Consider the following 67,547-nt stretch of genomic DNA (forward strand, 5'->3'; position numbering starts at 1 on the left):
AGTGGGTAGAAAAATAACTCCTCTTGGAGCACCTGGGTGGTTCAGTTGGTTGAGTGTCTGACTCTTGATTTCAGCTCAGGTCATGATCTCAGGTTCATGAGAGTGAGCCCGGCAGCAATGGGTTCCGCCCTCGATGGGGAGTTGGCTTGTCCCCTTGCCCCTACCCTGCTTGTGCTCTCTCTCTCTTAAATAAATAAATAAAATATTAAAAAAATAAACAAAGGGGAAGAAAAATATTAAAGAGATATTTTGTGATTCAGAGGTTGCAAGTTGGCAGTTCACAGGTTGCATCTCAGCCATATATACCTTTTATTTGGGCAACAGAATGTTTTACATATCAGGAAATGTCACAGTGAAAGAATCCAGATTCCTGGTTTCTCTTGAAAAAAAAAAAAAAAAAAAAGGAAAGGGTTGTCAACTTTTGCTGACATCCCTGTTTGGCAATATTAGCTGGAGCTGCATTGCTGTTGTCCCCTGGGGAAGCAAGGTGAATCTAGGTGGACTAAACACTAATATGAAAAATAAAACTTTGAAGTTTGTGGAAGAATATGTAGGAGACTCTCCTGATCATGCTGTTTGGGTCCCACATCTGGCTCCCTGCTCAGCAGGGAGTCTGCTTCTCCCTCCGACCTTCCCCCCCTCATGCTTACTCTCATTCTCTCTCTTTCAAATGAATGAATAAAATCTTTAAAAAAAAATGAAGATAGATTTTTTTAAAGAAGAGTCCAGGTAGTCACTACTATACATTAAAAAATTATTTTAATCAAAATTAAGGATTCTTATTCCAATTTCTGAATATAATTAGAAAAATGCAATTCATAATAAAATGACTCCATTTTACAATAATCCAGTTGGCAAAAAGTGTGAAGTCAGGTAACATGAAATACTGGCCAAAGATGTGGGGATGTGAGGTTGCTCTTATGTTGCTGGGGAAGTATGAACAGGTATCCAGGAAGCTGCCTTGGCAGTCCAGAGTGAAATTAAGAATGCTTGCGCTATGCCCAGAAAGTCCATGCCTGGAGAAATCTCAACAGAGAACCACTTGCCTAGAGTTTTGCAAAAAGGGGAAAAAGTGACTGCAGAAAGACCTATGCGAATGTTCATGGCAATATTACATGTTCTGACAGACAAAAGTTCAGAAATAACACATGTGTCCATCTTTAGGGAAATGTGAGTAGACTGGCAATGTACCTTCATAGAGTACTATGTAGCAGGCAGCAGCTCGATATAAATGAGATTTACATGTCAGTACAGATACACATTCTTAATGAATATGTGTGAAAATGGTGCAAAAGATCAGACTCTAAATACACTAGAGTGGGTGTCTATAACTGGGGAGAGATTGGGATTGGGAATAAAGAGAAATAATACAAATGGAAATAGAATAAAATAGCCTTGCAGGTGTCACCTATGGTAGCACTCTACTGAAGAAGATGATCATTCCTTTCTGTAAACCTTGAGTTATAGAAAATATTAACAGAAAAATTACTGTTTCTTTATATTTTGGTCAAAGATAACCCTTTTCATCTTTTTTTTTTTTTTTAAACTTGTGTGGGTGGAATGGATTCATGATTTGCCGTGGACTCGAGCAGCTCCGCGACCACACAGTAACTGGGTGGCTGTGGTTCCCTGTCGCCCGGCACACATCTGTGGTCTTCCTGTTCTGTTGCTTCCGGTGTGTTCATTTCTCTGCAATCAGTAAGGTCCCCCTGCACATAACTGCCAGACGACCTATACCACTTTTGCCTAAGCAGTGCAAAAGGGAAAATTCTTGCAAATTAAACCATCTTAGGGCTGCCAGACTCGAAGTGGCAAGATGGTGGTTGGATTTTATAAGACCCCTTTGCCCTCTTCCTTCATTTTCTGCCTGTTTTTACATTAATCTCCGTGCAGACCTGGTGAGGTGTGTGAAACACCACCCTCCAAGGAGCTGTTTTAAGGATAAGCCCAAAGCTGGGTCTCCAAAGAGTCATACTGCCTTTCATTTGCAGAGTCTGGGGACCCCCTTCTGGCCTTTCTTGTATTAAGGTTTTGCAGCAACTGTGATATTTACAGAGAACACACATGCAGGATGGGGAGGCAGGGCTTGCCAGTCTTCTCAGCAGAGGGCCTCCTGGCAGCATGGATTTATTGGATTTTTTGCTCCCTTTCACCATTCGGATTTCCAAATACTTTTTACTAGTTCAGCTTTAAAGCTGAGAAATTCAGCCAAATAGTAATAAAACACTGCAGGCTTAGTGCCCCGGGGTCTAAGAACCACTGCTGAACTTTTCTGATGTGACTGCAAGGCAACATCTGCTTAACTGTCCTGCCTTACCTCCCCAGCCAAAGGGACAACACACCCAGTGCTGAAATTTTTGTAATAAACAATTAAATCAGTATATCTTATACCTCAGTTTTTTTACTGTCTTGGGCTTCATGTTGCTGTTTCTAGTTTAGGAATAACTGAAGTGATTTCACAATGCTTAACAAAGCAAGATTTTGTTCTTTAGTTTTGAGACATTCATTTATCCATCCATCCATCCATCCATCCATTCATTGTTTTTTGAACATGCGCATCAGATACATGGCTCTAACTCTAGCCAGATAATTGTTAGGTTGTCTTCTTTCTTTGGTGATGAGATAGGTATTGCAGTTATTGGACTGATCTGATCATAGTTCTGTGAGGTATGTGCTGGGAATTAAATTTCCAGTCTCTTGTCAATTTACATCATGGCTTTCAAACTTTTAAATAGAAAGTTGATGTTCTTGGAAACAAAAGGAAGAAATATGAGTGTCTTATAACTCTGACTTAAATTTTCATTCAGCTGTAAGCTTCACAGCTAGCTTTTTAGTAAATATCACCTGCTTTCATGCTGTGCTGGAGTGAGACATAGTATGGGGTGGTATTGTATGCTGTGGTCTGGTGTGGTGTGGTTTAGTATCATATGGTGTAGTATGGTTTGATATGGTGGATAGCACAGTACAGTGTGGTGGGTGGATTGAAATTCAAATAGTAGCTTAAACATCAACTTTTCCATTAATTTCCCTTGTGATCTTGGGTAAATTTCTTAAATTTCTGGAACCTGGCTTACTTAAAATTATATGTTTGTTTGCAATTGGAGTTACTGAAAAAATTAAGTGAGGTCTATTTGTTCTCAGCACATAGTAAATGCTCATTAAATGTCAGCCTCTCCTATGATATTCTAAGAGGAATGTACAGTGGGATGTACATTCTAAGAGGAATGTACAGAGACATAGACCCCTATGTAAAATCACCAGAGAAAGTGCCTCTGAGAAAAAACTTAAATAGCATGAGTTACCTTACTCTTCCCCATCAGAACTGCTAATTCTGGAAGTGAATTGCAGACTTTTCTTTAAAAAATGTGTTTGTATTTGAGGGATGCCTGGGTGGCTCAGTGGGTTAAGCCTCTGCCTTTGGCTCAGGTCATGATCTCAGGCTCCTGGGTTTGAGCCCTGCATCGGGCTCTCTGCTCAGCAGGGAGCCTGCTTCCCCCGCCCCCCGCCGCCTGCCTCTCTGCCTACTTGTAATCTCTCTCTCTGGCTGACAAATAAATAAATACAGTCTTTAAAAAAATTATAAAAAATGTTTGTATTTGATATCCAGAAGGCTTTCTAGAAACCAACAACCCTTTTCCTTGGGGCAGTGAAATGCTACAGTTTTATATGAATATTAGTGACTTAAGGTTGACATTCAGCTGAAAGTTGTGTAAATGTTTGATCCATCTGGTGACAGCTCATAGAATGTGTTATTTCTAATGTTTGCAAATAATTATCTAAATAGAAATCAGCTTGAAGAGAGTTTATTTAATGTGTATACCCTGAAAAGCTATTTCCTTTGCCACATGATATACTAAAATCATTGAAAATCTTCCCAACATTTACATATCTTCACGCTATTTGACTGCAGGTCGTGGCAGCTGAGCTTGAGTGTGTCATTTGCTAGGTTAATGTGGGCGTGATCTCTAGCAGGGTCCTCTTTTGGAAGCAGTTATTTTAAATTCTCATAGGTCTTAATGCAGCAGGGTCAGCAGAAAAAGCAAGGGCTTTGACGCTAATGAGGTGTGGGTTCTAATCTATATACTTTAGACAAGGCATTCAAAATTTGCTGGATTGGTGTTAGTGACATTTGGATAGGAGACATGGAACCAGCTGGAATCAAGGCTTGATACTTTCCCCTTATGTTAACTGTTTTAGAACATCTCTGATGATTTAAATCCCCCAAATGGTGAGCAGTGTAAAAAAGGCCATTTGAGATCCCCCTAGGGGGCATTTACTAGGAAGGTGACACCACCCTCCTGCCAGTACCTCAGTTCTCTTGTGGACTGAGACAGTTCTCCACACAGCTTGTGTCTGAAGTTGGGACGTCCAGACTTATTCTTTGGAGGTGAGCTTAGTGATGCTTTGGAGGAAGACGTAATGACCAGCCATGCGTCTGCTGACTTGACAGCTCACGGAGTTGCTGGTGTCACACACAGGGGCGGTGTCACTGGAAATTCTTTGGTGATCACCTTCTGGGGAAGCTTGTGCTGGTCTGAAGATTTGAGGTGACGCTTAGGGGCTTTAACTCCATTAGTGAAGTTGGGTGGGGGGGAGGATGTGGTAGTGTGAGGATAGAGTGTTGGAAATAAGGTGATTCCAGGTGTGTGTGCCAGAGAAGGGGACTGATGGAGTATTTAAAGGAGTTAGGGATGGGGAAGTGCTAATCACTCCTCCTCTTGGAGAAGAAATGAATACATTAAGTAACAGCAGAGTCAGGACTGGAAGGCAGGACTTGTTCTTCTTCCGGTTCTGACCATCCCTAATGAGATGTCCTCGGTGTTCTAGGGGAAAGAGGAGTAGCTTATTTGGGTAGGCTTCCACTCTCTGCTGGCTTGTTCATTGCACAGGTGTCAGTGGCCATTCTTCCCGAACCCCTGCACGGTGGGATTGGAGCGCCTCTCCAGGAGCTCCTGCGGCCCCCAGTGTATTTTTTGAGGAGATAAATTTAAACATTTGGGCCTTTCCTTGGCTACTTTCCCATCTTCGAGTATTCTCGGGTAGAGAATTCAGAGATCCACATGCATTTTTCATAACTTCCCCAACGCACTTGCCCAAGTCTCAACCTCAGTGTGTGTTGGGGACTAAAATAGTTATTATCTTTGCTTTATATGTTGGATGCTAGGTTACAGTGAGAAAATGCATATGGAAGTGCATTTTAGTAAGATCATTATTAGAAGTGGAGGACTGCAATGCAGGCAGACAGAAGCATTTTTAAAGATTCCTCTAAAATCAGAAAGAAATTTAATATTGCTTTCAAGTAAGTCAGTCATTCCCTATTAAAGTCCACCAACAAAAGATCATCAGGAACACACTTGCTGTAGTAAAAAGACATTAGGTTTCTTTTTCTTGCTGTAACCAAACTGAGAGCACTCCAGAAGAACCACGAGGAGCTGGGAGAAGCTTCTTAGAAAATATGGGTGTGTGTTGGATGATTCAAGAGGAATTTAAGGAAGTGGAGGCCAATTTTGGGTTGGATGTTACAGGGAACAGGAGCAATATGAAGACTGTGTATTTTCACAGCGTTTCCTGATCAGATAGGAGGACCACAGTGGGATGGGCGTTCTTGTTGGTAAAACCAAGGAGAAGCAGTCGCTGCTGTTAGACAGAAGAGGGGGATGTTTCATCATTTTTGTACTTGCAGAGAGGCCTTATCTCGGTCTCCTTCCAAATATGGTTAAGGAGCAGCCTTGTTTAGAACTGGTTTCTATCCTGTTAGTGTGGCTTATATTCAGTTGGCAACAGCGTGGGGACCTAGCTGCCAGCAGGGCTGCTTCCTCTCCTGGCTTGGGGTCTATTTATTCACCCCCTTTCCCAGAAGGAAGTCATATTCTAGGGAGTGCCAAGGCTCAGCACTAGGGCAGACTGTTCTTAACTGGGTTTTGGAGGCTGTATAAACAACAAGAATTAAGTCACACAAACAAAAGGGGCAGGGACCACCACCACAAAACTCCAGGAGTGGAGCCTCTCAGGGAGGGTAAACGAGTGGGCTGTGAGCTTGAAGCAGTTCCAGAGCCAGGGGGCAGCTTCTCCTTGGGCACCCGTCTCTTCACAGGTACATATGAGGAGTCCACAAAAGCAGTACAGGAGTCCTACTTCCTGACTTTCCTTGATTTTTTAGATGTTATTCATTTATTTATTTGAGAGAGAGAGAGAGCACAGGAGGGAGCAGGAAGAGGAGCAGAGGGCAAGGGACAGGGATGGGGAAAGACTCTCAGGCAGTCTCTGCACTGAGTATAGAGCCCAAGACCCAGGGCTTGACTCCACAATCCTGAGATCATGCCCTGAGATCATGACCCTGAGATCAGGACCCGAGCTGAAACCAAGGGCCAGAGGCTCAACCAGCTGAGCTACCCAGATGCCCCAACCTATCTCCTGACTTTAAATCCAGTGACCAGACTTCCTCCCCAACCCCAAGGCAAAGTTTATCTCTTTTTCCTCCCCATTACCTTCCTATGATCCTTCTCTATATAGTCTAGATCTAGGTACATAGTCTTAATTTTAATCTTTAATCTAGATAAAAATGGGAGTGGTAAACTGTTAACTTCTGGGTTACTTCCGGGAAGTGATACCTGAAGGTTCAGGAAGAAGTTGTCACTTTTTGCTTTATATACTTCTTTATTATTTAAATTTTATGGGTTAATTTACTTTTTAATTAGGTTGTTAAAAACAAAAATAAAACAATAAAAATGGTGGTGATGGTGGGATGTGTGATTTGCCACTGGTGATACTTTCCGAGGGGTGATTTTAGAATTAATATTTCCTTTTTTTTGGAAGGGAAATTCAAAATTCCCCTTTGTCAAGGGGATGGCATAGGTGTCTTGGATCTATTTAAGACATAATTTTAGTAAAAAGCTAACAATCATGGCTCTCATACAAATATACAATGAAAAATGGCTATGATTTTATTTGATTTGCTAATTAATGTAAAACCAGTGAGATGTATAACCAGTTCAAAAGAATTGAAAGGGCAGACATGCCAGGAATGGTGCAATGAATTTGCTTAATAAATGTAAAACTGGCTTCTTGGAGAGAGAAGAATACCAATTTGTACCTTGACCTGACAAAATTCATTTGCAGCGTCTAGACAAGAGCCATTTGCTTCTGGAAACTTATAGGTCAAGAAGGACATATTGGATGTATCATCGCTCTGATTCTTCCTATTCGTTGACCTGGGAGCAGTACCCATCCCCATGTCCCTGTAGAGGAAGGAGGTATTGCCCCTCAAGGTAGGGGGTAAAGTTTCTTTAAGTCTTCTGCTTTGCTTTGGAAGACCCCCCCCCCCCATTTCGAAAAAAAAAAAAAACTTTTATTAGAATACTGTACATGCTTCATTAAATGCAGACTCTGCAAAGCAAATGAAGTAGACAGTATAATTTCTAAAGACGGATACCCTCCAGGGGAGCAACTCTGGCTCTGGTTCTAAATGCTATGAAGTCTCCTAGTTCAAGCTGCACATTTAAATTCCATAGGGACTAGTCTGAAGTTTGCTCTGCAAACCCTTTCTTCATAGACATGAAAATTAATACTATAAATAAGATTCTGGTAGTGTCTGGGGTGGGTGTGACTTATATTTATAAGAGCAACTATATCCCAGGCATCTAAGAAATATCATTAAAATATTTAGTTAAATTAAACACATATTTATTATTTAGACTGCTAGGTTCCACGAGGAAAATGGAAAAATTGTACATTCTGGCATGGCTTATTGAAATTGCTAATCTGGCTTATTTTGAAGCTCTTTCTCAACATGGTTTGAATGAACCAATGAACAAAGGAATCTCATAACCTGATTTGAGTTATTATATATATCTCGCTAAACTAAATACTATTTATTTTATGCCCCAAATATCTTTATAACAATGATTTCTTTTTCTTCCTGGTTTGTTTGTTTGTTTGTTTTTGGAGAGAGAGAGGGAGAGTTGGAGCAGGGGGTAGGGCAGCAGAGGGAGAGGGAGAAGCAGGCTCCCCACTGAGCAGGGAGCCCAATGCAAGGGCTGGATCACAGGACCCTAGATCCCAGGACCCTGGGATCATGACCTGAGCCAAAGGCAGATGTTTAACTGACCAAGTCACCCAGGTAACCCCATAACAGTGATTTCTAAAAAAATTACGTTTGGTTCAAGGCAGCTGTATAATAACCTTTTGGTATTCAAGAAACTTTGAGAGTGCATGACTGTGAGCCAAGTAAATTTATTAGATTGTTTCATTTAACTGTATTTGCACCATGAGATCAATTGTTTAGCTAGGTTTCAAAGTGTTTCTGATCCATTCAGGAGTGACTTGGACAATAAAGCCTGAATAATCAGATATTACTGAACACTTGACAGTTGTATGCAGAAAACTGATAATAGCACATACTAAATAGTATAAAAAGAGACATTTTTCAATGCTAATAAGACATATATTATTGGGGTGCCTGGGTGGCTTAGTTAGTTAAGTGTCTGCCTTCAGCTCAGGTCCTGATCTCAGGGTCCTGGGGTTGAGCTGAGCCCCACATTGGGCCCCCTGCTCAGAGGGGAGTTTGCTTCTCCCTCTCGGCTCTGCCCCTCCTGTGGCTTGTGCTCTCACTCTCTGTCACTTTCTCTCTCAAATAAATAAAATCTTTTAAAAAATGGTATAGTATTAAATAGTTCATTTAAAATGTGCTTATACCTTTTTTAGATCTATTTTCTGGTTGGTTTAAAAGTGCATTTGTGTGATATACCCATTTTCACCTAAGATTTTTGTCAGATTTTCTTCTTTTTTTTCTTCTCTTCTCTCTCTCTCTCTCTTTTTAATAGAGAGGGAGAGTAGCAGCAGAGGGAGAGAGAAAATCTTAATCAGCCTCCACACCCAAGCACAGAACCCCATGCGGGGCTTGATCCCAGGACCCTGAAATCATGACCTGAGGCAAAATCAAGAGTCAGATGGACACCCAACCAACTGAGCCACCCAGGCACCCCTCAAGATTTTTGTTGATTTGGACTATGCACTTTCTCAAAAAGCCAGAATGCAGTTTCCAAGGTCTTAATATAAAAATTCTATCTAGTGCAACTTTGCCATCCAGGGTTAGCCAGGCATCTCAGCAATGACCTTCTGCAAAGAGATCTAAAACACTGGAGGTAGAGTTTTATTATTATTGTAAGAAAAGAAAAAGATGGGTATCCTTCACTGAGTGTTCCTTTTCTACATATGAAATTCAATGACGTGAGTGAATGGCTACCTTAGTAGCAGAGGAACAAAGAAACACAGTCTCTAATGTTAGCTAGGTACTTTGTTGTGTGCCCATGACTATGTTGAGTGCTAAACCTGTTGTTTCACAGTCATGCTTAGTCCTCACCAAGAGTTTAGTATTGTCTCTATTTTTACATAAGAAACTGAAGTGTAGAATAATTAAATGACTTGCTCAAGGTCAAGGTCATGCCATTGGTAAGTGGCACAGCTGGAGTTCCATCCAATTCCTGGAGATAGAGCCTCAGACTTAACCACTGGTATTGTAAGGACATGAATATTTTGAAATAATTCCTCATGTACTTGCCTTTTGGTCATTAAAAAAATTTTTTTTTTCTGTAATCTTTCCACCTTTAGGGCCAGATCATGAGGCTTTTTGTGCGAAGGAAAGGAAAAGATATCCGCCTGTAGAAAAAAAGCTCATAGGTTGAGTAATGTAGTAGAGAATTGTCAAATCAATGTTTACACCTGAAATTAATATAACATTGTATGTTAATTATACTTTGATGAAAACTTTTGATTAATGAGAAAAAAAAGAAAAGCTCATTGGATAGGGAAGCAGGAGGCTATGACATAAAATTCCTCCTAGAAGTAGAAATTCCTTCTGGTGCTATGGGAAGAAAAGCGTTGAGAAAGAGGAATTTCTTGGCTTTCCATGTCCTTAGGGTTGAACATGGGTTAAACATCTATGCAGGTTTGGGGCTGTCAGAGAGTGTCCAGGCTGGGGAGACTATCAGGTATTGGAGGAAGCCCTGAGTTTGTCATGACACCTTGTTCAACACAGTCTATTGCATGGGCTTCGTTTAGAACTGATGTCAGAGAGAGGTGTTTCTGTGGACAGCCCTAAAATAGTGTTCTTAATTCCCATGGCCTGAACTGTAGTCACTGGAGAGTCATGAATCCTTCCCAATCTCCTTCCAACTCTACCTCGATGGCCATCAGCAGACATGGAGTAAGAGCAAGGTGGAGCCCGATGAGAAGAGTGGTAGAAAATAAAGTTCCACTGAGGACACATTGGAATCATTCAAGATTCTGATTCTGCTATATCCTATTGATTTGTACCATAATAGTGGAAGTCACTTCTGGCAGGCTGAACAGTAACTTCTTTTAAAAAACACACTGACCAGCATGACCCCTTAGGTACTAGCAATTCCTTGAGCATGGAGCAGATGTCAGTCAGCAGTTTCTGGCCACATTTCCTCTTCACTGGAAATCTCCAGTGGAGTGGGGGATCAACAATGTTTCCTAATTTTTGTCTTTACAGAGAGCTGGGCTGCTGGAACATGTGTACTCCCATGAGCAGGTTGTTGGCTAGAACATTTATCCAAGCCACCAAGGACCTTTGTGACCTTGAGAATATTGTTTCATCTTTCTGTGCTTGAGGTTCTTCATGTATCAAGTGGAACTAATAGTAAAATAGCATTTGCTGCATATAGTTTTTATAAGGGTTGATGAACAGTGAGAATTTTCTTTTGTGAGAATTTTGACAAATATACTGTGGAATATAACACTATTATTGTTTATATTATTATCATTGTTATTACTGTTATTATTTTGAAATAACAATTGGGGGACCTGATATGTATAAAAAATCCAAGCACATACAAAGCTGTGTATATGGTTTTATGAAACATCACATCATCCTTCTTCTATAATCCAAGTGGTATACCTTAACATGTTACTGCATATTGCCTAATTTGCTATTTCACTTAAGTTTTGCTGAGTCTGTCCATCTAAATAATCATTTCTAGGTAGGCACTGTGTCTTATGGCTCATAAGTAGTAGAGATTCTGAGATGATATGTGTAGTACTTCCAAAGGTTTAAAAATTATGAACTGGAGATTAGAAATATTCATTTTCAACCAATTTATAAAATAGAAACTTTCTTGAAAGCAATGCAGAACAAATAGTACAGGAAAAGCTGAATGCATATAAATTAGAAATTAAACCAAATCCAATAAATCTTTCAAAAATTCCAAATCCTTTCCTTTATTTTCTCATTTTTTTCATTGCTTAAGTTTATTTTATTGCCCTTTCTTCCTTATTATAACAAAACAATGCAGCCTTAGAATCATTGCAGATAAAACAAATAAAAACAAAGAGATTAGCATAATGAACACTGATTATTCTGTACACTTTAATAACTTGATAGATAGATATCCTTCTGGATAGTTTTTAATACATCTTTAAAAGTGATCAAGCCACACCTATTCTTTTGAAAATTATCAGAAGCTATATAACCAATTCCATTCCATGAACATTTAGGTTGTTTCCAACTAACCCTTTTATTGGATATCATGGTTGTTTCCAACTGGTTCCCCCCACCCCCTTTTTTTTTAAGGGAGAGAGAGCATGAGTGAGGCAGAGAGGCAGAGGGGCAAAGGGAGAGGGAAAGGGAGAACCAGATTCCCCACTGAGCTCAGAGCTTATCTGGGGCTCCATATTGGGCGGGATCCCAGGACCCTGGGATCATGACCTGAGACAAATTTGGACACTTAACTGACTTAGCCACCTAGGAGCCTCTCCAGCTGTTGGATATTAGGTTATTTCCAACTTATTATGTTGTATTACTTAATGCTACTGTAACATATTACTACAAATTTAGTAGCTTAAAACAAAACTTATTCTCTTACAGTTCTGCACATCAGAAATCTGAATCATTTTCTTTCTTTCCTTCTTTCTTTCTTTCTTTTTTTTTAAATTTATTTGCTTGACAGACAGAGATCACAGGCTGAGAGGCAGGCAGAGAGAGAGAGGAGGAAGCAGGCTCCCCTCCGAGCAGAGCGCCCGATGCGGGGTTGGTCCCAGGATGCTGTGATCATGACCTGAGCCCAAGGCAGAGGCTTTAACCCACTGAGCTACCCAGGCGCCCCTGAATCATTTTCATTAGGCTAAAGTTGGAACCGTCAACAGGGCTGGTTCCTTCTGGAGGCTGTGAGTGGACAATTCATCCCCTTGCCTTTTCCAGCTTCTAGAGGCTTCCAGAATTCTAATCTTTGCTTTTGTCACATTGCCTTCACTTTTGTATGGTATCTCCCCCTAATATCCTGTTATGAGGACATTTGTGATTATATCATTGGGCCCATCTGGTTAATTCAGGATACTTTCTACATCTCAAGGCCCTTAATCACATCTTCGGGCCCATAATCGCATCTGCAAATATGTTATATATCATGTAACGTATTTCTAGGTTCCAGGGATTAAAATATGCGCATCTATAGGGGCCACTATTCATCCAGATAATAACAACCAGTATAAACGATGTGAGCAGGTAAAACAAATCCTGAAAATGTTATGAAATGTGATAACAATGTTTAAAGACACCTGAGCAGTTGTAAAACTGCCAAAATTTCTAATACTGTCCAAAAGGGGGGGGGCCAGTGGTATCCATTTTAACCAAGACCTTTCAAACAGCTTGAGGTCTTGACCAGCTTGTCTTCCATAAATTCCCTGAAGTCCACTATGTAAGGACAAAGAAAAGTAAACCAGGTGGGCTGCGGGGAGTTGTGGGTCTCAGGATATGATTCTCAGGGGGAGTGAAAAATAAGTAGAGCGATGAAGGAAAAGCAGTGGATCAGGTGACGGGGCCTGAGGCAGAAAGGCCCTGACACCGGGGATGTGGTGCATACGTGAGTAAGGAAAGACCTGCAGGTAAAGGAGAGTGTCCTGTGTTTCAGGAACCGATGGCAGGTTTCTGTAGCTGGTAGTATATTTTGAGTTGGCAGTGGGAGGGGGATGCTGCAAAAGAGGAAGGTGGTTAGTGACCTAGGAGCTGGGATCAAAGTGGACCTCGGAAGGCCCGTTGCGTATAAGTTTTATCTTAAGGCAATTGCAGATACCTTGAAAATGATCTGGGTTTTCTGCTATGTGAACTTAATATTGCTAATATAGCAACACTCCCCACACTGCTCTACGTTAGTCTCTCTCTCTTTTTTAAGTAAGCTCTATGCCCAATGTGGGGCCTGAACTCATGACCCTGAGATCAAGTGTCATGTGCTCTACCAGCTGAGCCAGCCAGACGCCCTTCCACATTGATCTATAGCTTTCACAAAATCCCTGTCAAGATTCCTCCTTCTTTTCTCTTCTAAAAGTTAATGAGCTGATGATCCTAAAATGAAAGGAAAGGGGCCCAGAATTGTTAAAACAATCTTGGAAAAGAATAAAAAGTTTGGAGGATTTAAATTTCCTGATTTTAGAACTTACTTCAAAACTAGAGTCATGAAATAGCACAACAGTGTGAGGCTTCAGGGTAGACATAGAGACCAGTGGAATAAAAATCCTTACCTTTACAGTCAGTTGATTTTTGACAAGGGACCCAAGTTAATTTAATGGGGAAAAAATAATCTTTACAATGAATGGTGTTAGAATAGTTGGTTACTTATAATTTAAACAACAACAGCATGAACTTAGACCTTACTTGATATCATTCATAAAAGTCAACCCAAAGTGTATTGTAAACCTAAATTTAAGAGTTAAAATTTAAAAGTATCTAAAAGAGAACATTCAGCTTTCTTTGTCATTAACTATTAGGGACATGCAATTCAAAACCACAATGAGATACCCCTTCATATTCACATTGTAGTGACCCACAGTGGCCCTGATAAATGAAGACTAATAATAACAAATAGTGGCAAAGATGTGGAAATCCTGGGACTGTCATACATTGCTGTGGGAATGGTACAGCTATGTTAGAAAAGAGTTCGGCACTTCCTCAAAATGTTAAACATATAGTTGCCCTGAGACTCAGCAACTCCACACAGGCGTCCACACCAAGCGTTGTGTAAGAATGTTTCCAGAAGCACTGCTCATAACAGCCAAAGAGTGGAAGGAACACAAATGCACATCGACTGATGGATGGACAAATAAGATGTGGCCTATTCATACAACGGAATGTTACAGGCGATAAAAAGGCTGTAATAAGAAGGAGTAAAGTGCTGATACATGCTAAAACAAGGATGACCCTTGGAAACACCCTGCGAAGTGGAAGAAGCCAGTAAAATGATCACATATTATATGATTCCATTTATATAAATATCCAGAATAAGGAAAGCTTTGGCAGCAGAAAAGTAGATTAACGATTATCTAGGTTTGAAGGTAGAGGTGATGGGGAGTGGAGAATGATTACTAATGGGAATGGGCTGCTTTTTGTGCAATGAAAATGTTCTAAAATTAGATGGTGGTGATGGTTGCACAAGTCAGCAAATATGCTAAAAATCTGAATTGCACACTCTAAATAGGTGAATTTTATGGTATGTAAATTACATTTCAGTAAGGATGTATGCATTTTTAAAGACTGTACTGGGGATTGACATAGTTAATTTCTATCAGCGTGGGAATGGAAATAGAAGGGGCCCAAGATTGGATGCAGGCAAGCTGGTTGAATTTTTCAGGCATGAGTTCAAACTGGTCAGGTTGTTTTCATTTAAAATTTTATTAAAAATAGATGCTTATTCTCTAGAAGTGTGTGATGATAACAGTTTCCTCTTTCTAGTCAATTGCTGACCATCTTTACCCTCTTTGTTCCAGCACAGCACATCGTGGCTCGGTCGGTCACACAGGACACAGCCAGGGAGAAAGGATGCGCTAGGTTTTATGTGATGAAATTTTGCTGCTTAGTGCATCAGTTGACTCAGAGACAGGGCATTAATCAGCCTGTCAGATTGTTCCCCTGAAAATAGATGCAGCACAAGAAATAGTAACCTGTGGCTTTCTCAGTTCAGCAAGGTGCCTGGTTAAAATTTTGTATGCCTGCCGTGTCTGAGTGTCTCTCTCCTTGACTGTAATCAAGGGCTTTCTCTATTTAGAGATGTACATGAGGCTCTAACAAGTTGTTAGTATTGACAGGTTTAAAAAACAATCCCAAAGTCTGCTTGTTAATGTATCCCAGGGCCACTCATCAATGATTTGCACTTCACATACTAATATACTTATGAAAACAAATTTATTTTTAGTCTTCCTTTCTTCTCATGATCAAGATACTGGCAAACCATAATGTCATAATGTCACAAAATTCAATACAAGTAGCAATCCTTGAACTGTTGGAGACATACATTAAAAAAATCTAGTATATATTTTGTAAAGCAAAAACAGCAATTTAAACATATATAACTAGGGGTCATGTTCATTTCTTGGCTGTTTTAGAAGGACAGCTCTGCATGAAAAATGAGAAAATAAGGTGGATTAGTGTGTCCATTCATCTCATGGTGTGGCATGGATATTATCTAGGATCCTAAGTGATTATAAAGCAAAAAGGATCACAGAGAAATATAAAAGTCAAATACCATCTGACAAGTTGTGTCCAACCAAGCGACGGTAGCCAGCCATGAGTTCACCGATGGCTCTAATGCATGTGCTTTTCAGAAGCGCAAAGAACCATCATCCACAGCTGATCTGGAGCTGTTCATTTTCCTGTAAATCATAGATCAGCCTTTAAGTACTCCTTCAGCCTTTGTTAATAAGATGGTTCTTGTAACCTTTAGAAACTCAGGTGTTTTCCTTTGTTTGAAGCCAGAGACAAGTCTGGGCAGAATCTATTATTGCTCCTGGAAGGGAGCCTGACCTTTGCCAGGGCCCTTAGAGAACAGCTAGGATCAAACAGGTTTGGGAGAAGGTGGTGAAGACGTACAGACTCAGGTACAGGAGTCTGGGTGCAGACACATGGCACTCATGGCCGTTTGCATTAACATTCATCTGGTGTCTTTTGCCTTGACTGAGAGTACCCGGAATCAGTCCTATGGAAATGGCAATTAGGTTCAAAGTATGACTAAAAGAAGAATCTCACACCAATAGTTAATAAAACAACTTGTCACTGCTTGTTGTCATAGCATAGAGTTAAGCTGCCATTGGATATGAACCTTGAGAACTTGAACCCCACTGACTCCTTAGGACCCATGGACTCTGAAAAAGGCTGTTTTGTCCGAAGTCTGCTGTTTGGGGATGAAGGGCTGGTGGTCCAAGGAGATGAAGAGAGGGCTGGGTAGCAAAGAAGCCAGATCTAGGACCCAGTTTTAGCGACTCAGTCTGTGTCCTGTCTCCCAACCACATGGGTTTTTTTGTCTGCATGTTAGCATGTACTCGCTCTGTGAACTCCCATCTCTTCAGTTGTAAAATGAACAAAAGAAAACCAGGCACATAGCATGTTATAAGCAAAAAATGAGGTGTTGAGCATCCATCACTGCCTTTAATAAAAACCCTCTGCGGAAGAGCCCTGATGTTGTTTTCCTATTATTTGCCTCATTTTTGATGAATTCTACTACATTTGGAAAATGTAGTCTTTGTGGCCTCTGGTAAAATATACTGTCATCGTGGGAATTATGAAAACATTGCTACCAGATGCTGCTGCACCAATCAGAGGCCTCATCAACATTGAATCTTGTTCCTGACCCATGTGGAAATAATCTGTAAGATGTAAAATGCTATAAAAATGCTAGTTTTTGTTATTCATGTAACAATCTATTTTAGTGATTTTTTTTTTCTTTTTTAGTGATCCCTAGCACAGCTCTTGCCCAGAGGATTAGGACAGATCCTCTTTCGTGATAAACGTATCTTTGTGAAAGGATAGCCCTTGGCAACAAGACCGGTAATTGCCTAGAAACAGCTGCCTTCTGGTAAGAAAGAAAGCAAACATGAAGGAAGAATAGTTCCAGATAGTTCCAAGAAAGACCAGCCTTTACAGCTCAAGAGAGGTATTTTCAAGTTGCTGGTGAGGAGTGGTCTGTCAGCCAGAGTGCCAACTGGTTTGGATGAAGCCAGGCTCTGAAGCATACCAGGGAATAGAGTCCTCTGGAAAGCTCTCTTTTTCCTTAAATCTTTGCAATCTCATTTCAAATGTCTGTGGGTAGTACCTGCGGACCATCCACATTTTAGAAAACTAAGACTGGCCAGACATTCAACAGATGGAAGTGTCACTCACCCCAAGGCCAAGGGTACGCTCACTTGTGAAGGCTTTGTTGGCTGTGGGGAGACCAAGCCATGGGAAGTAATAGTAATGGGAGAGACTCTCTTTGGGGGATTCCCCAGGGTCAGAGATGACACTTACCCAACAAATGTGTGCTGGAAATCCTTCAGTGGGTCAAGGTGAAGGAAATGACTTCTCTATGCAGTTTGGTGGGACCCAGGTGACTGAAGTGCTACTGATATGATGATGGTGATGTGTGTGTGTGTGCGTGTGTGTGGTGGGGCTGGTAGGGGAGTTGAATATGCATGTATGGAGGCATTGTAAAAAAGAAGTAGTATTTTTTTTCTTTTTTGCCATCTCATTTTTTTCCATTTATAAAAAAAATACAAGAATATTGTTGAACATATGGGAAAATATAGAAAAGTAAAAGAAGAAAATTAAAATCACCCACAATCTACCATGAAAATGTAATTAAAAATACTGATGGGGTGTTGACCTGGACTGGGAATGAACACAAAATTGTGTCTACTCGTTTGTTAAAATAGTGGGGAAAGGGATTTTTTTGGTCTTTTTTCCTCTTGGGATTTCAATTTGCAGTGTTTTTTTTTTTTTTTTTCTAGTGCTTTTAATAGAAATATATGGGCAAAGAGAACTATAACATATTGGTAAATTTTATAAATTTAGAACGTAACTCTATATGCTGTTTTGCTCTGTTATCTCCACTTTAAGCATATTGTGAGCTTTTCCCTTGTGAGTAAACATTTTTCTAAACTATGATTTAAATAGCTCCTTTGTATTTCATCATGTGGCTAGATTATAACTGATCTTAGAAATTCTCTATTGTGTACATTTAGATCCATATTTACTATTATAAATAAAACCATACTTAATATCCTTATACATAATGTGGGTATGGATCTCTGTGACTTCCTTGAAATAACTATTTCAAAGTAAAATCCCATGATCAAATGGTATACACATTTTTCATGCTCCTGATACATATTATTGGATTGTTCTCTGAAAATACTCTATGAATTTATACTCCAAGGAGAGATGTTTGAGAAGCATCAAAGGGGGACCTAAAGAAAGAAACTGGGAGACATCTCTGAAAGGAGATTAGCAAGAAGGCAGAGGAGGAAGGATTCTTAGGAAAGAACCCAGAAATTCTCAGGCCCTTGTGTCAGAAGAAGAAGAGGAGGAAGAAGAAAGGGAAGAAGAAAAAGGGGAAGTAGAAGACAGGGCAGAGGAAGGAGAAAGAGAAGGAGAAGCAGAAGAAGAAGAAGCAGAAGGAAAAGGAACAGAGAGGTAGGAGGAGGAAGAGATGAGGATTACTTCTAACCGTCTGTTCGATTCCCCAGTGACAAAGTCAGCAAAAGGAGCCAAGGATAGCACTTCATCCTGAAGAGTAGGTTAAAGAAAATGATGTATGTGAAAAATGTTCCTTGAACTCTTATGGGCTTCACAAAGTTATTCTAGGATGGCTTACGATGATCCTAGTCACTGAGGCACAGAAGTTAGGTGACTTTGCCACCATCACACTAATGCAAGTGGCAGAAGGCTAATTCAAAATGATATCTTCCAAATCCCCCAAGGTTTTCCACTTGACGCTTTCTATACTGTGAAGTAAAGAGGTTGGCCTGATGCTAACTTCTTTTCATACTTTGTGATGAAACAGAATGCATCCCCCCCTCACCTTTGGGACAGGAGCAGTTCCCACAAGGGCAGATGACATGAGAATGAATGAGGCTGACTATAATAAAAAAAAAAAAAGGGACAATTTCTACAAAATGAAATGACTCTTTTACACTCAGCACCCACAATTTTGTCATTCATATATTATTGTAAGCCGACTCCACTGGGAGGTAGCTTGCACACATTCACTGTAACACTCTATCGAGGTGGTTTGATAATGCTTTTAACATCAGTTGTTTCTCCTGAATCTGCCTTAGTCAAATGGCCTGCAGAAAGAAATGCTTGGTTCTAGGATTTCTTGCTTTCCTATGGGCTGGATTTGGCCTTGAAGGCAAAGAAGAGAAAGAAGAACACAACTGTCGCTTGCTGGGCAAGTTTGATCTGATTGGGTATGGAGATGCCCCAAATCCCTCACTTGTTATTGGAGGATTGCTTCCTATTCAATACAGGATTATCCTGGCAAATGAGTCTATTTTGGAGGCAGTCTCCACAAAACATGAAGGGTAAGCTGCTTTTCTTGTCTTCTTTTTCATCAGACACAAGTGATGAAAGAGTACGGGGTGTGGGAGTCAGAGTCTGGAACTGGGGCCATGACTCTGACGCTATTTATTTGATGTAGGAAATACACTGCCTGTTTCTGGGCCTCAGTTTCTCCTAGGTGGACACCCTAGGAGTGCTAGAAAAGAAGCGAGAAAAGTTGGCCTCAAGTGGGTCCTTTCCCACTTCTGTACTTCAGAAAGAAAAAAGACAGGTTTTGTACAAGAGAGCGCAGGGCTCTTCAAAGGCTGGTTTGTGGACCAGCAACATCGGTAACACCTAAAAACTTGTTAAAAATGTGGAATCTCAGGCTGCCTCCCACATCTGCCCAATCAGAATCAGCACTTTGACAAGACCTCCTGGTGATTTACGTGCACATTAAGGTTTGAGGAGCACCAACGCAATGCAGTGTTGCAGCTTTCTTGAAAATTGCTATTACACTAAGCTCTCAAGTGAAAATACACGATGTGGGGATGCCCATTTATTTCTGAGCTAATATTCATAGTAAGATTCCTTGCCCTGAAGATTTCTACCCTCCTCTCCTCACACTAAAATTGTCACGTGAGGACGCAGAATCCATAACTAATAATCTGAATTTACTAACAATGCATTTTAAGAAAGGTAAACAAGGCTTAGATTTGCATATGTGTGCATGGCACACGTGCACACGCACACACACACACATCAAAACACACACCTTAGCTATGAAAAGAATGCCAGAAATTAAAACAAAGGAAAACAACTCTTCACTACTTTACTACCATAACAAAGCAGCTCTTTTCCATTTATTTTCTCAGTCCTGTGTATTTAAATGCAACCATAATTTTTGCGCAGTTGTGAACACAGTAAGGACACAATTTTATATTGGACCCACTTATATAGTGAGCATTTCTATGATGCTGCATGGCAATTATGATTATAAATGCATGCTGTAAACTATAGAAAATTAAAAAAGAGAGATTTATTTATTTATTTATTTGAGAGAGTGAGACAGAGAGCACATAGAGGGAGAGGGAGAAGCTGACTCTCCACTGAGCAGAGAGCCTTACATGGGGCTGAGCCAAAGGCAGATGCTTAGCTTACTGAACTACCAGGTAATCCTTAGCAGCTTCTTATACAATTAAATCTTTATTCTTTTCTGTTATCTTTTTTTTTTTTTTTTTTTTTTTTTTTTTTTTTTTTTTTTTTTTTTTTTTTTTTTTAAACTTTTTTTTGATTTTTTTTTTTTTTTTTTTTTTAAAGATTTTATTTATTTATTTGACAGATCGCAAGTAGGCAGAGAGGCAGGCGAGAGAGAGGAGGAAGCAGACTCTCCGCGGAGCAGAGAGCCCGATGCGGGGCTCGATCCCAGGACTCTGGGATCATGACCTGAGCCGAAGGCAGAGGCTTTACCCACTGAGCCACCCAGGCGCCCCTCTTTTCTGTTATCTTGTTTCAGGCTATGTATTTGAAATATCATTAGAGGGATGGATAAACAGTAATGTTGTTGGCAAAACGAAAGGGTTGCAATCAATCTCATTTACCTCTTTCCTGGACCTTCTAATTCTTTCCCTTCCTTACAGGGAAGCAAAGGGAAGAGGGATGAGAAGGGCTTTTGCTCACAGCTACATTGTTCAGTGGGTTAAGCCACTGCCTTCGGCTCAGGTCATGATCTCAGGGTCCTGGGATTGAGTCCCGCATCGGGCTCTCTGCTTGGCAGGGAGCCCGCTTCCCTCTCTCTCTCTGCCTGCCTCTCCATCTACTTGTGATTTCTCTCTGTCAAATAAATAAATAAAATCTTTAAAAAAATAAAAGTTTTAATTAAAAAATTTTTTTCTTAAAGTGGGTTTTATACTCAATGTGGAGCCCAATGTGGGGCTTGAACTCATGACCCTGAGATCAAGACCAGAGATGAGCTCAAGAATAAGATGCGTAATTGACTGAGCCCCCCAGGTACCTATTTGCTTTTAACATAGATTAAAGTTTAGTTAAAACTGGGAAGAACAGATACAGAGCAAGATGTCAGAGGAGTAGGAGACCTAAATTTCCTCAGGTCCCAGGGATTCAGCTAGATAGTTGTCAAATGATTCTGACAAGCTAAAAAATCAGCAGGATGGCAAAGAGAAGAAGAGCAACAATTCTGGGAACAGAAAAGCGACCACTTTCTGGAAGGTAGGACATGCGGAGAGTGAATCTGAAGCAATATATGTGGGGTAGGGTCTGACTCCCAGCAAGCAGTAGAGCAGTGAAACAAAATTGGAACTTTTAGAAGTCTGCTCCACTGAGGGGCGTCACTCCAGAGGCTGAGCAAGGGTGAGGGGGGTGGGGGAGGTGGAGCCCTCATAGGGACAGTGTGGTCTCAGGACCCATGGGATCACAAAAAGACCAGGGGAGCGACAGAGCTCCCAGGTATAAGAGCAGGAAAGCCAGCTACAGAGACGGAGCTGAGGAGTGGGCTCTCAGCTCAGGGTTACCTTAAACAGTGATCCACGGCACAGTGAGGCCACTGCTCTTTGAGGAAGGACCCCACAAGTGGAGATCTGGGGAGACCCCCCCTTCATCCTCTGGGAGGAGGAGATCAGGAGCACGCTGCAGGAATCTGCTGGGTTTGGAGACTCCAAATGGGGCTGTGTACCAGAGATAGCAACGCTTGGTGACAGGCCAGATGAGCACAGAGCACGGCTGGAGATGAGGGAGATGGGAGGGATTGACTGCTTTTCTCTGAGGGTGTACTGAGGAGTGGGGCCCTGAGCAATTGTCTCCTCTGGGTCAGAGACTGGGAGGCTACCGTTTTCATTCCCATCCTCCAAAGTTGTACAGAAAGTATTCAGGGAACAAAAGCTACCAAGAGCAAACCCAAGCAGATTGCTTAGCCTGGTGGCTGGCAAGGGCAGTGCAATTCCACCTTGGGCAAAGACATTTGAGACTCACTGCAACAGGCCACTCCCCGAGAAGATCAGCAAGAATATCCAGCCAAGACCGAGCTTACCAATTAAGGAGAACAGTGGAACTCCAGAGCTAGGGGAAATCAACACATAGAATTCATGACTTTCCCCCCATGATTCTTCAGTCTTTTAAAGTTAAATTTTTTTAATTTTATTTTTTTCTTATTCTATTTTAAAAAAATTTTCCTCTTTCCCATTTTAACCATTTTTTCATGATTTTATCCCATCAATACCTTTTTAAAAATCTTCTTAAATTTTCATTGTTATAGTCATATTGTATCCCTTCATTGTATTTAAACTTATTTTTTGTATACATATAAGTTTTCCTTTCTTTAAAATTTTGGGTACAGTTTCTTCTAACAGATCAAAATATACCCTAAATCTAGCGTGTGTATTTGTTCTAGTCTCCAGCATGATCACATTCTCTTCTATTTTTTTTTTAAACCAACTTCTTATCTCATCAGTTTCTACTTTAGAACCTTTTAAAATTTTCATCTTTACATATTCCATCCCTTCATTGTGTTTACCTTTATTTTGTGTGTGTGTGTGTGTCTGTGTGTGTGTGTATAATATTTCTTTCTTTAAAATTTGGGGAGGCAGGTTCTTCTAACAGACTACAAAATATATCCAAAATCAAGTGTGTGGCTCTGTTTTATATATATATATAAAACTTTTATATATATGTGTGTATATATACATATACATGTATTTATATATATACACACATATATATAAAAGTTTTATATATATGTATATATGTGTGTACATATATACATACATATATATGTATATACATATATATGTATAAGTACATATATATACACATATATGTATATATATGTATAAAACTTTTTTTTGATTTTTTCTTTCTCCTTTCTTCTTCTACCAGTATTGGGTCTCTTCTGATTTGGTTAGTGTACATTTTTCTGGGGTCAATATTACCCTTTTAGTATTTTGTTCTCTCATTCATCTATTCTTATCTGGATAAAATGACAAGCTGGAAAAACTCACCTCAAAAGAAAACAAAAAAAGAACAAGAGGCAGTACCAACAGCTAGGGACCTAATCAATATGGACATTGGTAAGATGTCAGAATCAGAGTTCAGATGCTCACTGGGCTTGAAAAAAGCATAGATGATAGTAAAGAATCCCTGTCTGGAGAAATAAAACCCCTTTTTGGAGAAACAAAAGAACTAAAATCTAACAAAGTTGAAATTTAAAAAGCTATTAATGAGATGCAATAAAAATGGAGGCTCTTATGATAGGATAAATGAGCCAGAAGAAAGAATTGGTGATATAGAAGACCAATGGTGGAGAATAAAGAAGCTGAAAAGAAAGAGAGAGAGAGAGAGATAAACAACTGGATGAAAAGGGGAGAATTTGAGAGATAAGTGATACCATAAGATGAAACAATATTAGAATAATTGGGATCCCAGAAGAAGAAGAAAGAGATAGAGGGGCAGAAGGTATATTGGAACAAATTATAGCAGAGAATTTAACCAATTTAGGGAAGGGAACAAGCATCAAAATCCAGGACGCACAGAGAACCCCTCTCAAAATCAATAAAAATAGGTCCACACCCTGTCATCTAATAGTAAAACTTAACAAGTCTCAGTGACAAAGAAAAAAATTTGAAAGCAGCTCAGGAAAAAGGGCCTGTAACATACAATGGTAGAAATAGTTTGGCAGAAGACCTATGCACAGAGACCTGGCAGGTCACAAAGGACTGGCATAATATATTCAGAGGATTAAATGAAAAAAATATGCAGCCACAAATACTATATCCAGCTAGGCTGTCACTGAAAATAGAAGGAGAGATAAAAAGCTTCCAGGACAAAAACTAAAAGAATTTGCAAACACCAAATCAGCCCTATAAGAAATATTGAAAGGGGTCCTCTAAGCAAAGAGAGAACCTAAAAGCAGTAGACCAGCAAGGAACAGAGATAATATACAATAACAGTTACCTTACAGGCAATACAATGGCACTAAATTCATATCTTTCAATAGTTACTCTGAATGTAAATGGGCTAAATGCCTTAATCAAAAGACACAGGGTGTCAGAATGGATAAAACACAAGACCCATCAATGTGCCATCTGCAAGAAACTCATTTTAGACCCAAAGACACCTCCAGATTTAAAGTAAGGGGGGAAATTTACCATGCTAATGAACATGGGGTGGCAATCCTTATATCATATCAAATAGATTTTAAGCCAAAGACTATAGTAAGAGATGAGGAAGAACACTATATCATACTTAAAGGGCATATCCAATAAGAAGATCTAACAATTTTAAATATCTATGCCCCAACGTGGGAGCAGCCAACTCTATAAACCAATTAATAACAAAATCAAAGAAACACATCAACAATAATACAATAATAGTAGGGGACTTTAACACTCCCCTCACTGAAATGGACAGATTATCCAAGCAAAAAATCAACCAGGAAATAAAGGCCTTAAATGACACACTGGACCAGATGGACATCACAGATATATTCAGAACTTTCCATCCCAAAGCAACAGAATACACATTGTTTTCTAGTGCACATGGAACATTCTCCAGAATAGATCACATCCTGGGTCACAAATCAGGTCTCAACTGGTATCAAAGATTGGGAGCATTCCCTGCATATTTTCATCTGCCTCATTTATCCTAGCAGTCAGAGCCTCCATTTTTTAATTGCACCTCATTAATAGCTTTTTTGATTTCAACTTGGTTAGATTTTAGTTCTTTTAGTTCTGCAGAAAGGGCTTTTATATCTCCAGAGAGGGTTTCTCTAATATCTTCCAGGCCTTTTTCCGGCTAGAACTTTGAGAATCGTCATTCTGAACTCTAGATCTGACATATTACCAATGTCTGTATTGATTAGGTCCCTAGCCTTCGGTACTGCCTCTTGTTCTTTTTTTTGTGGTAAAATTTTCCACCTTGTCATTTTGTCCAGATAAGAGTATATGAAGGAGCAAGTAAAGTACTAAAAGGGTGGCAAAGACCCCAGGAAAATATGCTTTAACCAAATCAGAAGAGATCCCGAATCATGAGGGGTGAGAAAGGGGATAAAAAGAGGCTCAGAGGGGCGCCTGGGTGGCTCAGTGGGTTAAGCCACTGCCTTCGGCTCAGGTCATGATCTCAGGGTCCTGGGATCGAGTCCCGCATTGGGCTCTCTGCTCAGCAGGGAGCCTGCTTCCTCCTCTCTCTCGCTCTCTCTCTGCCTGCCTCTCTGCCTACTTGTGATCTCTCTCTCCCAAATAAAAAAAAAAAAATCTTAAAAAAAAAAGCTCAGAAAGAAAAAAAAAAAGAAAAACAATTAAAAAAAGAAAACGAATAAAGAAAAAGTATAAAAAAGAAAAAATCTATATATATTAGATAAACTAGTTAAAAACGTTAAAATAAAGAAAAAAGGTAAAAGTTAAAAAAAATTTAGCGGAAGAAGAGAAAAAAAAATTGAAAAAGAAAAAAATTAAATTAACTGCAAGACTAAAGAATCATAGGGAGAAAGCCATGAGTTCCGTGCTTTGCTTTCTCCTCCTCTGGAATTCCGCTGCTCTCCTTGGTATTGAAACTGCACTCCTTGGTAGGTGAACTTGGTCCTGGCTGGATTTCTTGTTGATCTTTTGGGGGAGGGGCCTGTTGTAGTGATTCTCAAGTGTCTTTGCCCCAGGCGGAATTGCACTGCCCTTACCAGGGGCTGTGCTGAGTAATCCGCTCGGGTTTGCTTTCGGGAGCTTTTGTTCCCTGAGCAGTTTCCATAGAGTTCCGGAGGCTGGGAATGAAAATGGTGGCCTCCTGGTCTCAGGCCCGGAGGAGCCAAGAGCTCGGGGCCCCACTCCTCAGTGCACCCTCAGAGGACAGCGCCCATTTACTCCCATCTCCCTCGCCTCCGGCCACGCTCCGAGCTCACCAAGCCTGCAACCGGTTCAAGGTAACCCCCAGCTGTGAGCTCACTCCACGGCTCTTTCTCTGTAACCAGCTTTCCTGTTCTAATACCTGCAAGCTCTGCGACACTCAGACACCCCCAATCCCTCTGTGACCCTGTAAGACCTGAGGCCACGCTGACCCCACGTGGGCTTCACCCCAGTTTAGCCTCTGATGTCCCTTAGTGGAACAGACTTTTAAAAGTCCCGATTTTGTGCTCCGTTGCTCAGCTGCTTGCCGGGAGCTGGTCCCTCCCCCTGGGGTCTATCTTCCCATCGCTTTGGATTCACTTTTCCGCCAGTCCTACCTTTCAGAAAGGGGTTGATTTTCTGTTTCTAGAATTTCTGTTCTTCTTCTCTTTGATCTCCCATTGGATTTGTAGGTGTTTGCAATCTTTAGATAAGCTACCTAGCTGATCTCCTGCTAGCTGAAGTAGTCTCAGCCTGCTACTTCTCTGTCATCTTGACTCCTCCCCTCCCTGCATATTTTCAGACCACAATGCTCTGAAGCTAGAACTCAATCACAAGAGGAAAGTTGGAAAGAACCCAAATACATGGAGACTAAACAGCATCCTTCTAAAGAATAAATGGGTCAACCAGGAAATTAAAGAAGAATTGAAAAAATTCATGGAAACAAATGATAGTGAAAACACAATGATTCAAAATCTGTGGGACACAGCAAAGGCAGTCCTGAGAGGAAAATATATAGTGGTACAAGCCTTTCTCAAGAAATAAGAAAGGTCTCAAGTACACAACCTAACCCTACACCTAAAGAAGCCGGAGAAGGAACAGCAAAGAAAGCCTAAACCCAGCAGGAGAAGAAAAATCAGAGCAGAAATCAATGAAATAGAAACCAAAAGAACAGTAGAACAAATCAATGAAATTAGGAGCTGGTTCTTTGAAAGAATTAGTAAGATTCATAAACCCCTAGCCAGACTTATCAAAAAGAAAAGAGGACCCAAATAAATAAAATCATGAATGAAAGAGGAGCAATCATAACCAAAACCAAAGAAATACAAACAATTATAAGAACATGTTATAAGCAACTATACACCAGCATATTTGACAATCTGGAAGAAATGGATGCATTCCTAGAGATGTAAAAACTACCAAAACTGAACCAGGAAGAAATAGAAAACCTGAACAGACCTGAACAGAGACTGAAGCAGTCATCAAAAATCTCCCAACAAATAAGAGCCCAGGGCCAGATGGTTTCCCAGGGGATGTCTACTAAGCATTTAAAGAATTAATAACTATCCTCCTGAAACTGTTCCAAAAAATAGAAATAGAATGAAAACTTTCAAACTCATTTTATGAGGCCAGCATTATCTTGATCCCCAAGCCAGACAAAGATCCTATTAAAAAGGAGAATTATAGACCAATAACCCTGATGTACATGGATGCAAAAATTCTCACCAGACAAAGATCCTATTAAAAAGGAGAATTATAGACCAATAACCCTGATGTACATGGATGCAAAAATTCTCACCAAAATACTAGCAATAAGATTCAACAGAACATTAAAAGGATTATTCACCATGACAAAGTGGGATTTATTCCAGGGCTGCAAGTTTGGTTCAACATCCACAAATCAATCAATGTGATACCATACACTAATAAAAGAAATAACAGGAACCATATGATATCCTCAATAGATGCTGAAAAAGCATTTGACAAAGTACAGCATCCTTTCTTGGTCAAAACTCTTCACGGTGTAGGGATAGAAGGTACATATGTCAATATCATTAAAGTCATCTATGAAAACTCCACAGTGAATATCATTCTCAAGGGGGAAAGACAGAGCTTTTCCGCTTAGGTCAGAAACACAGCAGGGATGTCCACTATCATCACTACTATTCTAGTACTAGAAGTCCTAGCCTCTGCAATCAGACAACAAAAAGAAATAAAAGGCATCCAAATTGGCAATGAAGAAGTCAAACTCTCACTCTTTGCAGATGATATGGCACTTCATGTGGAAAACTCAAAGACTCCAGTCCAAAACTGCTAGAACTCATTCAGGAATACAGTAAAGTGTCAGGACATACAGTCAATGCACAGAAATCAGTTGCATTTCTATACACCAACAAGACAGAATAAAGAGAAATTAAGGAGTCAATCCCATTTACAATTATACCCAAAACCATAAGGTACCTGTCTCTGACCAAAGAGACAAAGAATTTGTACTCAGAAAACTATAAAACAGTCATGAAAGAAATTGAAAAAGACAGAAAAAAAAAAAAGGAAAAATGTTCCATCCTCACGGGTTGGAAAGAACAAATATTGTTATTGTGAAAATGTCTATGTTAGAGCAATCTACACGTTTAATGCAATCCCTATCCAAATACCATCAATTTTTTTCAAAGAATGGAACAAATAGTCCTAAAATTTATATGGAACCAGAAAAGACCCTGAATAGCCAGAGGAATGTTGAAAAAGAAAACCAAAGTTGGCAGCATAACAATTTCAGACTTCAAGCTCTATTACAAAGCTGTCATCATCAAGACAGTATGGTACTGGCACAAAAACAGACACATAGTTCAATGGAACAGAATAAAAAACCCAGAAATGGACCCTCAACTCTATGGTCAACTAATGTTCAACAAAGCAGGAAAGAATGTCCAATGGAATAAAGACAGTCTCTTCAACAAATGGTGTTGGGAATATTGGATAGCCACATGCAGAAGAATGAAGCTGGACCATTTCTTTACACCACACACAAAAATAGACCCAAAGTGAATGAAAGACTTCAATGTGAGACAGGAATCCATCAAAATCCTTGAGAAGAACACAGGCAGCAACCTCTCTGACCTCAGCCGCAGCAACTTCTTCCTAGGAACATCACCAAAGGCAAAGGAAGAAAGGAAAAATGAACTATTATGACTGCATCAAGATAAAAAGTTTTTGCACAGCAAAGGAAATAGTCAACAAAAGACAACTGACAGAATGGGAGAAGATATTTGCAAATGACATATCAGATAAAGGGCTAGTATCCAAAATCTATAAAGAATTTATCAAACTCAACACCCAAACAACAAATACTCCAATCAAGAAATAGAAGACATGAACAGACATTTCTGCAAAGAAGACATCCAAATGGCCAGCAGACACATGAAAAAGTGCTCAACATCACTGGGCATCTGGGAAATACAAATAGAAACCACAGTGAAATACCACTTCACAGCAGTCAGAATGGCTAAAATTAACCAGTCAGGAAGTGAGAGGTGTTGATGAGGATGTGGAGAAAGGAGAACCCTCCTACATTGTTGGTGGGAATGCAAGCTGGTGCAGCCACTCTGGAAAACAGAATGGAGGTTTCTCAAAAAGTTGAAAATAGGGACGCCTGGGTGGCTCAGTTGGTTAAGCAGCTGCCTTCTGCTCAGGTCATGATCCCAGCGTCCTGGGATCGAGTCCCACATCGGGCTCCTAGCTCAGCGGGGAGCCTGCTTCTCCCTCTGCCTCTGCCTGCCATTCTGTCTTCCTGTGCTCGCTCTCTCCCCCTCTCTCTCTCTGATAAAAAAAAAAATTTTTAAAAAGTTGAAAATAGAGCTACCCTATTACCCAGCAATTGCACTACTGGGTATTTCCCTAAAGATACAAAAGTAGTGATCTGAAGGGGCATGTGCACCCGAATGTTTATAGCAGCAATGTCCACAATAGCCAAACTATGGAAAGAGGCTAGATATCCATCAACAGATGAATAGGTAAAGCAGATGTATATATACATACAATGGAATACTATGCAGCCATCAAAACCCCCAAATCTTGCCATTTGCATTGATGTGGATGGAACTAGAGAGTATTATGCTAAGTGAAACAAGTCAATAAGACAAAAACAAATATCATATGATCCCTCTTTATGAGGAACTTGAGAGGCAGGATGTGGACTCTTGGGGGGAAGGGAGAGAAAAATGAAACAAGATGGGACTGGGGAGGGAGACAAACCATAAGAGACTCTTAATCTCAGGAAACAAAGTGAGGGCTGCTGGGGCAAGGGAGGGATAGGGTGGCTGGGTGATTCACAGACCTGTACCCCTGGAACAAATAATACATTATATGTTTATTAAAAAAACTGGGAAGAACAAAAATTGGGAATAGAATAGTTATTTTTCAATGGAGAAGAAATTGAAAAAAAAACTGTGTTGCTGAATTACATGAGAAATATTTTTCCCTTTCATGGCTGAGGGATGAAAAGAGGGAGGCATTTTAATCATGGTTATATATGAAAATGGTAGAAAGGAGACATTTTTTTCAATTAAAAAATTTGTCAACATGGGTTGCTGGAGGGGAGGTTAGTAGTGGGATGGGCTAACTGGGTGATGGGAATTAAGGAGGGCACTTAATGGAATTAGCATTGGGTGTTATATGCAACTGATGAATTGCTAAATTCTACCCTGGAAACCAATAATATACTATATATTAAGTGAATTGAATTTAAATTAAAGATTAAAAAAAATCTCTCAACATTAACAATCAAATAATGGCAGGAAAAATGATTAAATTGGAGTCATAGTTTACATAGTGTGTAGAAATTTTGTGTTTTGTTTTGATATACTTTTATAGTATTTTCATGTTTTTAAATAATTTAATTATAATCAATGTCCAGAATAAAACAAGAGAAACCTATAGGAGAGTAAGATGGGAAAGGAGTCATGTGGCATCAAGGACTTCCAATGAATGGAAAAAATGTATTGAGGGGTTCTTTAGTACTGCATGTAGTAGAGAGAGCAGGGAATATAAAGATATTTTTATGAAAAGACATAATTAGCAATTTGGGGAGATTAGATCATATGGAAGATATTTAGAGAAAGAAAATATGCAAAAGGGTGCTTCCTCGCCCAAACCAGTCACCAGTGAATATGACGCATCCATGAACCCTTGAAGTTTGCAATATCGTTATGAAATATTAACATGGTCACGCCAGGGAGGTGCCTGCTCAGATTCTCACAAAATGCTCTCAGCATCACTCCCAGCTAAAGGTTGGTGTCCCCCACCCCCAAAGATCCACCCATTGTCAAATGCCTACAAATCTGTTTCTTTTCCAGGTTTAACTTTTGGGGTTTCTGCTGGATGAAAACCATAATACACACAATCAACGAGATGAAGAAGAAGGATATTTTGCCCAATATCACTTCAGGCTATCGGTTTTTTGATATCTGTTCCATCACCTGCAAATCTGTAGAAGCAGCTTTGGTATTCTTTACAGGCAAGGAAGAAAACAAGCTCAATTTTAGGAAGAGTACTGGAGCATTTCTGGCAGACATTGTTGGAACAGATTGGATCATTCTCATCAGTTGCCTTATCAAGAATTCTAGCGTTATATTATTTACCATAGGTGTACTCAGGTATGTCAGAATACCATGCTGGGTGCTAGCTTGTGAAGAATCACAAGCTATGTTTGGCTTAATTGCGGTAGATAGTAAGGTGCTCAGGTGAGGCTGAGATGAGATGCAGAGACCAGCAGGGACCATGGTGAAGCCGCTGCCCCTAAATTCTCTGTTCAGTCTGGGCTTAGCAAGTGTAACCTGATGCCTACCTGAAGGTGATTTCAGCCTCTTCTTTAAAAACTAAAATTTATTTATTTAAAGGAGAGAGCACAGGTGAGATAGGGCAGGGAGGAGGGGTTGGGGTTGGAGGGGAAGAATCTCAAGCAGACTCTCTGTTGAGCTCTGAGCCCTGCAAGGGGCTCAGTCTCAGGACCCTGAGATCATGACCTGAGCGGAAATCAAGAGTCAGAGGCTTAACTGGCTGAGCCACCCTGGCCCCCATTTCAGGCTCCTCTTCATCCCTTAGGATTCTGCTTTAATTTTTGCCTAGAGGTTGTGAGTTACTGATTTGTACCCCTTGAGGCATGGCACTCGAAGCACTGAGTGAGGCACGGAGTAGGTGATGGAAAAATACTGAGTGGGTGGTTGGTTGGTTGGCTGGTTGGCTGGTGCTAGGTGCTATAAATAACTCATTTTGTTTCTTGCCTATATTAAAGCTTATTATTCATGACTCTTTGCTCCTTATACTAATGTACTGAAATGGGCCTGTGGATCTCACAAGATAGCTAGAATTTTGGGATGCTAACATTATGGAATTTTTGTTTTTTACTTAAAAATATATATTTTTTACTTTAAGTTTTTACTTTAATTCCAGTTAGTTAATGTACAATGTTATATTAGGTCCAGGTATATGATATAGTAATTTAACAGTTCCCTCCATCACCCTGTGCTCATCACAACAAGCGCCTTCCTTAATCCCCATCTTCTATTTCACACATCCTCCTACCCACCTCCCCTCTGGTGACCATCTGATAATTTTAAATTCAGAGACTTGGAACAAGTTTCAACTTAAGAACAGAGGATATTAGGAAGAAAGGATTATTAAGAAAATATAAATAAAATTCTATAAGTATTTCTAAGGCTGGATCATTACAGTATAGTCCAGATTTATTAATGTGAATGATGATTAAGTTTATTTGTGTTACTAAAGTAATGGGAGAATTAGAAGTAATTGTAAAAAGTAGTCTTTACATCGTATTTCTTTTATAAAGCTGCAAATACGAATGTAGGAGGAACAGGAAAACACTGAGAAACAGAACCAAGAGGAGGGGTTGGGTGACACAGCTGACATCTTAGGCGTGGGCTTCATGCAGCTCAGTCGAATGGTTCCCGTGAGCCCTATCTTCCACCAAAAACCACCTGTGATCCAGACTGACTAGAAACCTCTGATTGATTTTCTCATTTAAATCCTTTCAAAGAAGGAAAAGAAATCCATACGACATTTTCACATTGGTTGTTTCACTTAATATACTCTTATTATATAACATTTATATTAATATAATGTGTGTATTATTCATTATAAGCCACTGAGTATATATTAGTTGTACTTAATATATAGATGTCATTACCTGATTCTACTCATGGGGAAACAGGTTCAGAGGGTTTAAGTAACTTGTCTATAGTCTTACACTAACTATGGAGCCAGAATTAAAAGTCAGGCATCTGTGCTTCCTAAATGACATTCTTTCCTATATATGACCTCCCTGATGTTGCTGCTAGCGAGTTTCCAAAGCAGAATGTAAACGTTAGCTAGTGGAGTAAGAATAGGACAAGTGGTAGAGAAAAGAGAAAAGAGAAAATAGGAATATTTCGTCTCTTATAAAGGAATTGACAGTCATGGGGACATGGAATTATAATATAGGAGGCCCTATTGATGGTGACATATTAATAACAAGGAATGAGTTAGGGGAGAATGTAGCATATGTTCCTCATTGTAGAGTCAGGGAGACTGGGGGTCCGGCATAGCAGAAATACATGTGAGGCTCGAGAATTCACAGTACTGATGAAAATATAAGAATCACTGTCTTTAAAATCTTTTCATTTTTCTAGACAAGCACCTATGAAATGAGTGCCACTTTGTTGGAGAATGCAGCTAGACCTGTGGGTGCAGTAGAGTTTCCTACCACCCTCCATCAGTGAGTCTCAAGACCTAAACACTTAGCAGTCCTGGTGGAGAGAAAATAAGAAAGAGAAGAAAAAGAGGGAAAGGAGTGGTGGTGGGAAAACACATACACACAATGAAGAGGGGCCGAGGAAAGGGGGGAAGAGAGGAAGAGCAGGAGGGAACTGGCCTGCCAAGTACACTGTGAATCCACTCTCTCCATCGTCCCCGTGGGTGAGAAGCTAGAGCCAAGATAGCGCCTGGATGGCTTTACTCCCACATCTAGTCTCATGTGAATGTAGATGAAAGGGCAGAAGACCTCCTTTTCCGTGCTGTTACTCCAGCTGTGTTTGTAGGTGGGTTATGCCTCTACCTGCTCAATTCTTAGTGACAAACACCAGTCCTCATCTTATGTTTGCACAGTAGCTGGTGACAAGATCCAGTCGGATGCCATGGTCCAACTCATCTAACATGTTGGGTGGACCTGGAGAGCCATCATAGCAGCTGGTGATGATTATGGAAAATGTGGAGTAAAAACTCTTAGGGAAAGAATGGAGAGCGCCAACCTCTGTATTGCATACTCTGAAATAATTCCCAAAGTCTTTTCAAATGAGAAAATGCAGAAAGCTGTTGATGCCATAAAGAACTCCACTGCCAGAGTTGTTTTGCTTTATGCATCTGATATTGACCCCAGTTCTTTTGCATTAGAAATGGTTCACCATAACGTAACAGACAGTATATGGATAGTGAGTGAAGCCTGGATTACTTCAGCCCTCATCACAAGGCCTGAATATTTCCCATATTTGGGGGGAATTATTGGATTTACAATACCAAGAGCTGATATACCAGGATTAAAAGAATTTCTTTATGATGTATATCCTGGCAAGGAGCCAAATGATGTCCTGACCATTGCATTCTGGCAAACCGCTTTTAACTGTACTTGACCCAATAGCAGTGTTCCATACAACACTGACCATAATGTAACTGTGACGGGAAAGGATGACAGATTACGTGCCGCGTCTGAAAAGTTCTGTACAGAGACGAAGAGTTGGAAGATCTTAAAAATACGTATCTGGATGTGTCTCAGCTGAGATTCAAAAAAAATGTCAAATAAGCGGTGTATTCTTGGCTTGCACCTTGGATGGTCTAACTAGACTTGAAGAAGGACATGGGCCATATGTTCCTGGAAACACCTGTTCATATATATCTGACTTTGAGCCTAGGCAGGTAAGTTGTTGTTTTACTTCATGGTATAGTTTCACATTAAAAGAATTCATACTAATAAAACCATTGACTTGCTTTAGTATTTAATAGATATGATTTATCACACACCTACCTAGAAGAATAGCTTGCTTATATGACCTAAATGAGCATTTTTAAGTTCCCATTTGTTAATAGAGTTTTCTTATTGGGTTTGATGTGAATGAAAGTAAACCCCCTCAAAACAGTACCTTGTGCAAAATAGTTTTTTTTCCCCCTTCACTTAAGTGAAGTTCAGAGATTAGCATTCTAGAACTGAAAGATGGCTTATGAATCCTGATTACTTCTACCTTCTTTTTTTAAAATTTTTAATTTATTAATAAGCATATAATGTATTATTAGCCCCAGGGGTACAGGACTGTGAATTGCCAGGCCTAAACACTTCACAGCACTCACCATCACATACCCTCCCCAATGTCCACAACCTCACCACCCTCTCCCTACCCCCTGCTCCTGGTCACCCTCAGTTTGTTTTGTGACAGTAAGAATTTCTTATGGTTTGTCTCCCTCCTGATCCCATCTTGTTTCATTTATTCTTTTCCTACCCCCCCCAACCCCCCACATTGCATCTCCACTTCCTCATATCAGGGAGATCATATGATAGTTGTCTTTCCCTGAATGACTTATTTTGCTAAGCATAATATCCTCTAGTTCCATCCACATCATTGCAAATGGCAAGATTTCATTTCTTTTGATGGCTGCATAGTATTCCATTGTATATATATACACCACATCTTTTTTATCCATTCATCTGTTGATAGACATCTAGGTTCTTTCCATAGTTTGGCTATTATGGACATTGCTGCTATAAACATTTGTTTATAGCAGCAGTTTATGTGCCCCTTCGGATCACTACATTTGTATCTTTAGGGTAAATACCCAGTAATGAGATTCCTGGGTTGTAGGGTAGCTCTATTTTCAACTTTTGAGGAATCACCATGCTGTTTTCCAGAGTGGCTGCACCAGTTTGCATTCCCACTAACAGTGTAGGAGGGTTCCCCTTTCTCCGCATCCTCACCAGCAGCTGTCATTTCCTGACTTAATTTTAGCCATTCTGACTGGTGTGAGGTGATATCTCATTGTGGTTTTGATTTGTATTTCCCTGATGCCGAGTGATGTGGAGCACTTTTTTGTGTGTCTGTTGGCCATCTGGAAATCTTCTTTGCAGAAATGTCTGTTCATGTCTTTTGCCAATTTCTTGATTGAATAATTTTTTCTTTGAGTGTTGAGTTTGCTAAGTTCTTTATAGATTTTGGATACTAGCCCTTTATCAGATATGTCATTTGCAAATATTTTCTCCCATTCTGTCAGCTGTTTTTTGGTTTTGTTGACAGTTTCCTTTACTGTGCAAAAGCTTTTGTTCTTGATGAAGTCCCGATAGTTGCCCTTGCCTCCCTTGCCTTTGGTGATGTTCCTAGGAAGAAGTTGCTGCGGCTGAGGTCGAAGAGGTTGCTGCCTGTGTTCTCCTCAAGGATTTTGATGGATTCCTTTCTCACATTGAGGTCTTTCATCCACTTTGAGTCTATTTTCATGTGTGGTGTGGGGATATGGTCCAAATTCATTTTTCTGCATGTGACAGTCCAATTTTCCTAGCACCATTTGTTGAAGAGGCTGTCTTTTTTCCATTGAACATGCTTTGTTAAAGATTAGTTGACCATAGAATTGAGGGTTTATTTCTGGGCTTTCTATTCTGTTCCATTGATCTATGTGTCTGTTTTTGTGCCTGTACCATACTGTCTTGATGATGACAGTTTTGTAATAGAGCTTGAAGCCCAGAATTGTGATGCCACCAACTTTGGCTTTCATTTTCAGTATTCCTTTGGCTATTCGAGGTCTTTTCTGGTTCCATACAAATTTTAGGATTATTTGTTTCATTTCTTTGAAAAAAATGGTTGGGTTTTTGATAGGGATTGCATTAAATGTGTAGATTGCTTTGGGTAGCATAGACATTTTCATAATATTTGCTCTTCCAATCCAGGAGCATGGAACATTTTTCCATTTTTTTTGTGTCTTCCTCAATTTCTTTCATGAGTACTTTATAGTTTTGAGTATAGATTCTTTGCCTCTTTGGTTAGGTTTATTCCTAGATATCTTAAGGTTTGGGATGCAATTGCAAATGGGATTGAATCCTTAATTTCTCTTTCTTCTATCTTGTTGTTCGTGTAAAGAAATGCAACTGATTTCTGTGCATTGATCTTATATCCTGACACTTTACTGAATTCCTGTACAAGTTCTAGCAGATTTGGAGTGGAGTCTTTTGGGTTTTCTGCATATAGTATCATATCATCTGCAAAGAGTGAGAGTTTGACTTCTTCTTTGCCGATTTGGATGCCTTTAATTTCTTTTTGTTGTCTGATTGCTGAAGCTAGGACTTCTAGTACTATTTTGAATAGCAGTGGTGATCATGGACATCCCTGCCATATTCCTGACCTTAGCGGAAAAGCTCTAAGTTTTTCTCCATTGAGAATGATATTTGTGGTGGGCTTTTCATAGATGGCTTTGATAATATTGAGGTATGTGCCCTCTATCCCTACACTTTGAAGAGTTTTGATCAGGAAGGGATGCTATACTTTGTCAAATGCTTTTTTAGCATCTATTGAGATTATCATATGGTGTTGTTCTTTCTTTCATTAATGTATTGTATCATTGCGGATGTTGACCCAACCTTGCAGCTCTGGAATAATCCTTTTAATGTACTGTTAGCTCCTATTGGCTAGTATTTTGGAGAGAATTTTTGCATCTGTGTTCATCAAGGATATTGGTCTGTAATTCTCTTTTTTGATGAGATCTTTGTCTGGTTTTGGGTTCAAAGTGATGCTGGCCTCATAAAATGAGTTTGGAAGTTTTCATTCTATTTTTGTTTTTTGGAACAGTTTCAGGAGACTAGGAATTAATTCTTCTTTAAATGTTTGGTAGAATTCCCCTGGGAAGCCGTCTGGCCCTGGGCTTTTGTTTGGAGATTTTGATGACTGTTTCAATCTCCTTACTGGGTCTGTTCAGGTTTTCTATTTGTTCCTCGTTCAGTTTTGGTAGCTTATATGTCTCTAGGAATGCATCCATTTCTTCCAGATTGTCAAATTTGTTGGCATAGGGTTCCTCATAATATGTTCTTATTTGGTGTTGTGACCTCTCCTCTTTCATTCATGATTTTATTTGTTTGGGTTCCTTTCTCTTTTCTTTTTGATAAGTCTGGCCAGGGGTTTATCAATCTTATTAATTCTTTCAAAGAACCAGCTCCTAGTTTCGTTCATTTGTTCTATTGTTCTTTTGGTTTCTATTTCATTGATTTCTGCTCTGATCTTTATGATTTCTCTTCTCCTGATGGGTTTAGGCTTTCTTTGCTGCTCCTTTAGGTGTAGGGTTAGGTTGTGTACTTGAGACCTTTCTTATTTCTTGAGAAAGGCTTGTACCACTATATATTTTCCTCTCAGGACTGTCTTTGCTGTATCCCACAGATTTTGAACCATTGTGTTTTCATTATCATTTGTTTCCATGAATTTTTTTCAATTCTTCTTTAATTTCCTGGTTGACCCATTCATTCTTTAGAAGGATGCTGTTTAGTCTCCATGTATTTGGGTTCTTTCCAACTTTCCTCTTGTGATTGAGTTCTAGCTTCAGAGCATTGTGGTCTGAAAATATGCAGGGAATGCTCCCTATCTTTTGATACCGGTTGAGACCTGATTTGTGACCCAGGATGTGATCTATTCTGGAGAATGTTCCATGTGCACTAGAGAAGAATGTGTATTCTGTTGCTTTGGGATGAAATGTTCTGAATATATCTGTGATGTCCATCTGGTCCAGTGTGTCATTTAAGGCCTTTATTTACTTGTTATCTTTTGCTTGGATGATCTGTCCATTTCAGTGAGGGCAGTGTTAAAGTCCCCTACTATTATTGCATTATTGTTGATGTGTTTCTTTGATTTTGTTATTAATTGGTTTATAGAGTTGGCTGCTCCCACGTTGGGGCATAGATATTTAAAATTGTTAGATCTTCTTATTGGATATGCCCTTTAAGTATGATATAGTGTTCTTCCTCATCTCTTATTATAGCCTTTGGCTTAAAATCTAATTGATCTGATAAAAGGATTGCCACTCCTGCTTTCTTTTGATGTCCATTAACATGGTAAAATCCCCCTCCACCCCTTACTTTAAATCTGGAGGTGTCTTTGGGTCAAAAATGACTTTCTTGTAGGCAGCATATTGATGGATTTTGGTCTTTTATCCATTCTGATACCTGATTAGGTATCTGATTAGGATATTTAACCTATTTACATTCAGGGTAACTACTGAGAGATATGAATTTAGTGCCATTGTATTGCCTATAAGGTAACTGTTACCGTATATTGTCTCTGTTCCTTTCTGGTCTACTACTTTTAGGGCATCTCTTTGCTTAGAGGACCCCTTTCAATATTTCCTGTAGGCTGGTTTGGTGTTTGCAAATACTTTCAGTTTTTGTTTGTCCTGGAAGCTTTTTAATCTCTTCTTCTATTTTCAATGATAGCTTAGCTGGATATAGTATTCTTGGCTGCATGTTTTTCTCATTTAGTGCTCTGAATATATCATGCCAGCTCTTTTTGGCCTGCCAGGTCTCTGTGGATAAGTCCGCTGCCAATCTTTTTACCATTGTATGTTATAGACTTCTTGTCCTGGGCTGCTTTCAGTATTTTCTCTTTGTTGCTAAGACTTGTAAATTTTACTATTAGATGACGGGGTCCATCATCTAATTAGATGAGGGGGTTTCTCTGTATCTCTTGGATTTTGATGCTTGTTACCTTTACCATATTAGGGAAATTCTCTCCAATAATTCTCTCCAATATACCTTCTGCTCTCCTGTCTCTTTCTTCTTCTGGAATCCCAATTATTCTAATGTTGTTTTGTCTCATGGTATCACTTATCTCTCAAATTCTCCCCTCGTGGTCCAGTAGTTGTTTGTCTCTCTTTTGCTCAGCTTCTTTATTCTCTGTCATTTGGTCTTCTATATCACTAATTCTTTCTTCTGCCTCATTTATCCTAGCAGTAAGAGCTCCATTTTTGATTGAACCTTAATAGCTTTTATGATTTCAACTTGGTTAGATATTAGTTCTTTTATTTCTCCCAGAAAGGGCTTTTATATCTCCCGAGAGGGTTTCTCTAATATCTTCCATGCCTTTTTCGAGCCCGGCTAGAACCTTGAGAATTGTCATTCTGAACTCTAGATCTGACATATTACCCATGTCTGTATTGATTAGGTCCCAATTCTTTGGTACTGCCTCTTGTTTTATTTATTTATTTATTTATTTGGTGAGTTTTTCTGCCTTGTCATTTTGTCCAGATAAGAATATATGAAGGAGCAAACAAAATACTAAAAGGGTGGCAAAGACACCAGGAAAATGTGCTTTAACCAAATCAGAAGGTACCCCAAATCGTGGGAGGAGAAAGGGGGTAAAAAGAAGCAAAAAAAAAAAAAAATTAAAAAAGAAAACAAATAAAGAAAATTATGAAAAAGAAAAAAAATATATTGGACTGGTGACTAGAACAAGGTCACCCACTCAATTTTGGGAGTATTTTGGTCTTTTAGAAGAAACTACCTCCCAAAATTTTGAAGAATGAAAAACATATATTAGGGTAAACACAATGAAGGGATGGAATATCAGTATAAAGATGACAAAAAAATTTTTTTTTTAATTTCTAAAAAAAGGAGTTGATAAGGTAAGTTTGTTGGGAGAATAAAGAAAAAGAAGGTGGAGAGAATTTGCTTGGGCTGGAGACTAGAGCAAGCCTGGTGCTAGATTTAGGGTGTATTTTAATCTATTAGAAGAAGTTGTACCCCAAAATTTTTTAGAAGAAAAAACTCTATGTGTATACAAAAAATAAAGTTAGATACAATGAAGGATTAAATATGACTATAACAATGAAGGTTCAAAAAAGATTTTTTTAATGAAAGGTATTAAGATAAACTAGTTAAAAAATGTTAAAAGAGGAAAGGGTAAACATTTAAAAAAATTTAGCAGAAGAAAAAAATAATAAAATTAAAAAAAATTAACTTTGCAAGACTAAAGATTCATGGTGAGAAATCCATGATTTCCATGCTTTGCTTTCTCCTCCTCTGGAATTCCGCTGTTCTCCTTGGTAAGTAAACTTGGTCTTGATTGGATTTCTCCTCTGATCTTCTGGGGGAGGGGCCTGTTGTTGTAATTCTCAAGTGTCTTTGCCCCAGGCAGAATTGCACTGCCTTTACCAGGGGCCAGGCTAAGTAATCCGCTCAGGTTCACTTTCAGGAGCTTTTGTTCCCTGAACTCTTGCTTTCTGTAGAGTTCTGGAGGGTGGGAATGAAAATGTCACCCTCCCAATCTCCAGCCCAGAGGAGCCGAGAGCTCAGGGCCCCACCCCTCAGTGTGCCCTCAGAGAAAAACGCTCAATCACTCCCATCTCCCTGGCCTCCTGCTGTGCTCAGAACTCACCCAGCTTGTGACCAAGAGTTTCTGTCTCTGGCACACAGCTCTTCTTGGAGTCTCCGAACCCCGCAGATCCCTGAGCTCCTCCGGGGGGGGGGGGTCTCCCTGGATCCTGTGGTGACCCCACTCACAGAGCAGTGGCCTGTGCCATGGATTACAGTTCAAGGTAACGCCGAGTTGAGAGCTCACTCATGAGCTTCCCCTCTCCAATAACCTGTGAGCTCTGCAACACTCAGACACCCCCGATCCTTCTGCATATGGTAAAAGGAAGGAGAGATAAAAGGGCAGGTGACCTGGAGTGGCTGTATTCCAGGATGGATGGCGATTTTCAGAACACTTGGAATATTGACTTACTAAGGGCTTCAAGTTATATTAATCTTCCATGACAGATAGGACAGGAATAATGACCCTTGTTTTACAGACCAGGAAACTAGTGCTTATTCAGATATATGACTAGCCCAAGATCATGACATTTGAAAGAGCCAAAATATGATGTCAGATCATCAGATATCATAATTCAGACTCTATCCACCAAGTTGTTTGGCTTCTCTGGTTTGTGGAGGGACCCTTGTACCATATATTATTCCCTTGGCTTAGAATCTCCTTGTCGCCTTACTTGTCAGTAAATTCCTACTAATTTTTAAAAACCAACCCAGATGGCTACTTCCTGGGGAAACCTACTAAATTTTCCTAAGGCAATTAGTTAGCTATCTCCCTCACCCATGTCTTTTCAACACTCCTTCCACAACAGCAACATAGTGGCACATTGAATTTTACTATATATAGTACCCTGTTTATTCATTTAGCCTTTACACTGGACTGTGAGCTTTGCAAGGTAGGGAACGGATCTGGTTGATCTTCATATCTCTACCGCCTGACGTGTAGGGAAGGGAATGATGGGGAGGCAGACTGGTACCTATACATAGAAGAATTCTAGGAAGTAAGTAGGAAGATCCTTTCTTTCCTAGATAAGAAGGTATTTGGAAATATTAGGCACCACTATCCCTAATCAATGCTTTTTGTTAGAAATGTATGAGCCACACAGGTAATTTAAAGTTTTCTAGGGGTGCCTGGGAGGCTCAGGGGTTAAAACCTCTGCTTTTGACTCAGGTCATGATTCCAGGGTCCTGGGATCGAGTTCCCCCATCAGGCTCCCTGCTCAGTGAGGAGTCTGCTTCTCCCTCTCCCTCTGCCTGCCTTTCTGCCTACTTGTGCTCTGTATCTCAAATAAATAAATAAATAAATATTTAAAATTTTCTGGTAACTAAATTTAAAAATAAAATGAAACAGATGAAATTAAATATAGTTGTTTTATTTGATCTGAGATGGCATTTTAACATGTCATAATCATGATAATACAAAATAAAATTATAAATGATGGTTTACATTTTTTAAACAACATCTTTGCAATCCAGGTGTATTTTATACTTATAGCTTATCTCGATTTGGCCAGCCACCTTTCAAGTTTCAATGGTCACATGTGGCTACAAGTTGTTGTATTTGATAACAAAGGTATAGAGGAAAGGGAAAAAAAATTCAATCACATGATAAGAATTTTGAGATTATTTTCTTCATAAACCCTGTCTCCAGGCAATCAAATAGTTACAAATTGCTTTTTTATTCTCTTGTTTTTTTCTTCTTATTTTCTAGCTAATGTACTATTTGAAGACACTTAAGTTTATTACCCGTAATAGAGAGAGAATAGAAATTGATGACAATGGAGATGTGACTGGGTACTATGATATTTGAAATTGGCAATTAGGTGATAATGGAGAGATTGCCTTTGTGAAGGTTGGAGAATATATATTCACAAACTCTAAATTTGAACTCATGATGAAAAAGAATGTGACAATATTTCAGAATACCAAATCATCAAAGTTTAGTTACTTTGATATCTTATTTTGTTTATATACTCAGAAAATTTGTTTATATACACAAAACTGTATTTCAGGCACTGTAGAATATCAGACACCTGGAGTTGGCTATTCCAAGTCAATTTTTTTCAATATAGTACATATTTTTCTAGATACAGATTCAGGTATTTTGTTTTGGAGATGTTTTGGTATTTTTCTTGGACTATAGTTTTAAATATTAGTTTTATCATTTTGTTTTTCTTCTTAAAGTACTCCAGTCTGTTTTATCTACTTACTCTCTGATCATTTTTGGCTTTTTCTTTATTTTATTCTTATTCTTTTCATTGTTTTCCTGACTTTATTCAATGCTTCTTATTAAATTTTCACTAAAATGTATTTGTTTTTGAATGCCTTGTAACTTTTTCTTAATTTCTGAAATGGCTTTATTTTTTCTTTAGTTTCTTTCCTGAGTAAAATAAATTTTTCTGTTTCTTCCAGTTTTCTATTTATTATTTAATTTTTTAATGCCTGGCTCATGTATTTTTGCATATCTCCTAGTGTTTTTCTGAGAGTACTTAATTGTCATGCTGGAATTTTTTCTTTAAAGATTTTATTTATTTATTTGATAGAGAAAGAGACAGCAAGAGAGGGAACACAAGCAGGGGGAGTGAGAGAGGGAAAAACAGGCTTCCCACCATGCAAGGAGACTGACATGGGGCTCAATCCCAGGACTTTGAGATCATGACCTGAGCCAAAGGCAGATGTTTAACCACTGAGCCACCCAGGTGCCCCTGAAATATATATATTTTTAAATGCTATGTTATATTATTTTTCCGCATAATGGTTGTTGTATGTGTGTGTGTTGATGGGATCTGCAGCAATGTTTTGATTTTCATTTTCTGTTTTCTTCTTGTAGGAAACTTACAGAAGGCACTTACACCATAATATTTTTGTTCATAGACAGGGATGAGAGCTTCTGGTGTTTTACAAACCCCTATTTCAAGACTGCCTTCTTCTTTTAGTAGAGTGAAAAGTAGTAGTTCATTTAAGAAAGCTTAATGAGTCATTTGGTTTTGTGGTTCACTCTTGTTTCTGCAGCATTTTTTTTTTTTTTTAAGATTTTATGTATTTATTTGACAGAAAGAGATCACAAGTATGCAGAGAGGCAGGCAGAGAGAGAGGAAAGGAAGCAGGCTCCCCGCTGAGCAGAGAGCCTGATTTGGGGCTTTATCCCAGGACCCTAGGATCAGGACCTGAGCTGAAGGCAGAGGCTTAACCCACCGAGACACCCAGGTGTCCCTCTGCAAGATTCTTAACTTTTCCCTCTTCTTTCCCATTCTACCACATCTCAAAAAGATACTTCTCTCTCTCCATATACCATCTAGTCCCAGTGAAAGTGTGCTGTCCTGAGACTGGCCCCTGGAGTCCCACTTTCAAGACATTTCCCTAGAGGTGGTGCTGTCTCTCCATGGTTTGGGACCTGTTTTAACACAGGGTTGGACATTTTCTTTCTAGGAATGATTTGCCAGCTCTCCATCAGCCTTTGGTTCTCAGTACCCCCTTACTCTTTCCTGCATGTTTTGCCAAGTTTCTGTCCATTTTCTACATACCCAGGGATGAGGGAGGAACTCCAGAGATGGCCTTGCTGTAGTTTAATGGCTATTTCTCTGCATACAAGTACTTTGAAATTCATCGTATTCTCAGGTTCTTTATGATGCTAAAATTGTGGGCCAAGTGTGGTTTTATTTACTTTTTTCATTTTTTAAATTTGCATGGTCTTTTTGAGAGGATGTGTGGAGAGATTTGCTGTTTAGCAGCTGCCATTATCCTGAGGCAATCCAGAAGTCCTTCTTTCCCTTTCTGATGGTAATTCTAGAGGGACTTCATTTCTTCCTCCACTTGTCTTATGTGTTCTCAGGGGCAAAGAATGATAGAGAGAATTTACAAATTCATAATATAATTCAGAGTAGGGAACACTAGCGACAGGTATAGTATATGTGTGGGTGCACATAGATGTCCACAAGCTTTGATTCAAGAAATCATTTGTAGGAGAGAAGGATGTTTCATAAGTTTCAAAATTCTTTCCAAAATACTGTTTTCAAGATTTTCTGAGAGGTAGGAGAATTAAGGTTTAAGGATTAAATACATCCTCTTTGGATGTAAACTACTTAACCTACACACATACACACAAACTATTATTTTCCTTATTATTAATATTTATTGAGAGAGAATTATTGTTACTTATTTTATTTATTATTATAATTTTTATTCCTCCTCCTTCTATAGCAACAGGAGGGCTTTGATATGCAAGACTGAGAAGTGGCTGGTGAGCTAGAGACTGGGTCCCCTGGTTAACACCTGGAGAAGAATTGGAGGAAGTTGAGGGGAAACCTCATCACTTACCAGAAGTCATAAAGGAACCCCATTACTTCCCAGACAGCTGAACTTTTTACCCTTAATGAGATATTAGTTCTAGGAGAGTAGAACTCAAGGGCCTTTGATACTCTAGTTCATTGGTTATTACAGGTCACAGTAAAATGATAGGGAGGGTGGAAAAGCTCTGGCAATTTAATCTTCAGTGTGGATCTCAGAATGAAGGGACCAGCAAGAGCCAGGATGCTGAATGTGGGCATAAGTGCAGCCAGAGGTTTTCTTTGTTGTCCCAGACTTTTTTTGGGGCAGGGGTCTTTTCATTTTGATTTTTATTCATGTATCTTTTCTCTTCCTGGGTGGCCCTTCAGACCTGAGATCTGAGATCACAAAACAGTCTTCCAAATCCTGCTGGAAAAAGATCTAAGAATAAATGACAAGGAAATTAAGATTGCTGAGCTCCTATGCTGTGCCAGACACCTTGAAGATCTTTTTTTAATCTCTCTTTTCATCTCTCTCTCTCTCTCTCTTTATTTATTTTCTTTTTTTTACTCTCTGCTTTCTATGGGCAGCAGTAAACTTATATAAATTCATGCATACTCACAGAAGCATACATACAGACACTCCGGTTCCTCCCTTTCCTGCCCCATCCTTAGGCAGCACTCAGACACACTATGATAGGATATAAATGTACAAGCTACCGTCTTTGCCGCTGTAGAGGCACAGCTCTCTTAGCATTTTATTTCTTTGACCCAATTGGTAGCCCCTATTCACATGTAGCCTTTAAAATGTAAATTAATTAAAATTAAATAAAATTAAAAAGTCAGTTCCTTAGTGGTACTGGCCACATTTCAAGCTTTCCACAGCCACCTGTGGCCAGGAGCACTATAATGGATACATAAGACTTCTATCATTGAAGAAAGACAGAGCTGCCCTAGGCCTAGAGTATAAACTATCTTCGTGGTCTAGAACTCTCTCCCTGAATGGGGCCTGAGACTTTTCACTTTGTATTCCTACTGCTAGGCACATAGTAGGTATTCAATATAATATTTTGCATGAAAAAAGAGAGATGTTATTGCTTATATAGACAAGGTTCATAGAATGCTTGTTCTACCGAAAATTGATGGAAGAATAGTAAAGTATCATAGTAGATTTGCATTTTAATGTTTCATTAGAGCATAATAATTTTATTTATCTTCTTTATTAAAATTGGGGATATATTTGTATAATGAAATCGGCTCAAATGAATTAGATACAAATTTACTAAACATCTACTATGAGCCCAACTCTTATTAAGTCCTGCAAAAAACCACTGCCCTGAATTCCAGTCCAAGATGGTGACATAGGAAGACCCGAACTCACCTCTTCATGGACACACCAAATCTACACCTGTTCGTAGAGCGTTTCCTCCTGAAGAACAGAACAGCTTATGCACAACAAAAATAGAGAGATCTCTCTGAGAATAATAAGAGAAATGGAGACATGGTAAAAAGGGAACCCCCACTCCCTGACCTGGGAACTGCAGGGGGCAGAGAAAAAATATTATCTGAGATGACCTTGAACAGATTTGTCTGCCCCGAGGCACAGAAAGAAAGGCTCAGATTTAAAAGAGCAAATAGAATAAGGGACTAGCCCTTGGACCTTGTCAAACAGGGAGGGAGCAGTTGGGACATTCTCTGGGTTGGAAGGGGCGAGTGAGTGCCTGGGTTTATGTTTCTCCTCCACCTTGAGAGTGAATGGGAAAAGGGTCTGTGCACCCTACCGGCCTGCTGTCTCAGCATTTCCTGGGTGCCTAGAGCTCAAACTAGCTCCAGCCTTCCCCCCAAGGAGTTCACAGGGCAGTGTACACCGGACCATCCCTTGTCAGTGCCCACCACAGCTCCAGCTGACAATTTAATCTTCAGCGTGGATCTCAAAATAAAAGGACCAGCAGGAGCCAGGATGCTGGCCATGCAATGTCAGCTCCAGATGGCTTGCAAGGACACCCCTGGTACAGAGTGCTCTGGGACTCCCTGGCTATGCCTGCCTTAGCTCCAGCTCTCCTGCCAAAATGCCCCCTGTGCAGAGCACCTTGGGAACACTTGGCATGTACTTGCCTCAGTTCTAGTCACTCCACAAGGCACCCCCTGCATGGAGCAGCCTGGGACCTCCCAGCCCACACCCCATGTTGGTTCCATCTACCCCACCAGGGAAACACGTGCGCCAAGCACCCCAGGGCACCCTGGTTTATACCTAGTCCAACTTCAGCTGTCCTGCCAGGGCAACATCTGTGCAGAGAGCTCAGTGGCCTCCCACCTTGCATTCACTTTAACTTAAGGTGTCTCCCTCTCTATGGAGAGCCACAGGGCCATCCCAGCCTATGTCCATTTCAGCTATGGCCATTTTACCAGGGCAGTTCTGGCACAGAATATCTTGGAACCCCCAGATCACACAGCTCCAGCCCACAAACCAAGGTCACCAGGCACAGTCTACACGGGTGGCAACCATTGTAAGACCAATCCTTCAAATGCAGGAGAAGTCATTGTTCCATCTAATTTATAGAAACAAACATAGAAAGTTAAGCAAAATGGAGAGACAGGAATATGCTCCAAATGAAAGAATAAGAGAAAACCTCAGAAAAAGAACTACATGATAGGGAGATAAGCAATATATCTGATGAAGAGTTTAAAGTAATGATCATGAGGATGCTCATGGAACCGGGGGAAAAGTGGAAGAAAGTGAGAGCTTCAACAAAGAGATAGAAAATGTAAAAAAAAAAAAAATCAGAATTGAGTACAATAACTGAAATGAAAAATACACTAGAGGGAATCAATAGCAGATTGGCAGATGCAGAAGATAGATCAGACATTTGGAAGACAGGATAATAGAGAATACCCAAGCAGAACAGAAAGAAGAAAATAAGAATTTTTAAAAACGAGATTAGGTGAAGAGATCGCTTGCAAAAATCAACAAAATATTAGCAAACCAGAGTTGACAATACATTAAAAGGATCATTCACTACAATCAAGTAGAATTTATTCTGGGGATGCAAGAAAGGTTCAGTACTCCCAAATCAGTCAACATGATATACCACAACAACAAAATGAAGGATAAAAATCATATGATCATCTCAGTGGATGCAGAAATAGTATTGGACAAAATTCAACATTCATTGTGATAAAAGCTCTCAACAAAGTGGGTTTAGAGGGAACATTCCTCAATATAATAAAGGCTTTATATGAAAAACCCACAGTAAACATCATACTCCATGGTAAATAACTGAGAGCTTTTCCTCCAAGATCAGAAACAAGACAAGGATGTCCACTCTCACTGCTTTTATGCAACATAGTATGGAAATTCTAGACACAACAATTAGAAAAGACAAAGAAATAAATGTCATTCACACTGGCAAGATCCACTATTACCATTTGCAGATGCTATGATACTAATTACAGAAAGCCCTGAGGACTACCAAAAAAACTATTAGAACTAATAAAGAATTTGGTAAAGTTTCAGGATACAAAATTAATACACAAACATTGGTTGTGTTTCTATATGTTAATCAGAAAGTAGCAAAAAGAGAATTAGCAGAACGTAGCAGATAGAGAAAGAGAAGACAGTCCCATTTACAATTGCACCAAAGAAAATTAAATATCTAGGAATAAACTTAACCAAGGAGGTGAAAGACCTGTACTCTGAAAACTATAAAACATTGTTGAAAAAAGTTGAAGACAATGCAAGCAAATGGAAAGATTCAAAGCAATCCCTACAAAGTACCAGCAGCGTTTTTCTTAAACTAAAACAAGGAATGTTAAAATTTATATGCAACCACAAAAGACCCTAGATAGCCTAAGAATTCTTGAGAAAGAAGAATAAAGCTGGAGGTATTACAATTCCAGATTTTAAGATACACTACAGAGCTGTAGTAATCAAAACAGTATGGTATTGGCACAAAAACAGACACAAAGATTCAGTGGAAGAGAATGGAGAGCCCAGAAATAAATCCACACTTACATGGCCCAACTGAAAAATGGGCCAAGGACCTAAATAGACATTTTTTTTTTCAAAAAAGATATACAGATGGCAAACAAACACAGGAAAAGATGCTGAACATCATTCATCATGGAAATGCAAGTGAAAACCTCAATGCAATATCACCTCACACCTGTCAGAATGGCTAGAATCAAAAGGATAAGTAATAACAAATGTTGGTGAGGCTGTCGAGAAAAAGGAATCCTCGTGCACTGTTGGTGAGAAAGTAAATTGGTGCAGCCACTACGGAAAGCAGTATGGAATTTCTTTAAAAAATTAAAAATAGAAATGTCATATGACCTAATAATTCAACTACTTGGTATTTACCTAAAGAAAACAAAAACACTAGATCATAAAGGTGTATGCTCCTGTATGTTTATTGCAAAATTATTTTTAAATTTCTTTTTATTGCAACATTATTTACAATAGCCAAGATATGGAAGCAACTCAGGTGTCCATCCACAGACGAAAGAATAAAGAATACTGATGTGTTTATGTAAATAATGGGGTATTACTCAGCCATAAAAAAGAATGACATCTTGCCATTTACAACCACATAAATGAACCTAGAGAGTATTATGCTGGATGAAATAAGTCAGAGAGAGAAAGACAAATACTGTATGATTTTACTTGTATGTAGAATCTAAAAAAAAAAAATAAACAAACAGCAGAAATGAACCCTCAAGATAGAACAAACTGATGGTTGCCAGAGGGAATGGGGGTATGAGAATGGACAAAATGGGTGAAGAGGAATGGAAGGTACAGGCTTCCAGCTGTGGAATGAATAAATCATGGGCTGAAAGGTCCAGCATAGGGAATCTAGTCAATGGTCTGTAATAGTGTTGTATGGTGACAGATGGTGGCTTCACTTGTGGCAGGCATAGAGTAACATATAGACTTGTGGAATCACTATATTGTACATCTGAAACTAATGTCATATTGTTTATCAACTATACTTAAAAAAAAAAAAGAATGCAGGAGCCAAGCAGAAGTTTTCCCTGGTCCAAATATGGACAATTTGAGCATCAATAAGGAAAATAAATGCAATAAAAGAAAACACATTTTTAAATTCATAAGTTTGTAATGATATTCTCCTTCCAAAATTAACCAGCTTTGGAGGATTCTTTGGAACCAACCTGTTATTTCACAATCTATAAAATAAAGGGAAAGAAATAACACACACACACACACACACACACCCCAAAACTCTGCTTCAGAGCACTTACAGTGTAATTAGTTAATTAATTGGGCCAATATTTATTGAGCACATTATTATAGATGCTAGATACTCTCCTAGGAAATGGGGATATGTCACTATACAAAACAGAACAAATCCATGACTAATGGAGCTAACATTTCAGTGGGAAGAAATGGACAATATACAAGACAAATAGACAAATTATGTTATCTTAAAGGGTGATAGTGCTGGAGGGAAAAAAGTAGTAGAGCCTGAAATAGGGAGTGATGGGGGGAGTTGTAACTTCACATAATGTGATCAGGAAAGGCCTCACTGGGGTGATATTTGAACAAAAAGGGAAGTGAATCCTTGTATCATCTGGGGGAGGAACATTCCAGGCAGAGGGACTGGTGGTTTCTGAGTCCTGAGGCAGGGACCTGCTTGGCCTTGTGGAGGAACAGCAAAGAGGTCAGTGTGACTAGACAGAGTGAGGGAGTAGGAGAGCAATGGGAGAGGAGCGAAGAGAGGTGAGAGAGGGTAGATCACATGGGCCTCACTGGCTATTTAAGGACTTATACGCTTTTACACTGAGTGAAAAGGGGAGCCATGGAAGAGTCTTGAGGGAAGAGAGTAATAGTCTGATTTTAGGATTTAAAGGATCATCTCTTAGGGAGCCAGGGTGGCTCAGTTGGTTAAGTGACCTACTCTTGATTTTGGCTCAGGTCATGATCTCAAGGTCATGAAATTGAGCCCTGCACTAGGCTCTGCACTCAGCTTGGAATCTGCTTGAGATTCTCCTCTCTCCCTCTGCCTCTGCTATTCCTCTGGCTATCTCTTTCTCTATGAATGAATGAGCGAATGAATGAATAAATGAATGAATAAAATCTTTAAAGGATCATTTGTCTGCCTGCTGCAAATAAACTGGAGCTGGGGTGGGGAACAAGAGTAGAAAAAGGGAAACCAATTAGAAGACCAATAAAATAATCCAAAATAATTCGGGTACTTGAACCAAAATAGATGTGTTGGAAGCGGCACATAATAGTCAGATTCTGGATATCTTACAATAAGAGGCCAGTGGATTTGTTGAAAGACTGGACTTGGAAGTGTCCTGCCTGAAATAATTAGTGGGCAGGATAAGGCATGATTTAATTTGTGATGGCAAACCGAGTCTGGAGGTTGGTGAGCATATGGGCCTTAGTGAAGGGGAGGAATATATAAGCAAGTAATGCAAGATAAGGTTGGAGGTTATGGATGAGAATGGAGGAGTCGGTGACAGAAATGGGGATTTGGGAGAAGGAATAGGCTTAATAAGGATAGCTTTGGACATGTTGAATTTGAGATGATAAGCAGGGTCGGGCCTGGTTAGTACTTGGATGGGAGATGATGGTGGTAACTCAAAGTAGGGACATACTGGAAGTTTAGAATATGGAATTAGAGGAGGTGGGACAGGATGGTAGAGATCAAGATTTGGGAGTTCTTAACACTGATGCTGGGCAAAAACAAAGAGTGAATGAGCTACTTTATATCAAGAGATAATAACAGAAGATTAAGGACCAAACCTAAGAAAATGCCCACAGTGGGGAGGAAGGTGGAAGATGTAGAAACAATAAAATAAATAAAAGACCCAATGGAAGACAAGGGAGCCTGCATTTCAAGAAGGGGTCGATCAAGAATACCAAATATTGGGGTACCTGGGTGGCTCAGTGGGTTAAACCTCTGCCTTCAGCTCAGGTCATGATTCCAGGGTCCTGGGATCAAGCCCTGCATCGGGCTTTCTGCTCAGCAGGGAGCCTGCTTTCTCCCCCTCTCTCCCTGCCTGCCTCTCTGCCTACTTGTGATCTCTCTCTCTCTCTCTCCTCTCTGTTAAATAAATAAATAAAATCTTAAAAAAAAAGAGTACCAAATATTGAAGAAATACAAAAGAGAATGTAGCTAGACGAAAAGCTAGCCGACATGGCAGGAAACATTTTAGTGAGGTGAGTGAGTTAGAAACTAGATTACTGGCATTGAGAAGGAAAGGGGTACCGGGAAATGGAACAAAGAGGCATCAGGTCATTGTTTATGATGATTTTCAAAGAAGGTTATATGGAGAGCTCTTTTCAGAAGACTGGGTCAGGAGAAAGGAAATCCAGTTCATTCCGTGGTCATGCACACACCTTATAAGAGGCCTATTTACTGTGTGAAGCAATACAAAAACACACTTCAGTAATATTACATTTCATAACTAATCTCAGAGATTTCTAATATTTTTCATTGTTTTGTAATTCGGATTTAACCTATAAAACTCAATATAGGAAAATTCTGATTTCTAAAACAAATATAAATGTGATTATTCACTTTCCAAAATAAATATTTCCTTAATGGAAACTACATTTTATCTCCTCTTTAAATAGGAAGTTCTTCATTTCCATTAAGATATAAACTGATTAAAAGACACTGCATTTGTGCTGGGTTCCAAAGTGCACATCCTGTAGAATGTAAAGGGAGACTTTTTTTTTTTTTAACCATTGAGATCTCAAAACTCTTTTTGTGAGAAAGTATTCCAGTGTTATGCCTTGTCCACATTTCCTTTTTGTCCTTTCAATTTTCCCCATGGAAAAGATCTTTTATTTTTCTTTTCTGTTGACCCTTTATGACACATCTTTGACTTTCAGACTATGTTGGGATGATCTTGTGAGAAAAAATCTTTTTTAGGCTCTCAAGACAACTCTTGGGGTCACTGGTCCCCCACAAGTAGAAACAGATTTGTCAAATTCTGTTTATCATGTATCATGCCCAGAGTATCATGGGCATGGAGGCTGGTCTGAGGCTCCCAAATTAGAAAGACTTAACTTGAAGATGAGCTCTGAATTTCTAGAATCAACCACAAGACTGATTTTCAGCAAAATTCCTCTTTAAGCTCTCCAGGTGTCATTCATTCTCTTTGTTATCTTTGTCCAACTACACTGGGTTTCCTAGATATCACAAAAACCCATAGAAATCCAGATGTGAACTCTCTCAGCCTTCTTTTTTCTTTCTTTCTTTTTTATTTTTTGTGGAGACAAAGACTTTGTTATATGCATTGTTTTTGTCTTTGCTAGCTTCCCCATTTGGTGTGTACTGATCTATGTTATCCTGGGACCCAGGAGGGAATTCGTCAGAGGAACTGATATGCTGCTTTGACATCCCATGTGCTGATGGCCACGTGTCATGAGAACCAGGTAGAGATGGTCGTATTTTCCATTGGTATTTGAATGCAATTAGAATAAGCATGGTCTGGTGAAGAGGGCTTTGAAAGCCATCTTTATAAATAAGTGTGAACAACTTATAACAAAGATCATTATAATCCATCAAACTGTTAAACATTCTGTGCAGTGTGAAAAAAACATAATACTAGGTTTTAGTTCTAAAGCTGCTATAGTTTGGAAAAGGATTTGCCTCTGTGAATTTAAGAGAAAAAATTTTTAAAAATGAAATGTGATGGGGCGCCTGGTTGGCTCAGTGTGTTAAAGCCTCTGCCTTCGGCTTGGGTCATGATCCCAGGGTCCTGGGATTGAGCCCCACATCGGGCTTTCTGCTCAGTGGGGAGCCTGCTTCCTCCTCTCTCTCTGTCTGCCTCTCTGCCCACTTGTGATCTCTGTCTGTCAAATAAATAAATAAAATCTTAAAAAAAATGAAATGTGAAATGGGAATAAATGGATTCATAAAACTTTCTAAATTTCTAAAACAGATTATGCATTAGTTATATAAAAACTAGTGAATAATTAGAAAAATAAGTGAATTACAGTTCTATGTTCTACTGTATTATCTCTCATTTGGAATTATAAGATCAAGAATTCTACCCCTAAAGACAATGGACTTAAGGCCTTAATTACTTCAGGTTTGCAGGATGCATTTTACAGATGAATTCCATAACAACTACTCTATGACTTCTTCTCCACAACTTGCTGGATTGTTGCTCTTCATGACCAGGATTTTAGTAGGTTTTGGTTTGCTTAGCCTTTTATTTTTTATTTTATTTTATTTTTTTTAAGTTTTTTTTATTTATTTATGTGACAGAGAGAGATTACAAGTAGGCAGAGAGGCAGGCAGAGAGAGAGAGGAGGAAGCAGGCTCCCTGCTGAGCAGAGAGCCTGACTCGGGACTTGATCCCAGGACCCTGAGATCACGACCTGAGCTGAAGGCAGCATCTTAACCCACTGAGCCACCCAGGCGCCCCTTGCTTAGCCTTTTAAAGCATGTTGGATCAGGTGCATTTTTATCTCTGCTTATCTCTATCTTTCAAGATCATTCAAGTTGTTCTTGTCCTTTACCTAAAAGCCCTCAATAACAACTTATTTCAAGGAGAATTTTCCCCAAATGGAAAATAGGTAATCTGAACACCTCCCTGAACCCCACGTGACCCAGTCTCTGCACTGAGTTATGTCAAGAGAAGTCCAGTCTGGCAGTCAGAAGTGATTGAAAGGGAATTCCAATTTTTACCTGCACCTTTCAGAGAACATTAAAGAGATCCACTTGGTAATTTACCATGAATACATCTCAAATCACTTTTTCTTATGTTGTAATATTCTCCTTTGGAGACTCTGACCATCTGAAGGCTTCCAAATTTTTCTCAATTTTAGTCAACATGGTTGTTATTTTTGTTTCCCTTCTTATTCTCAGTCCTTTTCTCACTCTTCTCTGGAATCTGCGTCTGGAGGTTGGGGAGGAGAAAGCCCAGGGAGCAAAGACAAAATTCCCCTCAGTAGGTGGCAGTAATGTTGAAAGGAATGTTGAAAACATTTGTAATTTGGGTGCTTGGCTGGCTCAGTCAGTTAAGTATCTGTCTTCTGCCCAGGTCATGATCCCAGGGTCCTGGGATGGAAGCCCTGCATCAGGCTCCCTACTCAGCAGGGAGTTTGCTTCTCCCTCTACCCCTCTGTGATCTCTCTCTCTCACATACTCTCTCTCTTTCACTCTCAAATAAATACAAATCTTTTTAAAAAATTGTATTTTAATCAACCTTATCACAATCCTCTTGATTGTTTCACCTTAGTAGCTTTAATTTTCTCATACATGGGAAACCATCTATGGATTGTTCCCTGGTTTATGAGGATACAGACCTCCCTTCTCAATTGGATAATTGGAAAAGAAAGAGGCATCTTACTGGAAAAGGCCATACAGGATAGGGGGAAACCAAGAAGGCAGGCCAAATTCCCACAACTGAAAATAATTCTCAGTCCATAGTATCAGTTGAACACTCTAAGGCCGTTGTATTGCTGCTTTTTCTTTTTTCTTTTGATATTATATATTCTGTATAAAGGAATCTCAATGATTCCTACTCTAGGTCTTTGGCTGCTCTGAGCTATTCGCAGTTGAAGGGGACAATTGATTTTCCTGCAGTCAGTCCTCTGTTCTTTGTTCATTAGGTCAAAAGGGAGTGTGAACAACGTGGTTGTTTTTGACTATTGGTCAAATGCACAAAAGAGCGAGTGTGTGCTTAAAGAGGTGGAATTCCTTGCTTACGTTGAGACCCTGGGATTCATGCTTGCTATTCTGTCTTTGGGGTCCTTGTGGTCTTGGTAGTCACAATTATATACATGATATACAGGCATATTCCACTCATGAATGCCAATGACCGGGAGCTGAGCTTTCTCATACAGTTTTCTCTTGTCATCATACTGCTGTCTTCCATGCTTTTCATTGGCAAGCCATACAACAGGTTCTGTGTGACCTACCAAGTCACTTTGACAATGAATTTTTCTCTTTGCCAGTCTTGCATTCTTGGAAAGACTATTTCACTGTCTTTAGCTTACAGAATTTCTATTATTATTGTTTTTTAAATTTACAGACAGAGATCACAAGTAGGCAGAGAGGCAGGCAGAAAGAGAGATTTGGGGAAGACGGCTCCCTGCTGAGCAGAGAGCCCGATATGGGGCTCGATCTAGCTTACAGAATTTCTAAATCCAAAACCCAACCCAATCCAAAATCCATCCAGTCCCTTTATCTAGAAATCATTGTACTGATCTCTGTTCTAGTTGAGATTGGCATATGCACAGCCTACATAGTATTGGAGCCTCTAAGATTCTACAAGAACACGGAATGTAATGAAGGTGCTCTAGAGTTTTTGTGTTCTATGGTTGGAATCGATGTCTTCCTGGCCTTGCTATGCTTTCTAACAACCTTTGTTGCTTGCCAATTGCTGGATAACTACTATGAAGGAAAATGCATCACATTTGGAATGCTGGTCTTTTTCATTGTCTGGATCTCTTTTGTCCCTGCTTACTTGATCACCAAAGGCAAGTTCAAAGTAGCTGTGGAAATATTTGCAATCTTGGCATCCAGCTATAGTTTGTTGGGTTATATATTTGCTCCCAATTGTTTCCTTATTTTGTTGAGGGCAGGAAGGAACATTGATGAAATTGTTGGTGGGCGTGTCCCCACCATGGATAAGGGCATCCAACTGACTTCAGCCTTTGTGAGCAGTAAGCCCAATAATTCCACAGCATCAAATGTTCTGGCTAACTAGAGTTGTGAGTTACATGTGACCTTCAAAGCTGCAATGGTGATAGGGTTCAACATTCCCTTTCAAGTTGGTCCTACAGCTGCTGTCTGATGCTCTGGGGGTAATATGGATGATTTGGGTTCTAGTAGTATGGTCCCAGCATGGGATATGAAATGTCATACTGTAAGACACCATTTAGCAGGAATTAGAATACCCGTTACCACCAAAACTATAAGTAGCTTCCTTCAAACATTTCATAAGACTTTGGTATGACAAGTGTATAGCAGAGGGCCCAAGTAACCTAAAATGATGGATAAAAAACCTGGCTCTTGAATATAGTTTTTTTTAATATCATGGATGTCTGGTCTAGAAATTTACATCAAACAAAGACACTTTGTGGGGACCAAAAGACATCTTGTTAATGCCTCTATGGAATTGATAGCTTTTCTCCAACTGAAGTAAGAATTATAGCTCATAAACTTTGCCTTGGAGCAGGGCGTTTGGTAAGAGAATTTGTTTTTCAAAGGACTCTGTAGCTTACAGATAATATTGAGGGACTGGGATGTGAACAAAGCTCACAGTTCCTTGAATTCATAATGGGAATAGGTAAGTTTCTTCCAGAGGGAAGGCAAGGACCACTTCCTCCAGAATTTCCTAGATAACAGTAGTACAATATTTGAGTTTCAAAACATTCTTCTGCTTAAAAAATAAAAAGGAGGGGAATTAAGATATCAGCAAAGCAGTTGTTATGTTGATTATATATTGAATACTCAAAAACAAAATAAGCAAATATTTAATTAGAGCAGGTATTAGGATGCAAGATATTTTTGGATAAATTAAGTTATAGATATTTACTCCGTCATTATCCAGAGTTAACTGGGATGTTATAAAAATTTTTTTCAATCTTCTTCCAGATACAACATTTTAAAAATGATCTACATATATTTATGTGCATATGAATTAAATGTGTGGAAAAACAGAATTTGTAGAAATGCTGATAAACCAGATACTCATGTGCATATTTCACTTTAGGAATCCAGCAAGATCAGAAAGAGCTCTTTTTTTTTTTTTTTTAAGAGAAATATTAATCCTTGTGAATAACAATTAACCAAACCGGGCAGAGAGAGTTATACAGGTTGTAAGAGCAGGAAGTGAAACCATGATGACTAGTTTAGCAGGACAGTTCTGTCAGAAATTTATTTATTGATTTTTTTCTTTTTAAACTTTCTGTTTGAGTGTGATCCTTAATCTCCACAGAACTGCTTCCTATATTCTGCTGTTTGTTTTGTTTTAAGATTTTATTTATTTATTTGACAGATAGAAATCACAAGTAGGCAGAGAGGCAGGCAGGCTCCCTGCTAAGCAGAGAGCCCAGTGTGGGGCTCAAACCCAGGATCATGACCTGAGCCGAAAGCAGAGGCTTTAACCCACTGAGCCACCCAGGCGCTCCTATTTATTGATTTTTAAAGAAAGGTGGTTCCAGACCAGATGAAGAGGGTGAGCTTATTTCTTGGAGGGCCCATGGTACCCAGTGCTTTCTGTTCATCCACTATCTATTCACCTACCCATCTCCCAAGACTTCTACAGTGCTTTGCATCAGAGCCCTCAGATTCTTAAAGAAGAATCTATATCACAGCATGAAGAGGGGGGTGATGGCTTTCTTTGACCTCACTTGACCCAGGAACGGACTTTGGGAAAGAGAGGATGGTTTGGCAAAGTATCGAACAATAGCAAAATGAGAATCTGAGTTGATTTCTTGTTATGCATTCAGCTTGAGTCTTCTCAATGATCCATCTTGGAATTTAAAACAAATGCTGAAAGATCGCTGAAGTCTAGTGATTTGTCTTACTTTTTAAAAAAAACTTTATTTATTTGACAGACAGAGATCACAAGTAGGCAGAGAGGTAGGCAGGGACCCTGAGATCATGACCTGAGCCGAAGGCAGAGGCTTAACCCATTGAGCCACCCAGGCGCCCCTTGTCTTACTTTTATATTCAAAATATTTCAATCTCAGAGTAATCCATTTCTTTTCTGAAATGTTGATTACCGAATGAATACAAGATATCTAAAAAGGCACCCCCAGGAGTCCATCTGGGCAATATCAAAGCCTTCATTATCTCCTTTCATACCACATGGCTCAGTAATACTGTCTTATTGGACTTGTGTTCTTTGTAATTATTTATTTTTCCGATCAGCAATAGGTTTGGGAAAATAGAGAAAACAAACTTCTCTAGTTTATTAAAAACAAAATATGAACTGAATTTGCATGCTGAACTTTAATGCTTACTTGTAAAACTTTCTAATTTTAAGATACAACTTTGATCTAAAATAGTCTGAAGTTATCACTTGTTGATTTGGTACACATGTATTGTTACAAAGATTGGCTTATGGCAGATAAATTGTATAATATGTGATTGTCAAAGGATGATCTACTAATTTTTAATATTGATCTATTCATTTACTTATCAGGTATTAAAATGGTTCTGATAATGTTGAAAGATAATTTTTCTCCTTGGGCAAATGTCTTATGTATTTATGTATCTATTTACTTAATTAAATTTCCATTTAGTTAACATACAGTGTAATACTAATTTCAGGTGTACAATTTAGTGATTCAACACTTCCATACATCACCCAGTGCTCATCACCACAAGTGTGTTCCTTAATCCCCATCACCTATTTCACGCTTCCTCCCAACTTTCCTCTGGTAACCATCAGTTTGTTCTCTATAGTTAAGAGTCTATTTCTTTTTTTTTCTTTTTTTTTTTTTTAAAGATTTTATTTATTTATTCGACAGAGAGAGATCACAAGTAGGCAGAGAGGAAGGCAGAGAGAGAGGAGGAAGCAGGCTCCCCGCTGAGCAGAGAGCCCAATGCGGGACTCGATCCCAGGACCCTGAGATCATGACCTGAGCCGAAGGCAGTGGCTTAACCCACTGAGCCACCCAGGCGCCCCAAGAGTCTATTTCTTGCTTTTCTTCTTTCCCCCCCCTGTGCTCATGCATTTTGTTTCTGAAATTCCGCATATGAGTGCAATCATATGGTATTTGTCTTTCTCTGACTGGCTTATTTTGCTTTAGCATTATACTCTCTAGCTTTATACATGTTGTTGCAAATGGCAAGATTTCATTTGAATGTGCCATTAAAAATTATTTCTAGTAAAAATATGACTGGAATTTTTATCAGCAAATGTTGTCTTCTAAGAGAATCTCATATAGAAGTCTCCAGGGACACTCCTTGCTGTGGGTGCACATTTGCTGGTAACCACATGCTGGGCCTTGGGGAGCAGTTCAGAATTAATTTCAGGGTGTTGCATCAAAATAATGCATTTGCTGGCTTGAGAAGTAGCATAAAGACTCATTGTTTGAAAGAAAAAAATTGCAAAACAACACTTTACTCAATGCTGACCTAGACACGTGCTGATTTGAGCTCTTTGGAAAAAAGAAATGTTTATCGAGGCTGCTCAAACCCACAACATAGGATTGATTTGTTTGAGTTAAGACAAAGAAAATTCTTGATAGAATGTGAATATATTATTCTTGAGAGAAAGTGAACATATTGTCAAAAAGGAAAGGATACTCCAATAGCCAGATTAATTGCCTTAAAACATGAATCTGATATCATTTCTTCTACATTCATCAGTTCCCTGTGGTTCCTTCATTTTCTGCAGCTTGAGTCCTGCTGTCCTAGCTGTCCAGACATTCAAGGCCCTGTGTCCCAGACATTCAAGGCCCTGCGAACTGTTTTTCATCAACTGTTTTTCATCTTCATGTATTTGCTACAAATGTGTTCAATATTTGTTACCTGGCACCTTCCTACCCACATCCTTATAACAATCCAATTGGATGCTTGCAATTCCTAGAATTTACCTTCTATTTTCCTGATTTCATGTTGTTCATACCATTCCCTCTTTCCTCTAATGGTCTGATAGTACTTCATCCATCCGTCCGTCTATCCATCCATCCATCCATCCATCCATCCATCCATCCATCCATCCATTACTGAAGGGATGGTGTACATCAGATTTAGAGTTAGGCATAGAAGATGTATAAAGACAAGATGTTCAAAAGAGATGTACAAAGACAAGAAGATATACAAATTGCCCACAATTCCAGGTGCTTGCCATCATTTGGGATGAAAGGCAATAAACTGACAATTATCCTATGATGTGATTAAGCTGTGATTGTGGGAGCACTGATGGCTAACCACTCATGTAACAAGTCCCAGGAGTGATGTTTCCATGTAGTAGGGATAGAGGAAGAGGAAAGAGGGTATTGGGGAAACCTGACGGGCTTCTAAATAGTAGGGGTCAGTTTGAGTGCAATAGGTACTTCACTGGGGAAGAGAGGAGAAAGCAGCACTGAAAGGAAGGAGGTGAGTTGAAATGTGAGCGGGCAGTCTTGAAAATAACTTCCCTATGGTATTCACTTGACTATTTTCCCATGGCATTTTCTCCTTCTTATAGTCTCATTTTTCAAGAAATGCTATGTTTTTCCCCCTTCCAATTTCTTCCCCTTTGAGCTGTCATGGTAAAGCAGCTGTTGGGAACATCAAAAGGCAGAGTAATTATTTATAATCTCAAGATAGAATTATTAACAATTTATGTGAAAAATCTTTGTGAAATTTACTCATTTACATTTTGAGAGTATAGTTACACTTCTCCCCTGATAGTTTTGGAAAAATAATTCAGATACAAAAGATATAATATGAAAATGCAAATACACCAGATGCATTAGGTAGGGTAGATTAACTGTAGAGCCAACAACCCCTAAATCTCAGAGGTTTCACAGGTTAACACTTAACACATCTTGAGACTAATGCATGTGTTACTGGTCAGGCTGCTGTCCTGCATGGCCCCCTTCTAGGCGGTGACTCAGGGATGCTGCTGGGTCATCTGTATTTGCCACCCCCCCCCCCCACCTGTGCTCTACATTCCCACTCTGCTCTGGGCTTCTATAGACTGCATCACATAAACTCCCTTGTCCTGTGGCTTCCAGCAGGTTTTCCCAATGAGAGGCACCAGTGGGAGACAAGACAGAGAGGGGAGAAGTCAGGGTCTTTGCTGTTTCAGCCATGGCTCATTCCTCTCCTGTGGCCCCTCTCTAAGACTACAACTCTTACCAGGTGTCACTTTGCTGATTTAACCCCTTTTTCTTTCATAGCTCAGTGTAAGAACAACTTTCCATTATTCCTAGTCCAAGGACAGGGTGTGTGGGGGGGTATCACCATCCTTTGTTAGATTCTTTAACTTTGCCCATTCATGACCATAGTCTTATTTTCCTTCTCAGAAGTGGAGTTCTGAGTACAGTTGTACCATTGAGTTGAGTACAGGTGTACCATTTAGTGATTCAGCACTTCTGTACAACACCCACTGTTCATCACAAACGCCCTCCTTAATCCCCATCACCTGTTTAACCCATCTCCCTGCCCACCTCCTCTCCAGTAACCATCAGTTTGTTCTCTTGAGTTAAAAGTCTCTTTCTTGGTTTTTCCTCTTTTTTTTTTTCTCCCTACATTTGTTTGTTCTGTACTTCAAAGTCTTTTCTCTTCTGACTCTATCAGGGTTCCTTGCTGGTACCCTGACTCATACAGTGATCCAAGTTCCTTTTGCTTTATGATGCCATCTTCAGTGAAAGCTGGAAGAGTACTTTCCAGGCTGTAATTCATCGATGAATGTAAACAGGCTGTGGGAAGGTCTGATGGTGCCTAGGCTGGGGTCTGAAACTTAGGAACTCTTGAAACTATGAAGGACAAAACCAACTCTCAAGGGCAAAAGCTCCACTGAGGAGGAAATACCGGAAGTAGGATCCAAACTGGTTAGGACAAGGACAGCAGGGGCAAAGAAAGAAAATATTTGAATCCATATAATCAACGTAAATCTGATTTAAACTTATGTCATCTTGAAATAATATAATAGACCTGGACATAAGTGACAACAAAGGTTTTAGATGCTTTAGGATAATGATATAGTCAGTGAGTTATAGTCAGCATCTACTGAAACTGGAAATATACATAACCTATGACCCAGCAGATTCATTCCCAGGAGTATACTAACTAAACAATGTCTGCATGCTTACCAAAAAGATAAATTAGGTAGTTGTGATTACCCAAGCAAGAAACCACCCAAATGCCCATCAACAGTAGAATGAATAAATAAATCAAGATATACAAACACAGCAGGGTATGGTACAGCAATGAAAATGAATGGGCTGCTTTGTGGGGAGAAGACTGTAGGGAGGTATTGTTGAGAGCTGGGAGACCCATTTAGGAGTGATTACTGTCATCTGGGCAAGAGATCATGATGGCTTGGACCAGACCAGAGCTCTCAACAGTTTGTGGCTAGTTGGACACTGTCACATCCAATCTTCTGATATAATTTAGACATTTGACAGTTGCACTTAAAAGTGCATGTTCAAAAGGAAAGAAGGACACAACAGAAGGCTATACAGTTTAAGAACTTGGCATCAATTCCCCAAATAATCCCATTATTTTGTACTGGCTTTTACTGCCTTTTGAAATTCCGATTAATAAGGGAATCATTTAAGCTGATAAAGCCACCTGGGTAGAAAATGATTTTCTCAGACTGGATGCCAGAGCTCCCTAGTAATTGAAAAATATGAATGAAAAATTTCCTGGTTTTTTTTTTTTCCCATTTTAAAGTTGACACATCTCTGAGTAAACACATACCTTTTCTCCTTTCCATCTTTCTTTCGTATAGTCATTCTTCCACAAGTTCCATTGGGGAAGAGAGCTGTGTTCTACGTGGTATTAGGAGAATGAAAGTAGATGCAGACACTGTTCCTGTTTTCTTAAGACATGAGGCCAACAGAGAAACCACAGTTTGGTACAAATGATGTGTAACACCATCTCTTTGAGTCACTTATATAGCTGATGATATGTAAATAATTTAGAATTACAGCCTAAAAAGCACATGCCTTTTTCCCTCTTCCCTAAAACACCAAGATACCTTTCTCTTTGAAGTTTCTCTCCATGGTGCCCTATTATTTTGGGCCAGAGTCTATTGATGTACATGTCAAGCATAACGGTTTTTCAGGTTTCTCAGTACAAATTATTACTTTCCCGTTAGTTGTTTTTATGTTTTTTTTTTTTGTTTCATTTTTGTCTTCTCTCTCAACTTCAGTTTCATAGTAAATCTTCCTACAGTGTTGATCAGACTGACGGAGAAGCTGGCCTTGTCATCCAAGGCCTCGCTTGGGGAAGACAAAGGCACCATGATTTACTTTTGTGTCCTAGTATCAGAACTGGTTGGACATGGTAGAGCAAAATGACTAAAAGCAGAGTGTAGAATAATAATGGCTTGAGACCAATAGTACACTTTCTTGCTGTTGAATCCGAGGGAAGTTATTTTACTTCTCAAAGCATAAAGCCTAGCATATGGTAAACATTCAATAATGTTAGTGTCTTAGTCTGTTCAGGCTGCTGTACAGAATGCCACAGACCAGGTAGCTTATAAACAAAAACCATTTCTCATAGTTCTGGAGGCTGGGAATTCCCAAGGTCATGGTACTGGCAGATTCGGTGTCTGGTGAAGGTCTGCTTCTACCTGGAGTAAGGGATCTCTCTGGGACCTCTTCTATAAGGGCTCTAATTTTTAATGAGTTAGTCACCTCCCAAAGGCTCTGCTTCCTGGTACCATCACCTAATAATATTATTATTCGCTTCTCTCTGCAGCAAGAGCTAAAATGTGTATTGCATTTTGTCACTTTCTGGCTAAAATCCTTCACCATTATGTTCTTGTTCCCTATTTATCTCTCTCTTCTGAAACCCTTTCTTCCTTTGGCTTTTGGGACTTCCTTTTCTATAGCTAGATTATTTGACACTTCCTGAATTCGTCCCCTCCGAGAAAAGGTGACACCTTCTTTCCAAATATTCCTTCTTTCTCTGTCTATCTTTTGCTGGCTATCTTTTTCCAATCCATGAAGCTTCAGGTAACCTGTCACTTCTCTGTGGAAGCTTTCTGAGCAGGCCTCTACACTAAGCTGGCATCAGGGAACTTCTCAGTGCTTTGTAACCCTCCACCCCTGCTTTGATTATGGCCCCTGCCATCTTGTGTTGTAATGGCTTTTGGAAGGGAGCACCATGAGCTCAGAGAGCTCTCTTTATGTCTTGTTCCTGGTAGAGGGTCCAGCTCACGATAGATGCTCAGTACATGACTTCTGAATATGACTTGGTTGGCTGCTGCACTGGAAGGCTAGCATTTCACATCAGTGTGGTCAAGATACGGATGGAACTACACATTATCATTTTTTGTTCAAAGTTCCCAAACATTACTGGCAGTGCCTGTGGCTGTATGAACCCTTTCTCAGACAGGGCCCTGCTCTGTACTAAATGCCATGCTAAAGGGTACTTAAAACACTGTTCCAGAATCGAGATGATTTGCCTCTGGAGAAACAGTCTTTAGTCTATGGGTAAAGCCACCATATGCAATAGTCGGGTGTCAAGGTCAACAGAGCCGATTGCCAGCTTAGAGCCTTCCATCCACTGGCCTGGGACACAGCAGCTAAAGCGAGGTTAATAGAAACTTCTTTAAACCAATCAGATAAAAATGCCTTGGCTACCCTCTAAAGTTCAAGGCTCACAGCCATGATTTCCTGGCCCTCTGGAAAGCCTCTCTGCCTGAGTATATTGCCCTCCCTGATTCCATACTTTTACTTCAATTTTAGTGTGGGTATTTTCGTATCCCAGTTTATGAAATGTTGCAATCATTAAGAATGCACCTCCAAAATTATATCCTCCTTTCTGGGTTTCTAACAAATTAAGATATAAGTTAAACAGTAGCCAAATGGGAGGCCAAATGTCATCTTTATTGGATAAATGCAGAATTGAGAATGAACTTGTCATGAGTCAAGTGGGTTTCCTAAATCTGATCCCCCAAATGGAGTGGACTGAGCCCTCTAGTCAATGGCAGTGCAGGACAGAGGCAGGCCTTCCTCTCCCACCCTGTAATGAGGAACTCCCTAGGTAAGACTGGGGTCATGGGAAAACAAGGAAAAATTCCCACACCCTATGGGCATCTCACTTCCAAAGAAAATGATAGATAAATTGTCTGAGCTGAGCCATGTCACCCTACTTCCTCTCAGGAGTGAGTAAGTAGTGGAGAGATACCAAGGGTATTAAGCTAGTTGAACTTCCTCAGTGCAAAAGGAGTCAGGAATAGGGAAGAAGCATTTACATTCAGCACTGACATGTGACAAGGGCTCAAATAACTTTTGTGGTTTAATCAGTAAAAGCATATATTACATGCTATTATTCCATATCAGTATTTTGTTCCTGTATTTGTCTGCTGGACTGAACAACATAAGGATCAACATATGGTAATTCTGCAGAGAAGATGGGGTGAATCATTTACAGATGGCTTACCATGAACTCCAACGGTGGTCACATAAAATGTCTGTCATATTTCTTGCCTGTATTTTAATGCTACCCATTATGACGCAAACTGAAAATGTTTCTAAGCCTTGAAGCAAGGAAAAAATAACAGTGACCCACTTTGTGATCTTTTTGCATTATTTTCTACTTTAAAGGAAGTAAAATATCCCTAAAACCCAAATTGACTCAATTTACTTTCAAACAGTAACCTCCTTTTAGACTTCCAGTTAAACGTCGGTAAATGGATACCTAGCATTGACCTTAACACATTAATGTTGCATTTTAAAAGCAGGGTAATGTGGGGCCATGTGATGTTTCTCAGATTTAGAAGCCTGATCACTTTATAATGTCCCTGTCCCATATCACTGTACAGTATCAAGTGCCTGCTGACCTGGAGGCTAGTGTTGGGTCAGTGTAACCACAATATAGAGGAGACTGATGAGGCTGGTCGACCTTTCAGAAAGTCTTTGGACCTATGACATAAAACTGTGCCCACTGGCAGGTTTATCTCCCCAGGACTCCCACAGAAAGTACGGGGTGGTGAAAAGTGTGCTTCTGTTTGCCTGTTGATAGTGAGCGGCCATTTTGCTGATAGAGTGAGCTGAACAGAGAGCCTGATGCGGGGCTTGACCGCAGAACACTGAGATCATGATCTGAGCCCAAGACAGACACTTAATCAACTGGACCACCCAGGCACCCCCATGTGGATTTTTAAAAAAATATTTTATTTAGGGGTGCCTGGGTGGCTCAGTGGGTTAAAGCCTCTGCCTTCGGCTCAGGTCATGATCCCAGAGTCGTGGAATCAAGCCCTGCATCGGGCTCTCTGCTCAGCGGGGAGCCTGCTTCTTCCTCCCTCTCTCTCTGCCTGCCTCTCTGCCTACCTGTGATCTCTCTGTGTCAAATAAAAATAAATTTTAAAAAATATTTTATTTATTTATTTGACAGAGAGAG

General features: G+C 39.6%; 1 pseudogene; it reads left to right on the plus strand.

Annotated features, from left to right (window-relative positions):
* The first annotated feature begins 19,102 nt into the window (after positions 1 to 19,102).
* LOC101676900 lies at positions 19,103 to 57,231 on the plus strand (annotated as a pseudogene).
* The last annotated feature ends 10,316 nt before the right edge of the window (positions 57,232 to 67,547 follow it).

The sequence above is a fragment of the Mustela putorius genome, unplaced genomic scaffold (assembly GCF_011764305.1).
Source record: "Mustela putorius furo isolate JIRA1106 unplaced genomic scaffold, ASM1176430v1.1 tig00003834_pilon_pilon_pilon, whole genome shotgun sequence".
In the NCBI taxonomy this organism is placed as follows: Eukaryota; Metazoa; Chordata; class Mammalia; order Carnivora; family Mustelidae; genus Mustela; species Mustela putorius.